This window comes from Eumetopias jubatus, unplaced genomic scaffold, assembly GCF_037043125.1.
Source record: "Eumetopias jubatus isolate StellerSeaLion01/CBP00866 unplaced genomic scaffold, mEumJub1_p1.0 scaffold_1, whole genome shotgun sequence".
Classification (NCBI taxonomy): Eukaryota; Metazoa; Chordata; class Mammalia; order Carnivora; family Otariidae; genus Eumetopias; species Eumetopias jubatus.
Genome location: NW_028274807.1, coordinates 102,156,402 through 102,224,909, shown reverse-complemented (window position 1 = coordinate 102,224,909; position 68,508 = coordinate 102,156,402). Strand labels below are relative to the sequence as shown.

Below are 68,508 nucleotides of genomic sequence, written 5' to 3'. Positions count from 1 at the left end.
TTGCTCAGCGGGGAGCTTGCGTCTCCCTCTGCCTGCCTCTCCCCCTGCTTGTGCTGTCTCTCTCTCTGACAAATAAATAAATAAAGTCTTAAAAAAAAAATAAAGAGCTCCCAACAAACAAAAGTCTAGGACCAGACAGCTTCACAGGCAAATTCTACCAAACATTTAAAGAAGAGTTAGTGTCTATTCTCAGACTGTTCCAAAACATAGAAGAGGAAGGAAAACTTCTAAATTCATTCTATGAGGCCAGTATCATCCTGATACCAAAACCAGACAAAGACACCACCAAAAAAGAGAACTACAGGCAATATCTCTGATGAACACAGATGCAAAAATCCTCAACAAAATACTAGCAAACTGATCCAACAATACATTAAAAGAAACATTCATCATGATCAGGTGAGATTTATTCCCAGGATGCAAGAGTATTTGTTTTTTTGCAAGGGTTGTTCAATATTCACAAATCAATCAGTGTGATGCATCACATCAGTAAGACAAAGGATAAAAACCATATGATCATTTCAATAGATGCAGAAAAAGTATTAGACAAAGTAAACATCCATTCATGATAAAAACCTACAACAAAGGAGGTCTAGAGGGAACATAACTCAATATAATAAAGGCCATATATGAAAAACCCACAGCAAACATCATACTTAATGGGGAAAAGCAACTTTTCCCCTAAGTTCAGGAACAAGACAAGGATGTGTACTCTCAAATTTTTTTTTTAAGATTATTTATTTATTTACGTGAGAGAGAGAGAATGAGAGATAGAGAGCACGAGAGGGAAGAGGGTCAGAGGGAGAAGCAGACTCCCCGCCGAGCAGGGAGCCCGATGTGGGACTCGATCCTGGGATTCCAGGATCATGACCTGAGCCGAAGGCAGTCGCTTAACCAACTGAGCCACCCAGGCGCCCCTACTCTCAAATTTATTCAACATAGTACTAGAAGTCCTAGCCACAGCAATCAGACAAGAAAAAGATATAAAAGGCATCCAAATTGGTAAGGAAGAAGTAAAACTTTCACTGTTTGCAGAAGACATGATGCTATATGTAGAAAACCCTACAGACTCCACCCCAAAATTACTAGAACTGAAAAATGAATTCAGTAAAGTTGCAGGATACAAAATCAAAGTACAGAAATCTGTTGCATTCCTACACACTAATAATGAAGGAGCAGAAACTGAAATTAAGAAAACAATCCCATTTACAATTGCACCAAAACCAAAAAATTATCTAGGAATAAATTTAACCAAAGAAGTGAAAGACCTGTACTCTGAAAACTATAAAATACTGATAACAAAGAAATTCAAGAGGATGCAAAGAAATGAAGACATTCCATGCTCATGGATTGGAAGAACAAATATTGTTAAAATGGCTATATTACCCAAAGCAATCTGCAGATTTAGTGCAATCCCTATCAAAATGCCAACAGTTTGTCAACCATAAGAGACTCTTAATCTTAGGAAACAAACTGAGGGTTGCTGGAGGGGAGGAGGGTGGGGGGATGGGGTGGCTGGGTGATAGACACTGGGGAGGGTATGTGTTATGGTGAGCCCTGTGAATTGTGTAAGACTGTTGAATCATAGACCTATACCCCTGAAACAAATAATACATTACAAATTACAAAAAGAAAAAAAAAATGATGAAAATGTCAGGTGGTGACAGCACTGTTTTAGGCCAAGCACAGGGCCCTGCTGAGCAGGGACTCTGGCAGCATAGGTCATATGCTCACTAAGCAGGCCCTGGTCAGGACACACCATGTTTATCCCATATGCAAGTTTGTATGCGTCTTTGGAATTCCCTTGGCCAAGAAGGCCCTGTATCAATCATCTGTCCTCACATGATTTTCCCTTGAAAATGTAAAGGTCCAGTTCTACCCTTGGTAGCCTTCTGTAAATATTTATTCTTGAATGACCTGTGCCCTAAGGCTTAATTTAAAAAAATTTTTTTTAAAAATACAAACAGTATTTCTCACAGAACTAGAACAAACAATCCTAAAATTTGTATGGAACCAAAAAAGGCCCTAAAAGGCCAAAGCACTTTTGAAAAAGAAAAACAAAACTGGAGGTATCACAATTCCAGATTTCAAGCTGTATTACAAAGCTGCAGCAATCCAAACAGTATGGTACTGGCACAAAAACAGACACATAGATCAATAGAACAGAATAGAAAACGAAAATGAACCTACAATTATATGGTCAATTAATCTTCAACAAAGGAGGAAAGAATACACAATGGAACTAGGAGGCAGTATGGTGATTTCAGAGAAAGCGGACACTAAATTGAGGATCAGTGGGCATGTCATAGATGATTGTTTAAGTGTGACCACTGTTGCCTGCAAAGATTAAAGGGGATTTGGTGTGAGAGAAGAATCTGGGTTGAGAATTAAATTCTTTAAGCATTTAATGACCAGAAAGATGTGCTAGAAAGGAGATAAAATGCTGGCTAGGGGTCTGGGATGGCATGAGAGGAGGCAGCAATGATCAAAGAGGAAAAACAATGAGGTATTGTGAAAATCTAGTGGTCAAGTATCTAATATTTCTGAGTCAAGATAAGAGAAAAATTGCCCATTTAATGAAATGTAGGCATTCGTGATTTTTCAAGGGCTTTATAGAATGATGGGGCAAATGAGATTGTAATGGGTTCAGAAGTGAATGGGACTTGAACAATTGGAGGGAGCAAACTTCTCAAGAGAACTTTAGCTTTGACAGGAAAGGGAGGATGGTGTAGTAGCTGGAAGGGGAGTGCTGCACTTCCGTTTTAAGATAGGAAATAACTGAGCCTCTTTAAATGCTGACAGGAAGAATCACATTGAAGAATAGTTGCATAGAGGGGTACCAGGGTGGCTTAGTCGTTAAGTGTCTGCCTTCAGCTCAGGTCATTATCCCACGGTCCTGGGATCAAGTCCCACATGGGGCTCCCTGCTCGGCGGGAAGCCTGCTTCTCCCTCTCCCACTCCCCCTGCTTAGGTTCCTGCTCTCTCTCTGAAACAAATAAAATCTTTAAAAAAAAAAAGGAATAGTTGGATAGAAAGAAAAGAAAAGCTGTAATTCATAGTGTGAGATTCCTGAGAAATAGCAAGAAATAGAATTCAAGACAATGGGACTGCCCTGGTTATGAGGAAAAATACCTTCTTAAACAGAGCAGAAAGGAATGGATGAGTTATATACCTGGATTTTTTTTTTAAGATTTTATTTGAGAGAGAGCGCATGTGAGCAGGGGGAGGGGCAGAGGGAGAGGAGAGAATCCCAAGTGGACTCCACGCGCAGCATGGAGCCTTACATGGGGCTTGATCCCATGACCCTGAGATCATGAATTGAGCCAAAATCAAGAGTGAGTTGCTCAACTGACTGAGCCACCCAGGTGCCCCATATGTGGATTTCTAATGTGGAAGTGAGCTGAGGAGTTCCTCCCATATAGTTCTCTTTGATGCCTCTGCCCCCCCAGATAGGAAAGGCCATCTACTAAGAATGAGGGGGAAGAGGGGTCAAGGGTTTGAAAAAAAATTAAATGTGAATAGATGAAGAAAAGTCTGAAGTTGGAGATAAGTGAATCCTGAGATACTAAATCTAAATTTTTTGTGTGCTCCATCAAATGCTGTGATACAATCCCCAAACAGGGGGGTCTAACAAAGGTATCACATACATCTATCACTGTATTTACTGCTTTTTATTTATCCACTTATGACTGTGTCTATCCCCATAAAAAAGAGCAAGTGCTACATTTTAATTGGCTTTGTATCCCAAGCTACTGATTTAATGCCTAATCCAATCAGTTCTCAGATATTTGTCAAATGTAAAGATGAAGATGAATAAAGCTTGTGTTTATTTGCAATAAAACTTAAAGGAAATTTCCCCTACCTGCTGTAAGTGCTTATTATTTACCTAGGACATTCAAAGTGTTTTACATGAATCTTTTTTTTTTAAAAGATTTATTTATTTGAGAGAGCGAGAATGAGAGAGAGAGTACATGAGATGGGAGGAGGGTCAGAGGGAGAAGCAGGCTTCCCGCTGAGCAGGGAGCCCGATGCGGGGCTCGATCCCGGGACTCTGGGATCATGACCTGAGCCGAGGGCAGCCACTTAACCAACTGAGCCACCCAGGCGCCCCTAAAACATCTTTTTTAAAAGATTCATGTAGGGCGCCTGGGTGGCTCAGTTGGTTAAGCGGCTGCCCTCGGCTCAGGTCATGATCCCAGAGTCCCGGAATCGAGCCCCGCATCGGGCTCCCTGCTCAGCGGGGAGCCTGCTTCTCCCTCTCTGCCTACTTGTCCTCACTCTCTGCCAAATAAATAAAATCTTTAAAAAATAAAATAAAAAATAAAAAAGATGATTTTTATTCATTCGAGAGTGAGCGAGCATGAGCAGGGGGGAGGGGCAGAGGGAGAGGAAGAAGCAGGCTCCCCGCTGAGCAGGGAGCCTGATGTGGAGCCTGATCCCAGGACCCCCGGATCACAACCTGAGCTGGAAGGCACATGCTTAACGGACACACCCAGGTGCCCGTTTTACATGAACTAAGTCTTTTAAGCTGTAAAATAACCCACTGAGGTAAGCATAATGATTATTTTCCATTTTTCAGATGAAGGAACAGAAGCACACAGATAAAATAACTTTACAAGGTCCCACAAGAATTAAGAGGCAGAGCTGGGATTTGAAGCCAGATTACCAAATGGGCCAAGGTGTGAATTTGTACTGAAGGCCTCTGCAATAGCAGGAAAAGAATGGGTAAACACCACGGTGATTATCAGAATTGTTTAGACTGGGACTAGACAAAATTGAGGGAGTTCCTTGTGCTTGTTCCTAATTATTTCTAGCAACTAAAATTTGTATAATTGCTATTCAGGCAGAAGAAATCTTATGCAATTATTTCAATCAATGAATACTGCAACATCAATAACCAAAATAGCATTCTAATAATTTTGTATGACAGACAGACTAAAACAGCAACCACTCACCTTTATGATTTGGATAGTTTCTTTGTAAAAACACCTACTGAATATGATGCAAAGTTACTTCAATAAAGCACATGTTTAAAAAAATTACATCAATATTAAGATAGTAGGTTGCCTCTGCTTCATAGTATGGAAAACTGATATTTGAAAACCTCAAAAAGATCCATTTCAAGATCTTCTGTGTGTCAGATATCCAGATCTGATATTGGGTAAAACATCAAAATTGAAGAAAAGAAATGACCATGCATTGACAAGGGATGAAATATCTTTCCTTTTGATAGGAAGCATTCTATACCTCAAGTGCAATGAGGCAAATTTTTAAATTCCAAATAGAAGGATGATTTTTAGAAGAAGTCCCCACCATCAGTTTGTCAGAGAGGATGCATCATTATTATTGCAAACCTTTATAGAACTCCAGGCACCTTCATGGGGTTTATGGAGCTTTGTTTATAGGCAGATCTCGCCCTAAGAAGCTTACAATCCAGTGGAAAGATGGAGAAATGCGGATGTGATAAGAGCAATGACTGACAGACTCCACAGACTGAAAGATAACCATAAATGTAAGACACATATTACAAAATAAGTTAATGGGGATGGCAAGGGTAGTATAAAGTACTCGATAAATTCAGCTTCCTGAAGGAGACAAAGATCTGGAAAATTCAAGGTATGAACAGTGGGGTTGAGAAAACCAGGAATGCAAAAAAGACACTCCCTAACTACTGCCTATTTGCAGCTGGGCAGAACTGCAAAACATGGGGATACATGAGGAACCTGGGGATAGAACAGGAAACAACTTTTTGGTTCTCTTTAGCACCTCTGAGCACTAGTTGACTTGGACTGCAACAAGGTTACTAAACTTAAGTACCTTAAGAGCTGTCCTATGGGGCACCTGGGTGGCTCAGTCGTTAAGCATCTGCCTTCGGCTCAGGTCGTGATCCCAGGGTCCTGGGATCGAGCCCCGCATCAGGCCCCCTGCTCTGCGGGAAGCCTGCTTGTCCCTCTCCCACTCCCCCTGCTTGTGTTCCCTCTCTCACTGTCAAATAAATAAAATCTTAAAAAAAAAAAAAATCTGTCCTATAACCACCCTAAATGGGTTCAAAGAAGGTGAAAAGGAAGTAACAACCAGTTTTTATAAACCAGTTATGTAGTTACAAACATGGGACACCCTGAAGACTGCACTGGGAGCTAACAGATTTGAGGCAGAATGTTAACTTTTATGGAGAGAGCACAGTGGCAGTACAAAAGGAACTGGTTGGAGGTAGAAAATACCATTAGGTAAGTTTTACCTTAATGAGTTGAACAAGGGGACAACTTGTAAAAAACAACAAAAAAAAAGGTATGGTATTATGGCAGGAGAAAATAAGCCTATGTTGATTCCTTCCCAATCCCACAATTTATGAGCCAAAATGGGGAGGTTTTTTTTTTTTTTTGAGATAAGAAAAATACCCTCCTAAGCTGAGTGCAAGAGCTGGAAATAGCACTGATTAGTTTGTGTAAGAGAGTGAAAAGGTTTATGTGTACAAAGGATGGGGGAAAGCTGGCTCACAAGGCTCCAAAGACAGGAATGAAGACAGGATGCTGAACAAATTATCCGGAAGGGAGGTAACTGGAGATTGAGAGCATCATAAAAAGGATATAGATTTAAGCAGATTATTAAATATACTTTTTTTGATTAGACATTTGTAACTGTTGTTTAGAGTAAAAATAGATGAGGAAATCTCAGGTAAAGTTAGAGAGTAACCAGGAATCCTTCAGCTATACAAAACAGAAGTACGATCTGGACAGGGAAAAGAGGATTCACGCTTTCTAGAGTAACAGAAAAACGAAAGTGAAAAGATTGTAAAAAAATTCTTCATGAATAAAACTGGAAGAACTGATGGTCTGGAAAAGCTAAGTAATCTGGAGTAGGCAGCGTATTTAGAGCTGTAAGATACAAAATTTTGGAGAGAAGGCAGAAACTGATGCAAAAATATAAGCAATGATAGGGAGTAGTGCAAGGTTCTGGTAAGAGGTAGATCAGAAAGAATCTTTCAGCTGTCCTTATTCACAAGTTACCAACTGTCATTTTTATACACAGTACAACATGGTTATTCTGAGCCAAATTTGTCACCTAAGGAGCCTGAATTTAAAGGGAATATTAAAAATTAACAGAACTGCTAGGTTAAGTCTTAGGGAAAAATACTAAATCTTTCTTGTACATTGTTGCCATGCTAGTTAGTATGTAATTTGATGCTACAGTCAGTCCAGTTCCTTCTGGTCACACCGAAATAGACTTGACAAATCTTCATTTTTAAAGTCCTCCTTCAATTTAGGAATTTGGATTATAATAAGGCTGTCAATGTGCACCTTGATTTTGCTTAAAGGGATCTAAGTATAACTTTTATTACCCTACTTCTTTTTTTAAAAATCTATTGTGTGCTTTTTTTAAAGGTTTGTAGATAAACTTTTATTTTTAATATTTTAAAGTATGGGTTGTTTATTTTAAAAGGATTTTATCTATTTGTCAGAGAGAGAGAGAGAGAGCACACAAGCAGGGGGAGAGGCAAGGAGCCCAATGAGTGACTTGATCCCAGGACCCCAGGATCATGACCTGAGCCAAAGGCAGAGGCCCAACCGACTGAGCCACCTAGGTATCCCTCATTTTTATAACTAATCTCCACTCCTGATGTGGGGCTTGAACTCATGACCCCAAGTTCAAGAGTCATATGCTCCACCAACTAAGCCAGCCAGGCAACCCAGTTACTAAAGATAAGGTTATTATCCTTCTATTAAGAAGAAAATCATTTTCTCCGTCAAATGTTCAAAACGTCAAGTTTGTTAGGCATGGATTTGATATTTTGGGAATATGGGAACAAATGTCTGGGCAAATTTTTCTTTCCTAGTCATATTAAATTACTAGCTGACATTTAATGAATTTTGCCAAGGAGTAAAATAATCAAGAAGTAAAAAGGTACAAAAATTTACCAGATACCCTGACCTTCGAAACAGTCAACTACTGAACCTTTATACTTGGGATCCTAACTGAACTTTTATACTTAAGAAGTAAATAATTCACCAAACCTCAGACATTAACAATTGGTAACTGCCTTTGGTTGAAGCTAAACTGGTCTGTTTATAGCTCACCAACTTAATATCTACAACAAAAGATTCAATTTTGAAAACGCAAAAGAAATCAAGTAATTTCAAAGCTCTCAGGCAAGCTTTTACAAAGTGTTAGCCATTCCTGAAAATAGTTAGAAAATCTATCAACACTTTATGAATTGATTCACGAATTTAAATGAATGATTCTAGAACAATAGCTGAAGCCCAGCTTCCAATGGTATGGGAGTTGAGATCTAAGTCCTACCAGTAGCTGTGTGACCCTGGATAAGTCACCTCTTGGCAATCATTTAAAGGGGAGGGTTAATTAAGACAGTTCATTTATACTTGGAAATTCATGGACTCCTGATTCCCTCAAGCTGTTATGCTTAAGCATTTGGGGAGGAAGCTGGTCCAGAGCTTTCATTAAATTCTTATAGGTGGTCCAAAAACAAACTTGCAATATATTAAGGGATCACTTCTAAATTGCTCTAGGGTCTAAAGATTGATACTCCTTTGTGATAGGCAGAACTCTAAGATGGCTCCCAAGATTCCCTGACGCACATGTCCTTTATAATCCCCTTCCCTCAAGTGTCAGCAGGATCTGTGAATATGATAGATATTATAGGTTACAGTATAGGACAAAGGGGAAGGGATTTTGCAAGTGTAATTAAGGTACTAATCAGTTTGGCTTTGAGGTCGTCAAAAGGGAGATTATCCTGAGTCTGATCAGGTGAGCCCTCAAAAAGAGGTGGTTTAGGGCCTTTTCCAAAATCAGATTCTCCTGCAGGCCTTGAAGTGGCAAGCTGCCTTGAATTCTACAGCTGCCAAGAAACTGATTTGCCATATGAGCATGGAAGAGGACCTCGAACTTCTGAGGCTGTGGCTCTGGCTGAAACCTTGACTGCAGCCTTGTGAGGTCTTGAGCCCTGGATCTAGCTAAGCTGTACCTGGGCTCCTGGCCTGTGGAAACTGTGAAATAATAAATATATGTTGGTTTAAGCCATAAATTTGTGGTAATTTGTTATACAGCAACAGAAGACATATCACTTCTTAAATTACAAAGCTTAGCTTAATTTCTCCTGTATCTCAAGGGAAATGAGGTGATGGAGAATCCAAATAGGGTTACTCCACAAATTACATTAATGTTACAATAAAGCCCATCACTTTGTAATGCAATGATACCGTCAAAGAAACAAAAAACCTATGAAAATGCAGTCACCAGGTAAGCCTAAACCAGAAGTTAAAAAGTCTTCCAGATCTATTTTTAATGACTAGTCAATAGTTTTAATTATAGGAATGTTCTGGTTTTGGTCCAAAGAAATGTGGAAAGTACTAGTTCCACCATGACACAAAATAGAAAAAAATATCTTTAAAGATATATTTTAGACTAGGGCTACTCACACATTTGTAATAGAACATTCTTATTTTTATACAACTCGAGAAGAGCTCAATGCTCCAAAAAAGCAGTTTAAGACATGAAAAGCCAAGAACATTAAGCTTATTAAAGGCTTACTATTCCATTTTTCCCTTCCTCACAAATAATGCACTGTGTTAAAAATGAATGAAGTTTCTTAATCAGTGGAGAATAAAACGAAGAGTTGTGTTTACATCTGCTAAGTATGGTGAACTGTTAACTGTGCTGAAACAAATTTCAGGCAACAAAAGATCCCTCCAAGCATTCTATTACAAAATCAATGTCCTGTAAGAGACCACAGGTAGAAATGAAATATTTAGACCATCAGGTAGCCCTTGTATTCACAGATGTTGGTATCATCCACAACTGGATGTATGATAGGGTTAACTATTTTATAAAATCATTTGGCCTATTATAACCTTACTTTGAGCTAGATCTATTTACTAAGAAACATGGATTATACAAAATACTGTTATGGTCAACTTCTGTTAATTTAAGCCTTCTGTAAAAAAACAAGCTTTGTACGTAATCTGCCACTTGTAGCCATGTGCTGAGGTTATAGTAATATGTAAAATATAGTTCAAGTAGTCTCTCTCAGTCCATTTTGCTAGAAGAATAAAGGAAGGCCAAATCTTGGGCTGGACAGGGAGAAAGCAGAAGCAAAGACAGTGTCACCTGAACAGACTCAGTGGGTTAGAATATTAATATGTCTATACTGAAAGTTCCAAACTTAAGAAATTCCTTCTGTTACATCGGTTCTAGGTCAAAAGCTTAAGGACAATCTAAAATAAGCCATTGATTCATACTCTAACTTTATGTTTATATTTATATATTAAAATCCAAACAGCACACACACACACCCCATGTAAAACATTGCTTTAAGTTTTAATGTTTATTTCCCCAAGACAGCCTAGCCTGCATTCTACTTGGATAAATTTTACAAGCTAGTTTTCTGCTGCTTCTAGTTTTAACTTTAACCATGTTTCTGATGACAAGGAATGCTGCAAAAATACTCTAGTTCAACAAAGAGTTATGATCACAAAATAATTTTTATCCATTCTACAGTGTTTCAGAATTACCAGTTGATTTTAAACACAAAGTAGATATAGATGCTAATGGTGGCTAATCTGGTATGTTTCTTATAGCAAACTGTTGTTCATGCAACACTTGTGCTCAAAGGGGAAGGCACAGGATTTCCTACAATGAGCCACCTTATAAAGAGTTCTTTTTGTACAAATTAATTTATGTCACATTTAATTTAGTGTGCATAACCTCAAAACTGAGGTATTATTCCAATTTATAAAAACCACTTGCATAACTTTTATGCAAGTTTTAAAAATACAAAGTTTTCTCCCTAAAGTGGCTCAAAATAGATTGTTCATGGCTGCCTACATCTAAGATAAAAAGATTCTAAAACAATTGAACAGATTAGGCATATTATTAAAGGTGTTCAAACCATTACTTGATTTGTACATCTACTCAAACCTCTTCATCGGTCTTTATTCAGCAGTACATATGCACCAAATTCCATTTTAGAAGTTTCCATATCATTTTCATAGAAAACAAAGTTTGAAAACAAGTTAACATTTAAACACAGCACGGTATTCTACCACAACTGAAACTTTTTTCTTCTTCTTCTTTACAGGACTCAACAAAATCTAAAAATGAACTATGCTGTAGATTTACCTCATGCAAAGATCTTTATGTTATCTCTGAAAATGAAAAGAATGGCTTTTTAAAGCACATTTTACTGTTTTATACTATTATGGCAACTTGTGTACTGCAACACAGTCTATTTTGAGGGAAATTTATGATTTTTTTTCATGCAAAAATCTACACAAATTAGTTCTGATGATATGGAAAGCTTTTCATAGCATCAAACATTCATCTGGTGCAAATGCACAGGGAAACCTTCCTGAAAAGTTTTCTGACTTGAGAAGCAACTAAAAAGCCATACTAGGTAAAGTAAATAAAAACTAAAAAGAAAAAAAAAGGAGGGGGGTGGGTAAAGGGAAGACGGGGAATAGAAAACACAGGCTGCAGAGTAAACCAATGTCTGCTGCTAAACCGGTCTTTGTTTTCATGTCCAGTGTACATTAACACTTATGATCTCACTTTGATGATTTACTAGGTTTGTTATCAGCCCCCTGAAGGCGAATCAAGCTTGCATGCGTTCACATACAGCACCACAACCATACTCTCGTACACAGTCACTCCAGGACTAGGAGTCTGCTTCATGAGTGAAGAGCCCTAGATTTGAAAGATGAACCTGACTCCCTGTCACTGAGCCAGACATTCATTCAACATTGTCCACTCACACATTGCTTCATAGCAAGGCCTGGGCTCGTTTCCCTTTGACTTATTTGGGCATCGCATCCTCTTTTATGCTTACAAGGCTTGAAGATGACAGTACTGCACTCTCCCCTCAATTGATACACAGTAAGTCAATGTTCCTTCTCAGGCACTGAAGATCTGTGACCTGTAGCCCTTTTTACTTTGAACAACCTAAATAAGCATTCATGTAAAGTTTTCGTTACATTTTGCCACTCATTCTCACTCGCACCCACTCGCCATCTTGACCTCATTTGGGCATTTTCTGTGATTCCAAATGAAATCTTCACATTTTCTTTCCCGATTTAATGCAGCAGCAGATCCCATGAGCCAAGCTTGATGGATCAAACCTTTTTATATATATGTATATATATATATATATCTCAGTGCTGCATTGTACCTAACTTCCACAACATCTTTCTAAAACTGGAACCCTTCTGTTGGTACGTTGGCAGATGAATTGAAACCAAATGTTCCACCTTGTATTGCCTCTGGAACAAGGCTAGGATCTTCATCAATCTAAAGGAAAAAAGAAAAAGTGATAATTAGTTTTAAAGATTACATAAATAACATTATAGAAATATTCTCATTTCCATAAAAAAAGTACGAGAGAGATGATGAAAGCCAACACTGTCCTACCATCTCTTTACAAAGCTGAAACATTTCGTAAAGGCTTTTTCTTACAGGACACCAAAATGAGAAGAAACGAGAGAATACGCAAGATAGGTATCTTCCAAAAGAGTGACATAGAAGTAACAAATTGGAGATGGTCCTACATCTCAAACTGAGAGGATACTCACTATAATATCCCTTTTACTTGGGCAAATAGATAAAAGTTGATGACATTAAAAAACTTAATGCTGTCACTTTTGGAGAGTAAATGTAGTCTTTAGTTAATTTTTTAACTAGCAACTGGAGACAAATGACATTTGGGCTTAGAACGGTAAAATAATAGCTGTGCTATAATGAATAATATTCTATATACTTTATATCTAGGGGTTCTTTTTTGAAATACCACAAAAATCACTGACCTATATAGTACAGTTCCTATAAATATGCATATCATCTGAATTATTCTTTTCACAATGTAAGAGATTAACAGAGAACTTCATGTTAAGTTATTAGAAATCATAAGGTCTTGTGTATATCTATAGTTGCCAATTAGGACTTCCAAAAATCCAACTTTAGAACATGTGATAAAAGCTACCCTTAAGGTAGTATGTTTTCCTGGATTTTATTTCTGATTGATTTAACTAGCATTATATTCTAAATAGGACTTAGCTTGGTCATCTGTAAGTAAACAGGCCACAAATTTTCTTTTCCAGTACTGTCTTTCCCAGGTTAATGTTCAAATCATATACACTTAAGAAAATATTTAATAACATTCCATTCTTTTTTGATAATGTGGAAAAGTTTGGGGTATATGAATTATTTTTTGAAAAGTTGAGAATTATCAAAAAATCCACTGGTGGCTGTATCTAATCATAATTTTCTAAGGAATAATGGCTTTTAGATTTACTTCTCCAAAGAAGCAACATTAAAAATAAGTTAATACTTTAATTTCAACTACCATATACTATGAAGATACTTTTGTATACTACACCTTACCTTATATGGTAACCTATCTTTCTTGATGATTTACTGTTTCCATTTTATGAAATTCAAATTTATTTTTGGTCACCTACTAAAAGTAACAGTGACAATATCTTCAAATATGGATGAACTACTGTCATAAAGGATTTATTATAGGATATACCAGTATCACTGTTTTGTTTATAAATATGCTATTAAAATACAATTTGAGAACTGTAAAGACATCAAGTGAAAATAAACCCTGACTTGTCCAGTGTCAAAAAAATTCTTCTCATAACAGCAAAAAAACAACCCAATTAAAAAATGGGCAGGGGCGCCTGGGTGGCTCAACCGTTAAGCATCTGCCTCCGGCTTGGATCATGATCCCAGGGTCCTGGGACTGAGCCCCGCATCTGGCTCCCTGCTCAGCGGGAAGCCTGCTTCTCCTTCTCCCACTCCCATTGCTTGTGTTCAACCCTTTCTCGCGGTCTCGCTCTCTGTCAAATAAATAAATAAAATCTTAAAAAAAAAATGGGCAAAAGAGCTGAACAGACATTTCTCCAAAAGATATACAAAGGTGAATAGGTACATGAAAAGATACTCGATATCACTAGTAATTAGGGCAATGCAAATTAAAACCACAATGAGGTATTACCTCACACCTGTTAAAATGGCCATCATTAAAAAGACAAGAGTTAACAAATGCTGGTGTGGATATGGAGAAAAGGGAAATCTTGTGCATTGTTAGTGGGACTTTAAATTAGTATACCCACTATGGAAAACAGTATGCAGGATCCTCAAAAAAATTAAAAATATAACTATCATATGATTATTTAACAATTCCACTTCTAGGAATACATTCAAAGGAAATGAAAACACTAATTTGAAAAGACATCTCCACCCCTAGGTTCACAGTAGCATTATTTACAATAGCCAAAGCATGGAAATAACCTAAATGTCCACCAACAGATGAATGGATAAAGAAAATGTGGTATATATACACAGTAGAATATCATAAAGACTAAAAGCAAATCCTGCCATTTGCAACAACAAGTATAAACACTGAGGGCATTTAATGCTAAGTTAAATAAGTCAGACAGAGAAAGACAAATACTGTATGATCTAACTTACGTGTGGAATCTTTTTTTTTTTTTTTAAAGATTTTATTTATTTATTTGAGAGAGAGAGAATGAGAGATAGCGCGAGAGGGAAGAGGGTCAGAGGGAGAAGCAGACTCCCTGCTGAGCAGGGAGCCGGATGCGGGACTCGATCCCGGGACTCCAGGATCATGACCTGAGCCGAAGGCAGTCGCTTAACCAACTGAGCCACCCAGGCGCCCTTACATGTGGAATCTTAAAAAAGAAAAAAAGCTCATAGGAAAGATCAAACTTGTGGTTACCATGGGTAGAGGGGTGGGGGAAGAGAAAAGTGGAGGAAGGTGGTCAAAAAGTACAAACTTCCAGTTACAAGATAAAAAAAAAAAAAGCTATTTTACAAGTAAACCTTTCAGCATTCCTGTAAAATAAAAAGTCCTCATTCTATTTTTAACTATTAATGGCAATAAATCTGTAAAAAATAAAAAAAATCCTTATTTTTTGCCCTTAGAAACAGTAACTACTTTTTAAAATGACCTGACAGACTTTAAAATATTAAAATATTTGTTTCTGAAAGTGACATTATTTTAATTCCATTCGAAAAAATGTATGTCCTAGCTTATATTATTTCTAGACTTATGTTTATACATAAAACTAAGAAAACTATAAAATTATTAAATACATCATCTGAAGAGAAGAACTGATCAATGATCTCATAGGCCAATTTGTAGATGTCTTCATTTTCATGATTTTGAAGCTGTTCAATTTTCTCCAGTCCTGCAAGAAATTTTATGAAGTGAAACAATGGTAATATTTAAAATGTAAGAACAAAAAATTTACAATAATCTTGGGACCACATATTCCCAATTTTTGGACTGCAAATCTATGATTTTTGGGACTCTATTCTAAAGGTGAATCTTAAAAAGGTTTTATGCACAAAGATATAGCATTATTTATCTTAAAAAGTTAACAACCTGAGTGTTTAAATGCATATAAATGTTTAAGCAAGCAACGGACCCCTCTCTATTCAGCAGAGTACTATATAACCAACGTTTATAAGGAATAATAACATGGATTACTTTTGTTTGTTACAAGTTAAAAGCAGATTCTTTCTACTTTCTAGCCTCTGCCAAGTTTTTCTAATGAGCATGTATAAAAACAATGAAAATACTGGTAATTAATAAATATGAATGTTAAGACATCTATTAAGTATTATGGGAAATGATCAAGATCAATCACAGTGTTTCAGGGGAAAGGGGAATCGTCCCTATAAACACTGAGCCTATTAAATCATAGGCAGAAACATTAAAAAGAATATATAAATTTAACTGGATATGCAAATTGCATCTTGTTTTGCTTTACAGGAATAATAATTTTAAGGCTTCTGAAGTAAAGTGAAATTGCCCTTTCATGAGTGTTGTTCTTTATCTCTATTCCTTAACATGGGAGAAGTTGTTTTGGGCTCATTTTTCACTCTATACACACTACTTAGTGGGCCCGCCTTAAGTAAAAAAGAATTTAGCTAGGGACTCCTGGCTAGCTTGGTCAGTGGAGTACGTAATTCTTGATCTAGGGGTTGTTTGAGCCCCATGTTGGGTGTGGGGATTGCTTAAAAAGAAAATCTTAAAAGAAAAAAGAATTTAGCCACTATGATAAGGTGAGGACTTGTTCTTTTCTGGGCTTCAGAAACATAAAATTAAAATGCCTGTGTGATAATTTCACCAGATGTTTCATGGGTACTTAAAACTCAAAATGTCCAAACACAATTTGTTACTTGCCTTTCCCTCAAACTATTCGTTCTAATGTATTCTTACTTTGTGATAATAAACAACTTGAAATTGGAGAGAAAGCCTAGTAAGTTCCCCTTTCCCTCAATACTCTATCATCAAATCTCAAAAACCTCAAAGTCTATCTATTTCTTGAATCCTGTCATCATTTATTGTGGCCCAACCGCTATATACTGTCCTAATTGGTTTCCTGCCTCTTGTCTCCAACGGTCTCACTTCCCTGATATCCATGCTCCATTTAAACATACCAATCCCTTAGGTAAAATCTTTCAATGGCTTTCTAACACCCTGGGGCAGAATTCATTGGGGAAGCTTGTAAGATACAGATTCCTAGCCTTACCTCCAGTGATGAGGGCAAGGCTCAGATCTGGATTTTAATTTTCATATATAAAAATAACACTTTTAATAATTAAAATGTTTATGTGGGGAAAAAAAGTAGTAAAAATTTTAAAACTATGTATTTTAAACTATACTTGTTTTAAATTTTCTGGTACTCAACTTCCCAATTAGGTTCTCTATTCTCTATCTCCTGTTCCTAACTTGATTGTTTCATGTTTTCTGTTGCTCTATTTATCACTTTAGTAACTTTAAAAATACTTCTTTCTTTCAAGCCTCCGAACTCTTCACTAAGCAAATTGAAGATATGGTTCTCCAACTCTTATAGTTACTTCTCTTTTCATTTACTTCTCCACATACCCTTCCTTTTGTGCTTATCTGGGTTGGTAACATTTACATTTTGTTCCACAGCTACAACTGAGTCTTCCATGTTCTATCTACATGGTAATAACAGCTGAAAGCGAAGCCATGCTGTTTATACTCTGTGTGACTCTGGCACAGAATCAGATTTGGAAACTGCATGACAGAATAAAGAATCTGCTGTGCTACCAAGCTTGTAAGACTGCAGGGGCCTGGCTGGTGGCAGTATCTCCAGCCTCATATTTAGGCAGTTTCTACCCCATACTTTTGTGATTCAGCAACACTGAACTATACTTATAATTTGCTGAATGCTAGGTCTCACCTCAGACTTTGCTCATGGTGTTATCTCTGCCTGGAACACCTCTCATCCCTTTTTACTTTATTAATCCTTATTCATCTCTCAAAATCCAGCTCAGGTGTCACTTCCTGCTTCTTCCAGGTATTTCATTTTGTTGTACATTTCTATTAGGGTAATTAGCACATTAAATCAGTTCATATTTATCTTCATGACTAAACTACATGCCTTGAGGGCAAGGACTGTGTCTTGTTTACCACTGTTTTCCCAGTACCTTAGCACAGTGCCTGTTCAATACATGGCAGCAATTCAGTTACCTAAGCATATGCAAGAAGCTGAGCAGGACTGTACATATAGAATATAGTATTTACTTTATTCTGTTACTTGATAATCTAAGACAGAAAAATACAGAAGTGCTACATTAGTCAGAAAATAAAGGCAGTTACAAAAAGAACATTAAAATGTGAAATAGCTTATAATAAACTTACCTCCACATTCTTCTATAAGATTGGCTATGGTTTCTGCCTCATCTTCAGCCATTTTTAATATATTACTTAGTCCATCAAGTACTACTTGCACAACTTGTGCATCTTTTACAGTCAGCAAGTTGCAAAAAGGTGGAATAACATTTTGTTGGATTAGATAGGCCACCTGAAGAAGAAAACCACCATGACAAAATAAACAAGAGAATTTTGTTGGTGTACCATATGATCTCACTGAAGTAATTTTGACTTTAAAAGTTTGAATATGGAAACATGACCTCACCTTTCACATTATGTTAGACCACATTAGATTATTTTATTATTTTGTTAGAATTATTTTACTATGAGATTCCTTCTCCTTTTAATGTAGTGTTTTCTTTAACTTAGGAAAAAAACAAGTGAAAATGAAGGAATCACTCAACTTCATATGAAACATCTGCCGTAAGGAGTGCTTTCTTCAAAGGCCCCTTCCTCCCCTTTAAGATTAAAAAATTACAAAATCTGTAAAGAGGATGGATGATTTTTTTTTTTAAAGCTACAACTGTTCAATGTTATAGTATTCAATCCTCAAATACGTGGCCACCTTCAATTCACTGTTCAATTAGTTCTATAATATTTTTGCAGTATTTTTCTATAATTTTTATATTTTGTTATATCGTCATTTCCATGTACTATGTATACATTCTGCTCTGTATTCATATGTAAGTGGATTCATTGCTCACCACCAGTCTATAGCTTATCTGTGACAATTATCAGCTTATTGTTTATCAGCTCTAAATTCACCCTTTTTACCTATCTGTGAAATTTATCTGAAACTTTTAAAACTCATTTTCTTTTGCCAGTTGGCACAACGTTAAGCTTTGTCACCCACACAACTCCAGAATGAGTGCCTCTTTAAACTTTACACCCTATGCTCCTTACATCCCTTTCCCTAATTCCTAGACCCAGTCTTTTGGTTTACATTAGTTCCTTGCTTTGCTGCTGGTAAATTTTTGTTGCTGTTTGTGTTCTTTTTTTTGTTGGTGTTAATTTGTTACGAGAATCTGTGATGTTTCATTCTGCCCTATTATGCTAAAAAGTCCTGTTTTTTCTTAATACCGTTAAATAAATAAATAAATAAACCCCTGACTACGTATGTTTTGATCTTACCATGGATTAGAAAATTTTTGTAGGCCAACATGGTGTTAACACTTCTCATCTATAAAATATAACTAAAGGAAGTCAAGGTGACACTTTTATATTGGGGAAAAAAAAAAAATCACAGAACGCCTGTTATCTTGCTATTATTTTAAGTTCCAATTTACCTGAAATCTAAATCTTAAATTATCTGTACTGTTATTTTACCAGTTTTGAGAAATAAATAAGAGCTGAACTTACTTGATCTTTCCTCCCACTAATTGTTAAGTTACTTATGGCCCAAGCAGCTTCTTTCTGAGTGCCAAAATCCCCCTGTAAAAGCAAAGGATACAAATTGCAATATAGTTTAAATTGGGGAAAAATGTCATCTGAAATGACTTTCAACTGCTTATTTCCCCAGGTTTTTTCTAGCCTTTCTATGTGCATACCTAATTTTTACTTCAGAGAAGCTTTTGAATTCAATTTACCCTCAACAAAACAAAACAACAATTTACTCTAAACAATTGTAGACTCCCTTTTGCAAACTCTCCTGGAAACAAACTGACTTGGTATTACTGTTCAGTGAAATCAGATTAAATGAAGTCAGTGATAAAATAAAAGCAGTAAAAATAAATAAATAAAAAGGAAAACGTACATTTCACTTTAATCAAAGAAATATCCAGTATCCTTTTAAACACAAAACAAGGTTTTAAAAATGATAATGTCCACCATAAATGAGACTATGATATAAAAACACCACGGGGCGCCTGGGTGGCTCAGTTGGTTAAGCGACTGCCTTCGGCTCGGGTCATGATCCTGGAGTCCCTGGATCGAGTCCCACATCTGGCTCCCTGCTCGGCAGGGAGTCTGCTTCTCCCTCTGACCCTCCCCCCATCTCATGTGCTCTCTCTCTCAAATTAACATCTTAAAAAAAAAAATAAAAAATAAAAACATCACCCTCCTACATTACCTTTCAAATATAAATTGAAAAAAATATACTTAAAAATCATTTAAAAAGTCATATATATGACTTAGTAATATACTTAGTAATACATTTAATAATTATATGAAGTTCTCAAAGGTGAGAATCTCTGAGAACTTACCAAGAAAATAATTTAAAACAAATATGTATCTTTCTAGGTATCATCTTAGTAGCACATACTAGTCAAAAAGTAAAAGCAACCAGAATTCTCAACAACAGTGGAATAAATTACTAATTACAATAAATCTGCTGAATGGAATAATAACCTGTTGTTAAATATAAAGACGACTAGCAACCTGGAAAAATGCTTACAATTAAGAAAAAACCTATATAAATATGAGGAATAAAAATATTGTAGTGGGATATCTTTTTATGTATCAGACTGATAAAATGTAAATATCTATCAGTGAGGCTGGTAGGATTGTAAAATGGTACAATCCTTACAGAGAGGGGATGACATTATACAGCAAAATTTACATATATGCCAAAAAAACCCTAAACAGGGGCACCTGGGTGGCTCAGTCATTAAGTGTCTGCCTTCGGCTTGGGTCATGATCCGGGGATCCCAGGATCAAGCCCTGCATCGGGCTCCCTGCTCAGTGGGAAGCCTGCTTCTCCCTCTCCCACTCCCCCTGCTTGTGTTCCCTCTCTCGCTGTGTCTCTCTGTGTCAAATAAATAAATAAAAATCTTAAAAAAAAACAAAAAACAAAAAATACTAATTTCCCCAAAGAAAAAAGAAATAAGTAACGTAACTGTATACATCAAGTTGGTGAGCTAATCACATATAGAAAAATTATTTCAAGTGACAGATCATTTTTAAGTATATCACTGATGGAATACATCCTAAAGACAAAACCCCTCAAGGAAATCTTAAAAGTGGAGTAGTCAGGTTGTCAGTGGCAATATGATCTTGTTATTTTGATAAATTTTATATATCTCAATATATACTGTAATCTTTTTAGTTCTCATGTTCACAAAATTACTATATATTTTCTACTTTTTTTTTTTTTAAAGTAGGCTCCATGCCCAAGGTGGGGCTTGAACTCATGACCCTGAAGATCAAGAGTCACATGAGGCATCCCTATTTTCTATTTTCTAAAAACAAAACCAAACAAAATCAAACACATTATCACCCATTTTGTTCACTAGGAACAATGACAACCTTGTAGCAATTATCATCCTTAAGCCCTGAACTATGATACTTATATACTGTCTGCTACCTAAAAGGACAGACACCCTGGAAAGTCTAAGTCAGAAAATACATAAAATAAGCTTGAGAACTGTGTCATATGCAAAAGGTAGGAAGCTCTCATCTCAAAAACTACTGGGGTGATGTAAAAAAGACACAGGTGCTAAATTTAAGAGATTCCCATTGGTTAGGGACAATCTGCTAGAAAAAATACCTACAATGGACTAAAACTTACAAAATATATATAAGAATTCATAACGTCCTAATGACACTAAAAATTCCATCCTAGTGTCCTTTTGAGGTTGTTAGGGAACCATGTTATTCTAAAAACTGAGTGAATAATGGGATGCCTGGGTGGCTCAGTGGGTTAGGCATATGATTTTTCATCTCAGTTCAGGTCTTGATCTCAGGGTCGTGAGTTCAAGCCGTGAACGGAGCCTACTTAAACGCACACACTCACCTCCCCCATAACAACAAAACAAAAACTAAGTGATAATGAGAATTTATCTTGCCCTTCTTATATGAAACATATTTCAGAGTAAACCAATAGCTGATAAAGAAAAAAGTTTTTTATTTTTTTTTAAGATTTTATTTATTTAGAGAGAGATAGATAGTGACAGAGATAGGGAGAGAGACCGTAAGAGGGGAGGAGAGGGAGAAGCAGGCTCCCGCCGAGCAGGAATCCTGACATGGGGCTCAATTCCAGGACCCTGGGATCATGATCTGAGCTGAAGGTAGATGCTTAACTGACTGAGCCACCCAGGCGCCATGAAAAAAGCTTTTTATTGAAAAATCAAAGTTAATACATAAAGAACGACAGAATTAGAAAGTCACCATTTTGCAGTTCCTGGTAAAATAAGGGATCCACACAATGATCATTAATGACTACCTGAAAACCACTAGTGAAAGATTGATGGCTAGGTTTATAACAATCAATTGGAGTAGGCTCGTAACACCTGAGCTCACTCATCAATCTGAAGAGGACAGATGTAGGACATTTGGAGATATGGGACAAACAGTATATGCCTTCTGATACAAATCATTAGGAAATACAGAGTAGTGCATTAAGCCTTGCCTAAAAAACTGAACTGGCTCTACCAGTTCATAGGAAACTAAGCCTTTACTACCAGTTTGTAGAAAACATGGAGGGAAAGAACATAGAGTTATTTTCTAATTACTGATTAATATTTAGAAAAAACCCTCATGCTGTGACTATGACATTTTAAATTGTCTCTTTCGCAAACGTTAATGTAAGCATGAGTGATGATACAGCATATGATTAAATAGCACACTTAGTTGCTGTTTGATTTTGGACAATTTATTTGTCTATACCATAGTTTCTTCATCTGTCAAAAGGGGTAATTCTTAAGCTCATGGAGTTGCAGAATTATATGAAATAATACATGTGGAGTGATGAGAACAATACATAAGCATTTATAATCAGCAGTAATAATTATGATTATCATCAATAGTGTGTTTTTTAAAATAGTAATAATGTATTTTTAATAAATCCCAGGATAATGGTAATATTGGTAAAGGAATGATACAGAAGAAGGGTCAGGGGTTCTAAAAAGAAATGTTTTTTATATGTAAAAACTGCTAGGTTCAAAGTTTTCACATTACTACTACTTTACTGTAGTATTCGTGCCACTGTGTAGGTTCTAATCAAACAAACAGAGGTATATAATCACATAATTTGTTAAATTTAAATCCTTTTCCTCTTACTCAGATTATATACAAGATGATTTTCTTACCTTATCCAAAAGGTGTATTATCATTGGTACAAGATTGGCATCAATTACTGCTTGAACCTGCTGCTGATTTCCTGCGGTGATGTTAGAGAGGAACCACACTGCTTCCTGCAGAACAAGACCCCTTCAATATTTCTCATTAAAAATTAAAATCTGCATCTTTACTAAATTCACTACATTTGTTACAATATTCAAATGATTTTATTATGGAATGAGTTCCATAATAAAAATTTCAGGAATCTCAACTCCTCTATCCCCCCACATTCTGTATTTTCTTTGAACAAATTGTTAATGGCCCTAATCCAAGTCATGATGAACTAACCCTTCTGAAAAATTCTTGAAAGCAATGTTTCCAAACGTAAGACTCAAAAGAAGCTTGTCTGAACAAATACTAAGGAATCCATGAGCTGTAATACAGATACAAATCCCAAAACTACTGTAAATGAGACTTAGCATCCCCTTCACACAATGTGCTTTTTCTCTATTCTATTGTGATCAAGAATGTTAGCCAAAGTTGGCAAATCTAAATAGTGGATTGTTTAGTATACTTATTTGTAAGTCATTCACTGCACCACTTCTCTCAAGAGCTAAAGTGGAACCAGATGTTTGATTGCTTCATTGGTCTACCTTAAGGATCTTTTTATGCTACCCTTTACACTTTAGTGGTGCTTACTGCTTTTGCCAAGATGAAGGTAGTCAAGTGTTTCACAAGTTTCATAGATAATAAATGCACACTGAGACCAGTTAGCATGAAATAAAACAAAATATCAACCTCATATCCTATGTAGGATATTACTGTCATTTATCAGACATAATAAATTTATTACATTAATCAATGTAAAGGGAAACATTTTCTCTATTAAAAAAAATTAGTAAACAAATTTTATTCCCGAAACTATTAGTATTAGCTAATGTGAAGTATGCTCTTTTGGATCAGATCACAGGACCATGTTTAATGAACCTGTTAGAGACTGTAGGGTGCTAGGCTACTTAGGTGAGCTGTTCTTGGGTTATAATCATCGGCAATGTTGTAATCAACGGCCTGTGTATTTCTACAACAGCCTCAGATGCACTCCAATATCAGCATCACCAATCAGTGCCCCCTTTCAATAGCCTCCATGAGCGAGGACACACACAAACACACACACACACTCTATTATCTATAAATATTAAGCTTACTTAACTCACACATTAAAATTTTCCAATCACACAACATTCAACACCCAATTATCTCTATTTCATCATTTCCAAGAGAGCCAAATTTGCATTGTTTACAACTGGTTTTATATACAGAAAATCATAGAAATCCATGTTATAAAGAATAAAATATTCTATCTTCTCTTGATGTCTAAATGACGGTTTATATTAATCATTATAGATACTTCTGAATCCCTAATTTTACAAATGAAAACTGCTGAATATTTTGTGTTACTTATTAAGTATTTAAAAATACTTACTTTATTAATTTTCTCTTTGGGATGTGTCAGAAGTGCTGGGAAGTGTGAAAGAGCATCACAGTTCAAAACTACTTGTGTTTGCTCATCGGTTCCAGTAACAATGTTGCCCACAGCTCGAAGTGCTGCAGTCTAAAACAGAAGATTTAATAAGACGTTCTACTATGAAAGATACACTTTCATTCATGCCAACCTACTGTTTTTGAGCAAGTTGTGTCTGATACCGATTTAGGAACAGAGGAGTGAAGAGGACAGGGTTAAGGAGCTTACTTACATTATTGTAGAAGGCAGTCAAGAAACAAACAAGGGTAATTTTTTATAGTAATTAGGGCCATAAAGACAGTAAGTACTTTAGATTTCTGATTCAGTGTTTCAATAAATTACAAACAAAAACAGTGCTCTTCTGGAGAGCAGGAACCTGCTTAGTATGAGATTTCACTATCATATGAATTTGAGTTATCAATTATTTTTTATAGTTGTATTAGGTCTTTTTCTGTCAAGTTAAAGCTTTTTGGGAGGCTAATTTTAACATTTACAAGACAAATGACTCCGTTTCCCCCTCTCAATTGAGATATAATTTATATAACAAAAAATTTACCCTTTTGAAGTGTAAAATTCAGTGGTTCTTATATATTCAAAGTTGTGCAACCATAATAGGTAATTCCAGAACATTTTTATCACATCAAAAAGGGGTATCTGTAACCATCAGTAGTCACTCCCATTTCCCCGCACCCTGGGGTGGGGGAAGACAGCTACTATGCCTGAGACGTCTCTGAATTTGCCTATTCCAGACATTTCATATAATTGGAATCAGACGTAGGTGGCCTTTTTTTTTTTTTTTTTTTTTAAAGATTTTATTTATTTATTTGAGAGACAGAGAGAACGAGAGATAGAAAGCACGAGAGGGAAGAGGATCAGAGGGAGAAGCAGACTCCCTGCCGAGCAGGAAGCCCGATGTGGGACTCGATCCTGGGACTCCAGGATCATGACCTGAGCCGAAGGCAGTCGCTTAACCAACTGAGCCACCCAGGCGCCCCTGTAGGTGGCCTTTTTTGTCTGGCTTCCTTCACTTAACATAATGCTTTCAAGGTCCATTCATGTTGTACCATGTATAGATACTTCATTCCTTTTCATGGCCAAATAATATTCCAGTTATACATAAATGGAATATATTTTAACTATTCATTAGTGGATAAACATTTGGTTTTCACTGGCTATTATAAATAATAGTGCCATAAACGTGTGCCAGCTTTTGGGTGAACATGTGCTTTCAGTTCTCTTGGGTTTATATATACCTGGGAGTGGAACATGCAGGATTATACAGTAACTCTGTATCTAACTTTTTGAGGTAGTGTCACACTGTATTCCAAAGATGCTGTACCATTTTATATTTCTATAGGTGTATAAGGATTCCACTTTCTCTTGTCAAAACTTGTTAATGTCTTTTTGATTATACCATCCCGGTGTGTATGAAGCGGTATTTCATTGCAGCTTTGATCTGCATTTCCTTCATGACTAATAATGTTGAACATCTTCTCATGTGCTTACTGACGATTTGTATGTCTTCTCTGGATAACTGTATTTAAATATTTTGCCAATTTGTAATGGGATCATTTGTCTTTTTATTGTTGAGTTGTAAGAATTCTTTATGTATTTTGGATCCAAGTCCCTTTTCAGATATATGATTTGCAAATACTCCCTTCCATTCTGTGGGTTGTCTTTTTACTTCCTTGATGGTCTCCTTAGAAGCACAAGTTTTTAATTTTGGTGAAGTCCAATTTATTTTTCTCCTTGGTTGCTTGTACTTCTCGTATCATATCTAAAAAATTTGCTGCCTAATCCAAGGTCATGAAAATTTATGCCTATGTTTTCTTCTAAGAGATTTGCACTTTTAGCTCTTATATTTAGGTGTTTGATCTATTTTGAGCTAATTTTTACATATAGGGGTCGTCTAATTTCATTTGTTTACATGTAGATATTCAGTAGTCTCAGATCCATTTGTTCAAAAGACTATTCTTTGCTAACTGAATTTTCTTGGCATCTTTGTTGAAAATCAATTGATCATAAATGTATGGGTTTGTATCTGGAGTCTTTTTATTTTATTTTATTTGAGAGAGAGAATGAGCGGAGAGAGGGGCAGAAGGAGAAGTAGGCTCCCCACTGAGCAGGGAGTCTGACACAGGACAGGGCTCCATCCTAGGACCCTGGGATCATGACCTGAGCTGAAGGCAGATGCTTAACTGACTGAGCCACCCAGGTGCCCCAACAGGAACTGCATTTAACCTGTAGGTAAATGTGAGGAGCACTGCCAACCTAACAGCACTGTCTTCTAATCTATGAACATGGATGTCTTTCCATTTATTTAGGTCTTCTTTAATTTCTTTTAAAAATGTTTTGTAGTGACACAGCTTCTTTAACAAATTTAAAAGGGGAAAGAAAAAATAAAAGAAAATTGTAACATAAAGAAACAAAGACAAAGCTACCAAATGCAATGTGTCAATTAGAGACTGATTTGGTCAAACCGTGAAAAAATATGAAGCAATCAGTAAAATCTGGATACTGACTGGGTTTTAATATTAAAATTTTAAAAATACTCTAACAGTACTGTGGTTATGTAAAAACACATAGTCTTATTTTTTTAAATTTATTTATTTGACACACAGAGACACAGCGAGAGAGGGAACACAAGCAGGGGGAGTGGGAGAGGGAGAAGCAGGTTTCCCACGGAGCAGGGAGCCCGATGTGGGGCTTGATCCCAGGACGCTGGGATCATGACCTGAGCCGAAGGCAGACGCTTAACGACTGAGCCACCCAGGTGCCCCCATAGCCTTATTTTTTAAGAGAAGCTGTATGAAATTATATGCTATCTGGGATGTGTCAAAATAATTTGGGGGGGAGGGAGTGAGCAGGGATATAGAGGAAATCTACATGGAGGTTCATTACAATTATTCTCTTTTCCTAAATTATGGAGTTAAAGTTGAAAAAAATTTTAAAAACCTCTACTAGATGTCATGTAAAGTACAGAACATTGAGAGCTGCTAAAGAAAAATTCCAACCCTATTTCTGAATGAAATCCAATTTAAAACTAATGGTGCATTCTGAAAAAAAACCAAAAACAAATACCCATACCGAGACATAAGTACCATGCTTAAGAAATGCAAACTTAATGATATCTAGTATGAATATTCTGTTAACTTTTTTTTTAAGTTTATTTTTAAGAAATCTCTACACCTAACATGGGGCTTAAACTACTACCCTGAGATCAAGAGTCACATGCTCCTCTGAGCCAGTTAGGTGCCCCTATTAAAATATTTTAAATGAGCCACAAATACACCTAAATGGCAAACTATTCTATTCCTGAATTCAGCTAAATGTTCCCTCTTTCCTTAAACAGCTTTAAATTTTTAAGGTTTGTGTTCTCCATTCCAATTGTCCATGAGTATCATCTGAAGAGCTTTTTATTTATTTATTTTTAAAGATTTTATTTACTTATTTGAGAGAGAGAGAGAATGAGAGAGAGCACAAGAAGGAAGAGGGTCAGAGGGAGAAGCAGATTCCCTGCTGAGCAGGGAGCCCAATGTGGGACTCAATCCCAGGACTCCAGGATTATGACGCGAGCCGAAGGCAGTCGCTTAACCAACTGAGCCACCCAGGCGCCCCTGAAGAGCTTTTTAAAGCCCAGGTTTCTAGGAAATATCCCAGATTTATTAAAACAGAATCTCTAGGGGTCAAGCAAGGGAAATAAATTTTTTTTTCTTCAAGCTTCACAGCTGATTTTAATGTCCACCCAGGGTTGAGAAATAGTTAATTAGGTTAACGGTTTTCCTTATGCTACTGCTAACAGACTGTAAGTCATCATATGATTAAAGCATACTATTTACCTCAAAAGCATAGGAAAGCTTCTCTATCTCCCTTTACCACTGCAGTTTGACAGTTACTACTTGTAATATTTGTGTGAACTTCTCACCCTCTCTCTTTTGGCTTTCTAGATGCAGGATATTTATATGGAAGGATTTAAAAATAATAAAAGGATAACACAAAGTTAAAAAGGATTTTATTTATTTGAGAGAGAGAGAACGGGGGAGGGAGGGTTAGAAGGGGTGGGAGAGGGACAAGCAGACTCCCCACTGAGCAAGGAACTGCCTGGCAGCTTGGTCCCAGGACCCAGGACCCAGAGATCATGACCTGAGATGAAGTCAGATGCTTAACCAACTGAGCCACCCAGGTGCCCCATTAAAAAAAGATTTTAAATAACTAAAAGGAAACAATTTAGGAAGCCCCTAAGCAGCATATTTCAGTATAAAGCCTTTATCAATCACAGCGCCAATGAAACGATGCATTAACTAAGCTCGCCCAGTACAGTATGGAGAGTTAAAAAAAGGGGGGGGGGAAGAAAAGGAAAAGAGTAGGAAAAATGAAGAAAAATAAAAAGAATAGAAAAAAAATAAAGTATCAGTACTTATTTCAAATGCCACCCAAGTTAACATACGAATTTCCTAGGTCTGCATTAGTAATCAGTAAACTATAAAGGAGATGCCCTGGGGTGGGGTTTTTGGTGGGGTGTAGGGAAAGGGAAGGGGAGCGGGGGAAGGTTCTTGTTAACCTATAGTGATCTTACCTCACTCTCTCCACCTTTAAAATGCGGATTTAATACCTCACTCTTTTCAAAGATATGTTCTTATTTTATTTCAAAAAGATATATGCACCCCTATGTTTACTGTGGCATTACTTACAATAGCCAAGATATGAAAGCAACCCAAGTGTCCATCGACAGATGAATGGATAAAAACGTGCTATGTGTGCGTGTGTGTGTATACATACACACACACCAATGGAGTATTAACCATAAAGAGAATGAAACCTTACCATGTACAACCACATGGATGGACCTATAGAGTATTATGCTAGGTGAAGTAAATCAGAGAAAGAAAAATACCGTATGATTTCACCTATATGTGGAATCTAAAAAACAAAATGAACAAACAAAAAGCAGAAACAGACCCATAAATACAGAGAACAAATTGATGTTTGCCAGAGAGGAGAGAGGTGGGGGGATAGGCAAAATGGGTGAAGGGGAGTGGGAGATAGAGGCTTCCAGTAATTTGATGATTAAGTCAAGGGATACACAGTACAGCATAGGGAATACAGTCAGTGGTACTGCAATAGCATTATATTGTGACAGATGGTAGCTACACTTGTGATGAGCATAGCATAACTTATAGAGAAGCTGGATCACTATGTTCTATACCTGAAACTAATGTAACATTGTGTGTCAACTATACTTCAATAAAGAAAAAAAGATTTAAAAAAAGATGTGTTATAAGGCTAGAAATATACTTTGAACTAATGCAATTGTCTATTTTTGAATGCCATGCTTAAAGCAAATTAGTGGTAAACAAAACAAAACACCTTGTATTATTATCAACAACAAACTCACCTGAACTTTAACTTCCTGGTGGCTGAGCAGAGGAACCAAGTGAGGGACTATTCCAGAGTCTATTACCATCTGTATCTGTTCATTGCCAGCATCAGTAAGGTAAGAGAGGGCCCAGACTGTATCTACCAATATCTAATGGATAAAATGAAAATTCAAACAACCTTTGAATATTTTGTCACTTTAATAATTCTTAACTATAGTTAACTTAGTTATAGTTAACTAATCTATGATTGTTTCACGACCTTCTTTCTTCTTGTCTCACCTCAATTCACTGAAATCTTAATCTGCTCTATAATACTAAACATCATCATCTATCTCTGAATGTATCAAGTATGTGCATCTTTTAGCCATATTTAGGATGCTTCACTTAAGTATGATCCCAACCACAGGTTAGTATCCAGTCTTAATTCACTAAGATACACACTACACTATACATGAAATAGGAGAAAAAGACATTGTCTTTCTCAAATGCTCACACTGAGGCGTAACAGGTCCAAAGACATGTAGTAAGTACATATAATTGTAAATACTGAATGTAGTCAACATACACAGTGATTCAAAACACTGGGGCTAGATGTATACATTCAAGTTGTTTTCTAGTATCACTGGTATCATGTAGGTATGTCTAAAGCCAGTATTTCAGTATTAGAAGTACAGTAGTTTCATCTTTTCCAACCAGTTTGCTTTGCCTTATAAAACTGGAGGCAACTTCTCATAGTGGAAGCATCCCACAGCTGCAGATCAAGACATTAAAAGCAACCATGGGTCAGTCGTATGATCCATAATAAAAAACGTTCTAGTAAAAAAAAGAAAATGCATAATTTACAGCATCTGCCAAAACTATTTATAAAAAAACCCCACTGCAATTAAATTATACTAAAAATTAAACTATTTTAAATGTTATTTTTATTAACATCAAATGAAATATTGTAATTTTAAAAAATATTTTATTTATTTATTTGACAGAGAGAGACAGCGAGAGATGGAACACAAGCAGGGGGAGTGGGAGAGGGAGAAGCAGGTTTCCCGCCAAGCAGGGAGACCGATGCGGGGCTCGATCCCAGGACCTTGGGATCATGACCTGAGCTGAAGGCAGATGCTTAACAACTGAGCCACCCAGGTGCCCCAAAATGTTATAATTTTTAATGAACCTTATTGTGAAGTTCAGCAGGCCATTGTGTTTCATCTTTCTTTTGCATTAAATCATAATTAGAAATTATATCCAAGAGGAAGTATGACAACTGTTAAACTGTTGCATAAATAGCACAGTTACTGACAAAGACACAGGAATAATAATTGTGCCTGGAACTTTACTTCTGAAGCCTTTCTGGAATATGAACTATGTATGTATCAAAAGACAAGTCAGAAAGGTCTGAAACCTTTTAAATTCTAAACCAATGTTATGTTTAAAACATCTGAGAATCTCCTAGAAGGAGAAAACAACACTTTGCCATTGTTCCTTTCAAAAACTCAAGAAAGTTCTTTGGCTATTTTTAATCTAAAAAGAAGACACCAAATGAAAGAATTCACACACATAAAGTGGTATCAAAATATGTGAAAGAACTAAATTTCAATTTACAAATGTAAATCTTTTTTCCAGAGTCCCAACATATGCCAAAATTTGTTGATATAGGCAATATATTTCAAGTTACTTCTCCATGACTGTACATAAAATCCAGATATAATTTTTTTAAAGGGCCTAACACTAAACATCATGAATATGCTCACATCAAAATCACAATTTAAATAGACTTGAGCTCACATATACTTCTTGTATCAAAGTTAATATTCTATGGCAAATTTACTAATTATAACTACCACCGTGTAATTTCAGTGTTTCACTATGCTTTGTGGAAGCAGTTTTATTTATTTATTTTTTACTTCTTTTATGGTCTGGTTTAAGAATTTGCTGCTAAGTGTTTACCTAAGAAGACTGTATTTTTAGTAAACATTATTATATAGTAAACTACTTAGTAAATGTGCTACTAAAGAACAATGAGACTGGCTTGAAAAATTCAAGATACATTAAAAGCAAGAAAACCTGAGCTGAAGGCAGATGCAATCTGCCTTCTCTGCAAAAGGCAGAGTTACAATCTCAACTGGATTGGGGTAAACAGGTGGAAAGAACACAATACAATCTCTGAATAAGGTCAACCAAGATGTCTGGTTTTTTGGTAGAGGTATAAAGTTTGAAATTAATCTTCCGTGGAACTTAATTAAAAGTAAAATATTAAAATCTGTAATTTAATAAAAACACTTGACACTAAGGAGCCAAACCCCAAAATGGCTTATATATATACATATATATATATATATATAAAGGATTCTAGACTATCAGGATCTAAAACAAAATATCTTTAGAGCAAGGATCATGTTCATCTAATGAATTTTATACATTATGTCACTGCTCGATGTAGTATAATTCTAACTTTAATTTGTTCCATATGCTTTAGAGAGATCCTGGAAAAATGGTATTACCCTAGAAACTGAAAAGGAATGAAGCAGCTTATCAAACACTGGTCATCACACCAAGCTGTTTTTAGGGAACCAAAGTTCCTGAATGTTGCTATGCATTGTATTCCTGTGATTTCCTTTACCTGTCATACTCCTAGCTTTTCTAACACAATGATGGCGAAGCTGGTTTTATAAGCAGTCAGTTTTCCACCTCATTTATACTTCCTGAGGTGCTTTTTCCTTTGCCATCTGTGTTGGTGAGAATGAGTAAGGTATATTTATTATGCTTAAAATCTAGTCTGCACTAGTTTTTTTTCTTGTTTGGATATTTATGAGTTCTCTCTATAACATGTGAAACCACTATCAAAGTCATCGTAGATGGAAAAATATAGTAAAAATAAATTAAAGAGCAACTGATGTTCTTGGATTGATGTATGCATACGAATACAAACTCACGCATAAAGGCACAAATATTTCCTTTTATCTTTCAAAAAATGAAATATTATTAGGCCTATGTATTCTCTCACTGGCCACGCCATCAAAATGAGCTTCTATAAAAGGCTCTTGACCAATCAAAAGATATAATTTTAGTGAGAGAGATCACTAACTGGCAACTTTTAAGAACTTCCAAAACGAGTTTTTACTCCCCCCAATTCTCCACATATGCTATTGCCCATACCAAAATATAGTTAGGCTTGATTTCTTCACTGTAAATTATATTTTGTGATATAGGTAAACACAAAGTAAATATAATAATAGCAAGCTATGTTATTACAACTCTTGAAATGGAAAAATCTAATTGAGTACACGAACATTATGTCCAGTATAACATTTTCTTCTCCATGTCATAAGGGCAACCCTAGACATACATATTATACACGTAAAAAATACTCACATTTACGTCTGTGTGATGAATTAAGACACAAAGAGCTGGAAGAATCTGAAGAAAGAAATATATAGATTTAAAAACATATACCTAATGGTATCTAGTTTAGTTAAAAAACAAAAAACAAAACATCTGTTTACCTCCTGAATGGTTTCCATTGGGGGTGGTGGATCTTTGTGACGACATAAGTTGACCATTACCCAAGTAACATTTCTTAAGAATGTTATAGGAATAGATGGACTTATGAAGGAAAGTAAAGGTTTCACAACTCCAAGACTTATGACATAATCTCTACACTGTGGCCCATCACCTGTAGGAAGGAGTGATTAATTCAATAAAATACACTGACAATAAGCAATTCAGAAAACATAAAACACTGGTTCAATATGCTGCTTTCTGTATTTTAACTAGATACACTATTTAGTTTTATACAGAAGTTTTAGATAATAACCAAGTTCTCATTTTAGGTCTCTGAGCCAAGAGAAGCAACATAAAGTAGTTAAGATATTACTCTACACACTAAAAAAAACTATATCCAAAATAAAATTAAAAAATAAACCATGTCAAAAAAAGGAGGGGATGAACCAATATCCCTAGAGGAGTGATTCCCACAGTAATTTCTGGTCCTATTAAAAAATTTTGGCCCTGTTAAAAAACCTCTGTGGATCCAGAATTCTGGGTTTTAAGAAGCCCTTTCAAATGATTCTGAAAGCAGGCTAAAGTTTGAGAATCACTGCCTTAGAGAAATGCCAAATGTAATTTCTGTATCTATAGCATCACTGTAATTTCTAGCATTAAAGCCCTGTTAAGTATTACATTCTATAAAAGAAGACCCTTTTCCTTGCACTGTAATATTTGGAGATAAAAATGCCTATTCTTTTGGCATCCATGTATCCTAATTATTCTACAATGTCACTGGAATTAAAAACCAAAGATCAAGATGCTGCATTAATAGTTCTAAATCTAAAATCTGGTATAAAAGCAAAGGGGTGAAGGAATCTGGATACACAAAAGATAGCATTCCTAATAGCAATATACCATATGTGAAGAACAGTTTACAGAGAAATTCTCCCATTTTAAAACTCCTAATTGTGGAACTAACCATCCCCTGCATTCTATCATGGCCCCCAAAGAGTAATATAGAAGAGGTACATGAAAGTAGTATCGACTACTTCCATGCAAGAACAATAAACTCTAACATCAAGGGACATAATACAGTTCAGACCCCAGATTTTTTTCCATTCTCCACTCACTGGAGGATAGCTCTTCAAATTTTTGAGTTTGGGTAAAGTTCGTCTCTAGTTTAAAAACAAATCTTGAAATATTAGAATTGTCTTTAATTATAAATTCTTCTTACAATTATGTCAGAGAAAACCTGAAAGGTAGGATAATCATGGTATTCAACATTTAATGACACTGTCTATAAGCTACAAACACCTCCTGTATGATGACCTCATGATGATAATGGATAACATTATTGTATTTTACTGTACTAAAATCCAGGAAAGATAGTAAAAATTTCAATTAAGACTCTTTTTAAGAACTGTCATTATAGAGAAAAATTGTTTTACATTGTGCATCCTCCTTTTTTCTTATTAGTTTCTATGACAATGGAGAGAGTTAGGGAATAAAATGAATCCATCAACATAATAAAGGAGGGAGAGGAGATCTATTATCACATACATATTTCCTAATTATTCAAATAATTAAGAGTTGACTATATACTAAAAAAAAAAGTTGACTATATACAAAAAGATAAGCAACAAAAACATTCATCCTGTTTATTATAGGTTTATACTTAAAACAACTATAATTTCTATAAATTATTTCACAAAAATCCAGTCCTGAAAAAAACTGTTTTTCTTTTTTGACTACTAGTAGTCATTTTTATTACACAGTATATGATAACAATTGTTGAACTAGTATTACAAGTTTTATACAAACCTATGATATTTCCCAGGGCCCACACTGCTTGCTCACAGACGTTTTGATGGGGTGAATGTAGAAGCCTCAGGAAAAGTGGCACGGCATCTGAAGGATGAAAACATAAATTAACATTTAAGTTTAAAGACAGTCTTAGAGGTCAATTACATCTCAATAATATTGAAGAAAAAAAAAAAAGGACTGAGGATACTATACTCTAAACCAAAAATCAATCTTTTCTTTGCTGAAATCTAAGAAAGGAACCTATCAAAAATATATTTAAAATATATATTTATTAAATGATTTTCACTACAGTAACAGTAGTGGAAAATTTGTCATCAGCAAACCACTTATTCAGCACCAAAATCTGTTTTAACATACAAATATCAAATTGAGCTAGTAAATTTTCATTCATAATTAAACCTGAATAAAATTCCAAATTAAAAATCAATTCCTAAAAATAAATAATTCATTCCTTATAGATTCAAGCATTATTCTCAAACTTAGAAAACAAAAAGGGACTCCCAACTATTGAAGTAAGTTTTAAATACAGAAATTTAAAGTAACAGGAGGGTGCAGTTCAAGATGGTGGCTGACCTCACCTACCATGGACACACCAAATCTATAGCTACATATACAATAATGCTTCCTATAGAACTAGCGGAACAGCTCCTCCACAACAAAGGATAAAAAGGTCACACTGAGATGGACAGGAGAGGCAGACTATGCTCCTAACAAAGCCATGCCCTATAACCTAGCAGTGACCCACAAGCAGGAGGGATTTCATAAATATGGAGCATATCCCTGAAGAGCCAGGGGTTAGAGCCCCAAATCAGGCACAAGAACCCTTGAGACCTACACCAGAGACAAACTCCCCAAATGTCTGGCTTTAAAAACCAACAGGGTAGGGGCGCCTGGGTGGCTCAGTTGGTTAGGGGGCTGCCTTCGGCTCAGGTCATGATCCTGGAGTCCCAGAATCGAGTCCCACATTGGGCTCCCCGCTCAGTGGGGAGTCTACTTCTCCCTCTGACCCTCCCCCCTCTCATGCTCCCTCTTCTCGATCTCATTCTCTCTCTCAAGTAAATAAATAAAATCTTTAAAAAAAAGAAAAACCAACAGGGTAATGTCCAAGAGACCCAAAGGGCTGTAAGAAACCAGGACTACGCTCTTAAGAGATTACTTGCCCACATGCCCCAGGATTCAGCACAAAAGCAGTGGGCTGAAAAGTGCCTAGAGCATATGCAAAGGAGGTTCACTGGCTAAGTTTAAAGCAACTGCCTAAGGGATGAGGGTCTGCTGGACCTTTCTCCAGGGATGGAGGTACTGGCAGGCGCCATTTTTTACACACTCTACCTTGCTAATGATACTTGCACCACCCCTGTACTCTCCAGTGCAGAGCACTGCTACAGCTCCACCACACCAAACCCAGTGGGATGGCTCATCCTGGCCTGGCACGCCCCTTTGGCCCTGCCAAAACTGGCAGGAGCACAAAGGCCACATAAGGGACACCCCTTGAATGCCTGGCACTGGTAGCTGGGGGGGGGACAGGGGGGTCTTTTGCATTTCTGGGCTCCATAGGAGTGAAACAATCTGTGGCAGGCTACCACCCCCAAAGTATAGCACAGACAGCTGACTGAAACACATGCTGTCTTCCTGTGATCATTCAAGACTGGGAGAGGTAGCTGTTTCACCTAGTACGTAAAAACAAACACAGAAAATCAAGTTAAATAAGTAAACTGAAGAAAAGAACAAAACAAAACCCCAGAAAAAACCTTACTGAAATGGAGCTAATTTACCTGATAAGAAGTTCAAAAAAATGGTCATAAAGATGCTCCCCAAACTCGGGAGAAAATGGATGAATGCAGAAAAAATTTCAACAGATAGAAAATATAAGAAAGTACCAAACAAAAGTCACAGAGCTGAAGAACACAGTAACTGAACTGAAAGATACAGTAGAGGCATTCAACAACAGATAAGGACAAAGCAGAAGAAAGGATCAGTGACCTGGAAGACAATGCAGTGGAACTCACCTAAACAGAGCAGCGAAACAAAAAAGAATTTTAGAAAGTGAAGATAGCTTAAGGGACCTACAGGACAACATCAAGTGGAACAACGTTCCCATAATGGGGTCCCAGAAAGAGAAGTGAGTCTAGAGAAAGATACAGAAAACTTGTCTGAAGAAATAATGGCTAAAAACTATCTCAACTTGGGGAAGGAAAGAGATACCCAGATCTGGGAAGCCAGGAAAGTTCCAAACACAATGAACCCAAAAAGAGCCACACCAAGACACATTATAATTCAAATGTCAAGAGTTAAAGATAAAGAGAGTATCTTAAAAGTGGCAATAGAACAACAACTTGTTGTGTACAAGACAAGCCCCATAAGACTATCAGAGACTTTTCAGAATAAAGTTTGCAGGCCAGAAAAGAATGGTATGATATATTCAAAGTGCTGAAAGCACTGGCATACACATGACCAACAGACATATGAAAAGATGCTCAACATCACTAATCATCAGGGAAATGCAAATCAAAACCATAATGAGATGCCACCTCACGCCAGTCAGAATGGCTAGAATCAAAAAGACAAGAAATAACAAATGTTGGACAGGATGTGGAAAAAAGGGTACTCTCGTGCACCGCCAGTGGGCATATAAATTGGTGCAGCCACTATGGAAAATAGTATGGAGGCTAATAAAAAAACTAAAAATAGAAGAAACTAATACAGAAACTAAAAATATAGGATCCAGCAATTCCACTTCTGGGTATTTATCTGAAGCAAATGAAAACAAATTTAAGAACAGTTCCCAGTATTTTCACCATAAGCATCTTTGCCGCAAACACTTTCACCCTATAACTAATTTGCCGTATGGCAATTATGCCATAAAAGATAAAATCACAAAAATAAAAGACATCCATTAAAAAGGACATAATGAAATATGAAACATGCATTAACAAAATTAACAAGACTTTATTGCAAAATATAAAACATCTGAACACATTTAAAATGTATGTAGATTCATGCAATTCTATGCAAATAATTGATTTTTATTCTGCAGACTGTACCTAAGCACTTGTCCTCAAAGTTTCCCTTTCATAACATTATATATATATATAATTTTTTGCTTGTTGATTCATCTCTTCATCTGGCATCACGTTTTCATTTTTTGCTAAAATTTCTTTCTTCCATAAGAGAGGTATCAGTTTCTAAATACAAGGATGCATATTTGTAACAGCTTTGTACTGCAGTGTGAAAGTCTTCTACACTGTTCTCTGTTCTCAGCATATTACCACGTCTACTGACAGATGTTCCAAAGTTCTATGAGAAATGTGGGTTCAAAACTCTATGCCACTGTACAGACTACTACAAGGGCTAAGATTTATTTAATATAAAAATGGGAGTACTGTGTCAATGCAGACATGAAAGCAAACTGTCAGCTAGCTGACGAAACCAAGAAACCATCAAATCAAACTGTCAACCAGTTATTCTTGTATCTTTTATGGCAAAATTGCCTTATGGCCAATTAGTTATGTGAGGAAAAATGCTTTCAGCAAATATGCTTATGGTGAAACCACTTAGAACCTTTGAAGATATATGCACCCTTATGTTCATTACCAAATAATTCACAACAGCCAATATATGGAAACAACCAAAGTGTCCAATGATGGATGGATGGGTAAGATGTGTGTACATACGTACACAGACACAATGGAATACTTCTCAGCCATTACCAAAAAATGAAATACTTGTAATCAGGACATCAATGGACCTTGAGGTACTAAGTGAAATAAGTCAGAAAAGAGAGACAAATAATGTATGATTTCACTAATAAGTGGAATCTAAAAAACAAAACGAACAAACGAAACAAAAATTCATAGATGCAGAGAACAGATTCATGGTTGACAGAGGGGAGGGCTTTTGCGAGGTGGGTGAAATAGAAGGGGGTTAAGATGTACAAACATCCAATCATAAAACAAGTCATGGGAATGAAATGTAAAGCATGGTGACTGTAGTCAGTAATACTGTACTGCATATTATGTAATTTGATAGGATGATAGGAGAAACTAGACTTACTGTGATCATGTCTTGGTGTATACACTTCAAGTCATTACGTTGTACGTCTAAAACTAATTTAATGCTATATATGTCAATTATACCTCAATTAAAAAAATATAACATCACATGGGTCTTTAGGCAGGCCAGTGATTCCTGTACCACATGAGACCTTCTGAATCAGAAAGTGGTTCTGTGGCTTTACAACATCCTTGCTTTATAACAAGGATGGAAAACACAGAGAAAGGTCTGTATCTGAACAGAATACTACTACAATGAACAAATGATTCTTCTATTTTTTCTTTCTTCTGATAGTACTTTGAAAAATGTTATTTAAGTACATGTAGATCAATCATGCTTTACTCAAAAAATCATTCATATTATATCTGGTAAAACAAGACAGATTGGCAGTGTTAAAACAAATTCTAAGGCTCCTTCTAATCTTGAAAAAGCCACATAAAACAGAAAGGAAAAAGAGTGAGAGCTTAAAACATTGTTTTGAGATTATAAAATTTACTAATCAATTATACAAAATAAAACCAAAAGCCAAAAACAAAACCCATTTAAACCCCAAATTAAGCCAGTTTTATCATGACTTAAGGTAGCATTAATATTCTATGTAATATTACAACAGAAATGTCTACATAATTAAATGTTTACTTGGATAACACCTTTGTTCCCCTTTAAAACCATATAGAAATTAATGCTTAAGATTTTAACAAGCTTACACAAGCATACTGCTTATACGTGTGTGAAGAGCACTTTAAAAGTACCTTCTTTAAAATTATTAATTTCTTTGATAGAAGAATTAAATAGTATTCATGAAAATGATACACTCAGGTTATTACTTCCAATAATAATTTCCCACTTACCTCTCTTGGAACATAAAAGAAAAACAATGCTATTATAATAACTATGAAAAAATTTCAAGCCATTTTTCAACAGGACTACTTTATAAAAGATTTCTCCAAAGCATATGATGAAAATCTCATTAAGAGAAGCCAAGAGGTAGTATGGCAATGGGAAAAACACCTTTATTTCTATGATGTCCTATAAATAAAGTGTAACTACAATAATGTAATCTGCTACTATAATTAGGAAATGTTTTCAGATTTAGCATCAAATGAATTTTTGAAAATAGAAAATATCAGTCACTGGAACAACATGATCAAAATAACATACTTAAGTTGGCCTATTTCAACTACCCTGTGATTGGGTAGCTATTATTTTATAATATAAATAGCTTTATTCTTTTAAGAGAATCACTATTTTTTTTTTTTACTAACTTCTTTTTTTATGTTAATCACCAACTTACTGGACTGAACTACTGCTTGAGTCTGTTCCGAGGTTCCAGATGCAATGTTTGTCAGAGCCCATGCAGCTTCAAACTGTAAGGAAGGACTACAAAGAACAAATAATGTTAAACAGTAAGGATTTTTACACTGGCCCAAATCTAGTATCTACCAACCATTTCTCCCTCAAGCATTTTTTAAAGTATTAAATATTTTGTTTCAAAGGTATCTATCTATGCATCCAGCACTTTTTTTAAACCTCCAGTAACGGGCGCCTGGGTGGCTCAGCTGGTTAAGCGACTGCTTTCGGCTCAGGTCATGATCCTGGAGTCCCGGGATCGAGTCCCGCATTGGGCTCCCTGCTCGGAGGGGAGCCTGCTTCTCCCTCTGACCCTCTCCCCTCTCATGCATTCTCTCTCACTCTCACTCTCTCAAATAAATAAATCTTTAAAAAATAAAAATAAAAAAATAAACCTCCAGTGACTATTTACAGTATCTTCTCAGTATAAAAAGCATACAATTTCCTCAGGTGTCCCACCTATTTTTAGTAAAAACTTTTTTTTTTTAATTAAGATTTTATTTCTTCATTTGAGAGAGAGAGAGTGCACAAGAACACGAACAGGACGGGGGTGGGGAGGAGGGGCAGAAGGAGAGGGAGAAGTAGGCTCCCTGCTAAGCAGGGAGCTTGATCCCAGGACCCAGGGATCATGACCTGAGCTGAAGGCAGACGCTTAACCAACTGAGCCATCCAGGCGCCCCAAAAACTCTTTATTTAGATACCTGCATATGACTACCCAAATAGTTTTCTCAAGTACTTATCAGCCAAGCTAGTTTTTGCCAATTTTCAGAGCTTAAAAGTTCAATGTATCATTCTTGGGGTGCGTGGGTGGCTCAGTTGTTAAGCATCTGCCGTCAGCTCAGGTCATGATCCTAGGGTCCTGGGATTGAGCCCAGCATTGGGCTCCCTGCTCGGCGGGAGGCCTGCTTCTCCCTCTCCCACTCTCTCTGCTTGTGTTCACTCTCTCGCTGTGTCTCTCTCTCTCTCTCTCTGTCAAATAAATAAATAAAATCTTTTAAAAAAAAAGTTCAATGTATCATTCTCAAGTTCCTCTTTGGCCTTTATGTTCACCTCTTGGGGTAAACACACCCTGCACTATCACTGGCTTTTCAACTCTTATAGCCCCTTCCTTTTTTCTTTAAAGACCAAACTACTAGAAAATCTTGTCTTCTGCAAAGGATACATTCTAAATTACCTCTTAAAATAATGTACTTACTTGTCATCTCTTTCAAGACAATGGACTAAAATAGGCAATATTCCAGATTTTATTAAGTCATCAATTGGTGGATTTCGATCACTGGACAAAAGCTTCCTATGAGAGATATACATACTCTTGTGAAATTTAATGATATATATAATTAAATTCAAATTCATATTTGACATAGAGATAACACAAGTCCTCACCCATGTGAATACCCTGCACAGCCATGTTTATGAAAGCTTAATCAGATCATTCCCCTATATAAACCAAGGAATGGCTGCATATTTACTACCCAATGAACGTAACCTCCTTGTCCTCCACAAGTTGGCTCCATCTTACCTAACTGACCAATCTCACTCTCTGTAATTCAACAATAGAACAGTTGTCTGTCTTACCATTTCAATCTCATTTCCAGGCTCTTCACATCCTATTCCCCACACTTGGAATACCCTCTTTTCTATCTATTCAAGCTCTATCTATTCAAAGTCCATTTCAGTTTGTAAGTTTTCACTCTATCCTCTCTGAATTCCAAGAACATTTACACAGCATATTTACATTTGCTGTTATCACCCTATTTTTAATATACCTTTGCCTTCTCAATTAGGTTCCAGAGTTCTTACATAGCAAGAATTATACCACATGCTTTTTCACAGTATTTTCCACAGCACATGCCACAGTTCTTAGCACAAAGTAGGAAATAGCCCAGTCCATCTTAATCTAGGTTCCAGATTTAATAAAAGAACTTGTTTCTACTACATTGAGGACATTCTTAAAGATTTAGAAATGGCCTTCTTTCTTCTGAGTGCACAATGGTGCATACAATATCTACAAAATATAATACAGAACCAGTTTGGTGCCACTGTCTAATTGATTTGCGCTAAGGTACCATCAAGTTTTAGTCACAGTTGCTTTTCCAACATCAGTGTAAATTGTTAACACATTAGAAAAAGGCAAACAAAGTCTTAGTATTATTGTGAAAATGGGTTTGATCTTGTATACCCATAAAGTTGTCTCAGGATCTCCTAAGGATCCAAAGACCATAAAAAAATTCGAGAATATCGGCCTTAGGGGCCTTAAGGCTTTATTTAGAACTGTTGAGAAAAGCTGCTCCAAAACTCAAATAATCAACTCTGAAAATGGTGAGCATAATGTATCAATTTCTTAATCATTTATAAATATTAATTTGCCATTTTAAGATGTGAATACTTCTGTGAATTTTCTTCCTACATAACCAAGTCCTAAGAAGTTCTTTTACCTATAGTAGGCAACACTGCTAACTCTGTAATTTTCTTATCTGTTTTAGGTTATTTAAAATGAATACAAAAAGTAGGAAAACTCTAATAAATTTTTTTTATAAAGGATTCAAATACTAGCTAAGATATTGGATGGACCAGTGAAATCTTCTCCCACTAGGAAATTCTATGAATAGGATCAATTACTTAAGTGTCTGTGTCCTACTAATAATAACACAGAGCATTACTATTATATTCATAAATACAGAAAGCAAAGACTGTATGATACTATGAGACAACCATGCCTTAATACAAAGGTCCCAGAAGTTTCTCTGGTTCCCCCTTTAAAATACAGGAGCATACAACTCGAGAACATAGATTTCACAGCAGAAATATGCAAAATAACTTAATATTCCTACCTGGAAGTACACTGGGAAACTTTATAGCCCTAAATCTTAATGTCTACTTGCCTGTACACTGTGACAGTAAGCTTATAAATCAATTTATGATTTGATTAAAATAGGGATTGTGAAAAGAATTAGCTACCTGGGAAGGAGATAAAAAAATCTTTTTATAAAATTAAACCTGTTAATAAAAAGTGAAGTTTTATGATGTTTTTCTATTAGTTGATAGCAATAACCTATCAAAACAACTCTTCCCTAGCATCTGTACGTGCTACGCAAGCTGAAACTTGTTTATTTGTGAGTTTAGAAAACTGCTACCAATTTTAATACCTAGATCAGAGAAAAAATTTTGCAGTAAACGTAGATGGTCTATGGACTGTTCTTTATTGTTTGTCATCAAAGTCAGTATGAGTGACAGTACTACTATACAGTGGAAACTCAAACAGAACTCCTGGGTAAGTTATAAAATTTAAATATGTCCTCAAAATTTAACTTACCTAGCAGCTTGAACTGCACTTAATTGAATTCCTTGGTTATCACTTGAAGCATTCTATAAAAAATTAAAACGATTTTTGATATAGATACATAATAATTAGAAATACAAATGAAGAGAGGGGGAAAAAACTCAACTTACTTGAACAATAGCTTCTAGAGAGGTATTTTGCTGTGAAAAAAATTGAAGAGAAAACTAAGTTAAAAAGTCACCTTAAAATTCTACACTTATGTAAAATTTTTCACTGGTAGTTTTTAAGTTAACAGAGTAACAATAACTTACCACTCTATAATCGCCATCTATATCAGAATCTTCACAGATATCTTCATGTGGTACATTCCTTCTCTTTAAGAGATGCTCATCTCTTTTATTCTTAAAAAAATATATATATCAAAAAAAGAACTTTAGTTAAAAAAAGCTAAATACTTTCATACAAAGGATAGGCAATCCTGTGCCTACAAACTGAAATGGGAAGTGACTTTTAAAAGTAAAATGCAAAAAATTAAACCAAATTGTGATTCAAACACTTAAGCAACACTAATTTGAGCCCCAAGCCCCAAATATTACATTTTTAATGAACCGTGAACTATGTAAAAGCAAACTAAAAAAAAATTTTTTTTGATTAAAAAAGTGTACAGTTTAAGCCAGAACCAAACATATATATTTGTTTAAAAGTACTAAACCATTTTATACATCATCTGGGAGCTTCTCTTTATCACCTAAAAACAAAGTCAAAGCAAAAGTTGGGCAATTCAAAATCAGACAAAAATCAACAATGCCTTACAAAAATCAACGGTCACTTAAATTTCACTTAAAATGTGTGGAACAAATTTAAAGATATATTCCCAACCTTTTTTTTTTTTTTTACACACATGAAATATAACCAATTTTAATACTTGAAAAGTTGATTAAATTTATAAGTAGAACAAGTTCTTTTCAGGGTATAACTACACCTGTAAATAGCAGAACTATTTAGTATAACTGTATAGAAAAGACTTTCACTTTATATAAATTATTAAAGAAAAACACCATATAACTCGTTTATCTCCATTTACAGAGAGTGGCCAAGTTGTATCTTGCCAACTTTAATAGCCTGCTTAAGTTTAGTCAAAACCCTTCAGTTTTCAAAAAAAAAAAAAGAAATGGTAGGCACTTGGGATTAACATACATTTAGTATCTTCTATATATCCTGTACTGTTGTTTAGAATTATGCTTGGAAGTACTCAATATTATGCAGACTCACCTTCCTTAATTCAACTACAACTTCATTTCGTTGTCTTCTCATAGTCTACAAGAAATTAAAGAAAAATATTTTTAAAAAATCACCTCAATTTCCATCACCGAAGAAAATGACTATTAACATTTTAATGTATATCCCATAATCTTTTCTTCTAGTCATATGTAAACAGTCATACTTTACTCATAATAAAGATCATATTATAGACATGATTTTCTATATTAGATAAAAATTTTTTAAAACTGTAACATTTATAAGAATCCAAAGATACAAAGAATAAAAGAACCAACCCATAAGCTCACCTCCCATATGAATCATGACACTTAAAGAAGTAATACATGTACAAGGCTAGTAAATTCACCTGCTTAAAAGGAGGGGAAGGTGTCTTCCCATCCATTCATCCTATCCATCCAGTCTTTCTCTAAATACACACTGTTAGATTTTACTGTGTTTCTGACACACTTACCTACTTATTCTGTCTTTACCTTATTTTTGTTTACTTAATTTATAGATTTTTAGAGCCGTTCCATGGTGGTATAATACAGTAGATCTTTTTCATTATTTCTAATGACCACAACATTTTTCTATCACATCCTGTAACCATTCTCTTATTTTTTAACATGTGGTTTTCTCATTTTAAGCTCACCTAACACATGGATACATGCTTACTGTAAAACATTCAGAATTTCAGAAACAATACAAGTTTAAGCTCTATGTGTAAGTTCTTCTCATTCTTTCTAGTGACTGCATATGCCTGGGCAGATGTAGAAATAGCAAGTCACAAAGTAATACTCATATGTCTAACTAAAGATCTCAAACTTATATCCAAAACCAAACTTTTAATTTTTAACAAACATACATAACTCTATCTCATCTCGCATGATTCATGTGTGAGGTGAGACCAAGAGTTCTTATTCTTTGTATCTTTGTATCTTTATTTTTATAAGCCTTATGTTACTGGTTTAAAAAATTTATGACAGGGGCACTTCGGTGGCTTAGTCAGTTAAGTGTCTGGACTCTTGATCTCAAGGTCATGAGATCAAGCCCTGTGATAGGCTCTGCACTCAGTGGGGAGTCTACTTGAGATTCTCTCCCTCTCCCCCAGCTCGTGTGCTCTCTTAAATACATAAATCTTTAAAAAAAACACAAACAAAAATTTATGACATATCCAGCATTATAGATCTACTGATAATTTCAAAGGGATTTTCAGCAAATGGCAGCTCCATACTATGCAGAGACCAAAAACTTTAGAGCCATCCTTGATTCTTTTTCTCTCACATTACACATTCGATCGTACCAAATCCTCCTACTGGTTCAATCTTCAAAACTTATCTGAAATCCAACTACATATCACTACCTTCTCTGCCACTACTCTGGTCCAACTCACCATTAACTCTCACCTAGATTACTGCAAAAGCATCTTAACTTGTACCCCTCTTTCTGCTCTTGCCCTCCTTCTCTGTAGTTCGTTCTTATCACAATAACCAAAGTAACCCTCACAGGGAATCTTAATTTTTGAGTGCTATAGTCTCCTTTGGCAATCTGGTGAAATCAATGAACACCTTCTATATAGTGTTTTTATTTTTTATTTTTTTAAAGATTTATTTATTTATTGAGAGAGAACATGAACAGAGGGAGGGGCGGAGGGAGAGAAAGAGTCTCCAGAAGACTCCACGCAGAGCGCAGAGCCCAACAGAGGGCTCAATCCCACGACATATCTGAAATCAAGAGTTGGTCGCTTAAACCAACTGAGCCACCCAGGCGCCCCCATATAGTTTTTAAAGAGATAAGAAATACATAGGATTACAAAGAAAAACAATTATATTGCTCTATAGTTGTCAAAAATATATAAATATGAAAAATTAAACTGTAATATATGTGCTTCATTATCACATTAAGTGGGATCTAACAGTGAGTGAGTCTAATAACTACCATAATTTCAAAGTAATGTTGACCTTAAATGATATTTCAAGATATCCTGCAACAATAATGTTTTAGTGGTGGTGACAAAAAGTCACAGGTAACTTTAATAACTACTGAAGTTTATTGGCTACATTATTAAATGAAGGAAACACTGTTAGAAGTTAGTGAAAATAAAGATGTGATTTTTTCTAAGTCTCCAGGTCCTCCTGAATTCTACCCAGACTCTGAGGAAGGACTCAGTAAAGAACCCCTTTTTAAGAAGTCAGTCAGATCATGTTACTCGCCTGTTCAAAACTATCAAAGGCTCTCCATTTTGGAGTAAAGCCCAGTCATTAAAATGGTTTAAGTCCACTCAAATCTTCCTAGGTTATCCCTTCTCCAATTACCACCGTTCAGACCTCAGCTCCTATCATTCTCTTGATTCACTCTGCTTTATCTGCACTAACTTTGCTATTCCTCTAACACACTGGAAATTCTCTCTCTTCAGGGCCTTCACTTATACACTATACAGCAACTCCTAAGGATGGACTCCAGAGTCAAACTGCTTGGGTTCAATTTTCAGGCATACTACTTAGTAGCTCTCAGTGCCTCAGTTTTGTCATCTATAAAATGAGGACAGTAAAAATACCTATTTCATAGGATACTATAAAGATTAAGTAAGTTAATATATGTAAAGGAGTTAAATAGCTCCTGGCACATAACAGTATATGTATTAGCTATTATTATTACTGCTACTGCTAATTCCTCAGGCTGTAATGCTCTTCCCTCACTATCTGCAGTGCTTACTCTCATCTTTCAAATGTCACCTCCATGGTAAGGTCTTTCCCTTCCTAGCCATCTAGAAACTCTCCCACTGGGTACTCTCTACTCCTCTTCTCTGTCTTATTTTTTCCATACCACTTATCACATGCTAATATGCTATATAAAATTTAATTGCTACCCTCTCCCCACTAGAACATATATTCAATATGTAAGGAATAACATAATAAATATTATTCCTTCTTAAATTGTATTGGGTAATCTCATATGTCCAGAAATCTTTACCTCAATTTTTGATCAAACCAATTTATTCAATCTCTGTTTAAGTGAACTTTTGATGATCATTTGAGTTTTGGTAGATATATATTTTAAAAATACCCAAAGAATGAAACTGGATGACTTTCTTACACCATAAACAAAAATAAACTCAAAATGGGTTAAAGACCTAAATGTGAGATCTGAAACCATACAACTCCAGGAAGAAAACATAGGCAGTAATTTCTTTGACATGAACCACAGAAACATTTTACTAGATGTGTCCCCTCAGGCATGGGAGGCAAAGGCAAAATTAAACTATTGGGACTACACCAAAATAAAAAGTTTTTGCAGCAAAGGCAATCATCAACAAAACAAAAAGGCAACCTACTGAACAGGAGAAGATAAAATGACATATCCGATAAAGGGTTAATATCCAAAATATATACAAAATGTCATCTACAACTCCACACCAAAAAGAACAAATAATCCAATTAAAAAATGGGCAGGGGAACTGAATGAACATTTTTCCAAAGACATCCAGATGGCCAACAGACACATGAAAAGATGCTCAACATCACTAATCATCAAGGAAATGAAAATTAAAACCACAATGAGATATCACTTTACACCTGTCAGAATGGCTGAAACTGAAACCACAAGAAATAAGAAGTGTTGGTGAGGATGTGAAAAGGGGACCCATGTGTACTATTGGTAGACATGCAAACTGGTACAGCCACTGCGGTAAACAGTATGGAGGTTCCTCGAAAACCTAAAGATGGCAATATCACACAATCCAGGAATTCCACTGCTGGATAATTACCCCCCGAAATACAAAACACTAATTCAAAGGGATCCAGGCACCCCTATGTTTACTGGAGCATTACTTTCCAACAGCCAAATTATGAAAACTTCCCAAGCGCCCATCATGTAAATGAATAAAGAAGATGTGATGTATGTATATACATATATGTATATATGCATACATACACACACAATGAAATATTAGGCCATAAAAAAAGAATGAAATCTTGCTATTTGCAATGACATGGATGAAGCTAGAGAATATAATGCTAAGTGAAGTAAGTCAGAGAAGACAAATACCATGACTTCACGTATATGTGGAATTTAAGAAAAAAAGAACAAACAAAAAAATACAGAAAACGAACTGTTGGTGGCCAGAGGGAGCTGGGTGAGGGATGCGCACAACAGGTGAAGGGGATTAAGAGTACACTTATGATGAGCACATTATATTGTACACTTGAAGCTAATAAAACATTGTATGTTAACTGTATCTGAATAAAAAAAATAAACAAAAACCAAAACCCCTGCAAACTGTTTTCCAAATTGGTTGTGTAATTGTCCATCCCAATAACAGTACACGAGAGTTCTAGTCCTTCACATTATCAACATTTGAAATGGTCAATCTTTTTCATGTAGCCATTTTAATAGATATGTAGTGGTTTTTCATTTCCCTAATGATTAATGATATTGAACAACTTTTCATGTGTTTTCATTATTTATTTATTTTAAGTAGGCTTGGGCGTGGAGCCAAACACAGGGCTTGAACCCACAACCCTGAGATCAAAACCTGAGCCAAGATCAAGAGCTGGGCACTCAACCTACTGAGCCACCCAGGTGCCCCTCATGTATTTTTCTCCTACATTTTCTTTCATAAAGTCTTTTTGAATCTTTCGCCCTTAAAAAAAAAAAGAAGACTCAATAAAAAAATACAAATAAGATAGGCTGCAAAATGAATAAAAATATTTAGCCAAGTACTATAATAAAAGTTTCAACATTCACTATCCTTTAACTATTATAGCCTTAAAAGCTTAAAAAAAGGGTTTCTTTTTTTTTTTTTTTACAAATAAGGGAACTGAGGCCTAGAGAAGTTAAATTATCTGGCCAAGACCACAATGCTGGGAATGGGATAGTGAGGATCAGAATTCAGATGGCCTACAGAGCCAATTAACCAGTAAGCCATATTATCTCCCCCAAGTCTTAAAAGCTCAAGCCAGTCTTATAGCCTATGGTTCATACTAAAGAAAAAGTACTATTATCAAGACAGTGGGCTTTGCACTGTATCACAATACAAAAACACTAAACAACTTTAGTAGCCAACAACAAAAAATTGGGTCCTATGTCTCACACACAGAAAATACAACTTATAAAATGTACTACTTAAAAGATTGTTCAATAAAAGGTAGACTTCTGAGGGACACGTATCTGTAGTCAAAAAAAGGTTTTTATTAGTAACTATTCCACCTAAAGAAGTGGAATTAAGTTATAATGGGTTTTAACTTCTTTTAAATAAAGTAAAATGTTACATAAATATTAAATATGTACATTTACATAAATATTTTATTTACACCCAAAGAATTTTTTCCCATTACAGTGTATCTTACTAAATTTGCAGTTTCTGATAATCTGGAACTATTAATAAAGGATTTATCAAACCAATTTAACATTGTAGTAGTGACATAAGCCTTGGGCTATTCCTACCCACAGAAATTTATTTGCAAAGTAAGAGATCTGACAATCTCTTTATTACGGAGCAAGAAAGCAAGTAAAGAATTTTCTTCTCTTGAGGAAAAGCTATTACCTTCAAGGTAAACAGAAGACTGAATGAACTAGCAGAAAGACATCCTCTGCACCAGCCTGGCAGCATTTACCCATGTTTTTTATTGCAAAAAAGCAAGTCTTAAAAGTGGTATTAGATATTTAGACATTTACCAAGTCACAAGTCCAACTCAAATAGAGGACTTTTATTTCTCTGGGTTCCCACGAAAGGGGTATATAACGTTTATTTTTCTAAGTCTTTACTCATCTTAAAGAGCCAAGTTTTTATATACTACTTGCAAATATAATAGTTGTGAATTCACATGACTTACAATTAGAATTCCAAAAGGCTGCCAAACTGGCCAAAGACTTATTTATAGGCCAAAGAGCTATCTAAAGGACAAAGGCTGTAAATGGGGGGATGGGGAGAGAGGCAGAGAAAGAGACTGAGTAAGGAAGGGGTAGCGTTTAGGCAGATCATCCCGTATTTTTCTATTTCTTTGCTTATAATAAATACAAATACAAAATCCTAAATTCCGCCAAAAGGGAACAAGAAATTATCAAAAAACTCAAACAAGTGAATCTTACAGAATACAATACAGTTTTTTAATTTAACAAATAATTACTGTGTCTATCACTATCCTAAATTCTAGGGATTAAACACTTTACTAAGGACAGTGTTCAGTCCTTCCTTTTCCAATTTATGGCTACTTATTTTCTAACTAGTGGCTACTTAATTTCTAAATCACTTTTTACCAATGTATAGTTTGTCTTTAAAACTCTAAAAACTACTAACATACTGTATGAAATTTAAATATTTTAAAATTTTTTGAGTAAAATATGAGGGTTTGGCTGACAATCTCACTAGAGAAAATTTTGAAAGTTAGTCATACAGAAGATAAGGAATATAATACTTTGATTTTATTTCATACAGCCTATCTCCATCCCCTAGGAATGTTAATATTTAGGTAACAGCACCAAAAAAAAAAAAAAAAGAAAAGAAAAGAAAAAAATTTAAAAGACTAATCAGGCATGAGATATTCTGTGGGATGATGGGATATATTCTAAAACTGGATTGTCGCAATGGCTGCATAGCTGAAAATTTACTAAAAATCATTGAATTGTACACTTTAAGAGGGTTTTATGCAACATATATTATATCTCAATAAAATAATTTTTAAAAAGTTATATATATATATATATACACATATATATATACAGAAACATACATAACCTTCCCCTCCCCACAACATGGATTACTACTGTATTATTATTTAGAGCTGGCTGGGAAGCATTTACTCAATCAAATATTAATCACCTATTTGTCAAGCACTAGAAATACAAAGGTGGACCAGATATAGCCTATCCGTGGCTTTGAGGAGGTAGTATTTATGACAGAGAAATATAATAAAATAGTAATAAAGACTAACATTTAGCAAACATTTGGTGCCAAACACCATTTATAACACATTACTTGATTTTACTCATCTAATGTGTTTATAACATGTATATACTCCTCTTGACAGTAGAAAGACTACAGTAAGTAAAGATGAAATATAAGCTGGATCTTTAAGAATAAATGAAAACTCATCTAGAAACAGGCACTCCAAGTAGAAAATGCAGCATATACAAAAAGAGGGGATTACAAAGACGGTGCATGCAGGATCTGTTGAAGAAGGTCAGAAAGAATAGAAAGGCAGGCAAGGAGCCATACCAATCAATCAATCAGATCATAATCAATCATATAAAGCTAATCTACAGAACAGTTCAGAGAAAAGTTGAGTTACTGGTGTTTTCAACCCAAATGATCACCACATTTTTAAACATACCTGGTAGGTACAATAATTGTTCAACCCAATAAACATGGTAAACCAATAAAAATGCTAAAAGTGTGTAACTACAAAAGTCTGTTTTAGGGTGTCTGGGTGGCTCAGATCATGATCTCAGGGTTGTGGAATTGAGCCCCGAGTCCGGGCTCCGTGCCAGTGGGGAGTCTGCTTGAGATTCTCTCTCTCCCTCTCCTTCTGTCCCTCCCCCCACTCGCACACTTGCTCACTCTCTCTCTCAAGTAAATAATCTTTAAAAAAAAAAAAAAAGCCTGTTTTCCCATTCCTTTCCACTTTTCCCTCCTTTCATTTCCACTTGAAGCAGCCATCACAGTGCTTATTCGTGTGTTTGCCAAATATCATGTATGCTGGCAAACTGTATGCGATTAGCAAATACATTCCAACTTTGTTTATGACATTTCCCATTTATGACAATAAAAGGGAAATTTTAAATGCTTAATGTTAAATGCTTACTCTGATGATTTCTCAAGATAGTATTTATTAATAGTAGTAAAGTTCCATATGCACTACTAGTGATGGGCAAGTCTTCATAAGCAGAATCAAACTCTTTATCTCTAACAAGTAAAAAGATTACTCAAGATAGAGTACAAGGTAAGTCTGAAAGTAAATTAAACAGGAGGCGGCCAAATTTAACCGTGGCAAGTTACTGAACAGTTTAAAATACTTCTACTAAACATACTACCACTTTAAAATGATCCTCATCTAAATTATAAGCACTGAAACAATTAGTACATAAATATAATTTAAAAATCACAAAAAATGTAAGAAATCACTAACAACTGTCAACTCCAGGGGCACCTGGGTGGCTCAGTTGGTTGTGTCTGCCTTTGGCTAAGGTCATGATCTCAGGCTCCTGGGATCGGGCCCTGCATCAGGCTCCCCTGCTCAGTAGGAGTTTGCTTCTCCCTCTCCCTCTGCCCCCCTCCACCTGCTTGTGTGCACGCTCTCCCTCTCTCTCAAATAAATAAAATCTTAAGGAAAAAAAAACAGTTGTTAACTCCAAGGAATGGGATTACAACAGAGAAATGTATTAAATTCAGAAGTTATACATATCTCTTTGGAAAAGTTAGGAAATAAATATAAGAACAGAAAAAAGTTCAATTTCCAGTTTCTTATATTTGTCTGTCTTGTACAAGATGTATATATATATATACACATACACACACACACCCCTTCAGTGTCATATCCAAGAAATCACTGCCCAATCTAATGTCATGAAGTTTCTGTCCTATTCCTTCTCCTGAGTTTTGTTTTAGGTCTTACATTTAGGTCCTTGATCCATTTTAATTTTTAGTATATGGTGTTAAGTAAGGGTCCAATTTCATTCTTTTGCTCGTGGCCACCAAATTTTCCCAGCCCGTTTTTGAAGACTGTCCTTTACCACTGAATGGTCTTAGCACTCTTGTCAAAAATCTCTGACCATATATGCAAGAGTTTATTTCTAGACTCCCTATTCTATTCCGTAGGTCAATGTTTGGCTTTATGTCAATACCACACTGCTTTGATTACTGTAACTTTCAAGTTTTAAATTAGGAAGTGTGAGACCTCCAACTTTCTCTTCTTTTTCAGGATTGTTTTGGTTATTTAGGGTCCCCTGAGATTCCATATGGACTTTCCCATTAAATCTGTAGATCACTTTAGGTAGTACTAACATTTAAGAATAGGTCTTCCAACTCATGAACATGGGATGCCTTTCCATTTAGTTTTGCTAATTTCTTTCAGCAACATTTTGCAGTTTTCAGTGTGAAAGTCTTTTACCTCATTAGTTAGGTTTATTCCTAAGTATTTTATACCTTCTGATGCTATTGTAACTCAATGTTTCTTAATTTCCTTTTCAAATTTTTCCTTATGAGCAAATGCTGATTTTACATCCTATAACTCTGCTGAATCATTTATTACTTCTTTTTTTTTAGGAGGATCATTAGGGTTTTCTACATATAAGATCAAACTGTCTACAGAGAATTTTACTTCCTCCTTTCCAATGTGGATGTCTTTTACTTCCTTTTCTTGCCTAACTGCTCTGGCTAGGACTTTTAGTACCATGTTGAATAGCACTGGTCAAAGTGGACATCCTTCTCTTTGTTCTTACTCTTATAGGAAAAGCTTTCAATCTTTCACCACTGAGTGTCATCTGCTGGGGCTTCATATTTGGTCTTTATTATATTGAGGTTGTTTCCTTCTATTCTTAGTTTGTTGAGTGTTTTTATCATGAGAGGGCACTGAATTTTGTCAAATGCTTTTTCTGCATCCATGGACATCAATGTGTAGTTTTGCCCTTCATTCCATTAATTTGGTACAGTACACTGATTTTCATATATTGAACCATCCCTTACATTCCAGGATTAAATCCCACTTGGTCAGGGTATACATTCCTTTTAAGATGCTGTTGAATTCAATTTGCTAGTATTTTGAAAATTTCTACATTGTTCATCAAGGATATTGGTCTGCAGTTTTCTTGTAGTGTCTTTGGCTTTGGTACCACAGTAATGCTGACCTTACAGAATGGATGTGACCTTGTCTTCAGTTTTCTGGAAGAGTTTAAAGGGGATTGGTGTTAATTCTTTAAATGTTTGGTAGAATTCACCAGTGAAGCCATCTGGTCCTGAGCTTTTCTTTGTTGGGAGATTTTTGATTATTGATTCAGTCTCTTTACTAGTTATAGATCTGTTTAGATTTTGTCTCTTTAGGATTCAGTCTTGGTAGATTGTGTGTTTCTAGGAATTTATCCATTTCATCTAGGTTATCCAATTTGTTTGTGTATACATATCCTTTTGCAATACTCTTTTCTACAAAACACATGACAAAAACATTTATCTTATGTGAGGAAATACTAAAATATGGGTACATAAATAACAACTCTAAGAGTTCAATAAAGGAATGATTGATACAAACTGTTGATGAGGGAAAATTTGAATGCCAGGCTCTGTGATGAGAATTAAGAATAGTGTACAAAATAGACAAGGTCCATATTGAACTGAAGCCTCCAATTCCACTGAGGCTTCAGTTCGACCTGGAAATATAAATCAGAAATGGCAAGATAAAGGGAAGATGAGAAGGTGTTTCAAATAGGGACCCATAAAAACAAAGAAAGAAAAGCAAAACTGAGTGTTAAGTTAAGGTGGATTTACCTGCCTGAAGTGGGAGGAGTCTAAGATGAAGTTATAGAGAAAGGGGAATAAGCTAAAAAGGTAAGAATTAATCTGGTCAATATTTAGTGTTCTCCTGTTCCTAGCATTGATGCAGCAAACACTCAAATATCTGCTAAATTCAACTGACAGCCTGAAATAATAAAATTTTTTTTTAAAGATTTTATTTATTTGAGAGAGAGAATGGTAGAGAGAGAGCATGAGAGGGAAGAGGGTCAGAGGGAGCAGCAGACTCCCTGCTGAGCAGGAAGCCCGATGTGGGACTCGATCCCGGGACTCCAGGATCATGACCTGAGCCGAAGGCAGTCGCTTAACCAACTGAGCCACCCAGGCGCCCCTGAAATACCAAAATTTTGACTGACTTTATACCCAACAGGAATCCACTGAAATAATGATGTTTATAGACAACAAGAATCCACTGACATAATGGTGTTCTGGGAAGTTTACTGAACTAAATTCCAATGGTTCTCAGTCTGGGGTGATTTTTGCCACTCGGAACATTTGGCAATTTCTGGAGACAATTTTGGCTTTTACAACTGGGAGGGAGCCTGCTACTGGCATCTTATGGCAGAGACAAGGGATGCTGCTAAAACATTCTACAATGCACAGGATGGTTCCCCACAACAAAAAATTATTTGGCTCACAGTATCAAAAGTGTCAAGGTGGAGAAAGTTGGCTGTATTCTACTATGAGTTATTCTCATAAGAACCCAAATTAAGTTCAAATATATTTGGAAAAAAGTACACAAGAAAAAGTAAACATTCTAAAAAATCTAATAGCAGTATGATTATAGAGGATTACTTTATTTTCCCATTTTTCTAAAAAATTTCTACAACTACCATGCCCTTACCATTTCAAGGACAAAAATTACCTTGATTTAAAAAATTTGATTTAGTCACTAATTCTATTTTTTTTTAAAGATTTTATTTATTTGAGAAAGAGCAAAAGCAAGAAAGATCACAGAAGGAGAGGGAGAAGCAGACTCGCCGCTGAGCAGAGCTGGATATGGGGCCCGATCCCAGGACCCCGAGATCATGATCCAAGCCAAAGGCAGATGCCCAACTGACTGAGCCACCCAGGTGCCCCTAGTCACTAATTCTAATCAGAGTGCACACACACATTTTTTAAAGTTTCATTTAATTCCCTGCCACTGATATGCCAGGCTCGGTAAGGAGAATTAAGACTGGTATACAAAATATATCCAGGTCTGTACTCTCAGGGAGCTTCGAGTCTGATGGGAGAAATTAATACTGAGTAAATACGCTAACAAATTATGCGGTGTTCTTAAGGAAAACAACAAGTGGGGGTGGGGTGGGAGGATGGCATCTCTAAGTAACATTGAGGACTCAAAGGATGAGAAATAACCAAGCAGTGAAGGAAAAGGGATGAAGGTAAAAAAAAGAGGGTGGAGAAAGCATTCAGACAGAACAGCATGTGTGAAGGGCCTAAAAAGAGCTATTGAAGTGTTAGAGTTAGAACAATTAAAAGAAGATGAGAATATAAGTAAGGGAGATAATAAAGTGACAGAGGCAGGAGACATAGATAGGGATCAGAGCTGGCAAGGCCTTGAATGTCTCAGTAAAGAGTTTGGAAGCTAAGTGTGGTGGGAAGCTACTAAAGCAGAGAAGGGGCATGATTTCATTTTTTAAAAGAACCATGCTAGTTGTTTTATGAATTGGTGAAGAGCAATAGCAGAAATAAGGCAATCACTATGGAGATTAATAATGAGGTAATAATGATGTGCCTCATATTTTAATAGTGAGTAGAAAGTTAACAGAAAAGTAAGAATGGAGTGACATTAACTAAATGTCATACTTACAACCTTGTCTGAAAGAAACTTCTCTTTCCTTGCATTCTTAAAACCTTAATCAAAGCAAGTACTCATTAGGTAGGATTTTAATTTTACAGAAATTGAGGTTACAAAAAATTATTAAGCTTTCCTAATGGCATATATCTAATGAAATGTAATCCTAGGGGTGCCTGGGTGGCTCAGTTGTTAAGCGTCTGCCTTTGGCTAAGGTCCTGATCCCGGGGTCCTGGGATCGAGCCCCACATCAAGTTCCCTGCTCAGCAGGAAGCCTGCTTCTCCCTCTCCCACTCCCCCTGCTTGTGCTCCTTCTCTTGCTTTGTCTCTGTAAAATAAATAAATAAAAATCTTAAAAAAAAAAAACAAAAACGAAATGTAATCCTAGGCGCTCCCACTCTAAAAAATCAGGCTTTTCCACGAATCTCAAGGGAAGAGTTACTGGACAGTAAACATTTAGGATGTCCTTTCCCTTCATGTTTGAGGTATATTATTTATTGTAAATTTGAGTTTAGGAAAGAAAAATAAGAAATCCACCACAACACTAGCTCATAGTGGTTGAATATCCCCACAGGGTCAGTTTAGAGCAAGGATCTGAGAGATCTGGACTTGCTAGAATGTAAACTCCATGAGAATTCAGTCTGTGTTAATTATTGTTCTATCCTCACTGCTTACAACCGGACCTCAGACATACAAACTGAGTATTTGCTGAACAAATGAATCCAATAAAAGGAAGGGTAGACGGAGAAGTCAGTAAAAAAAGAGATAACAAGAGGTGACCCATGACCCTTAGGTAATGGAAAGTTGTCATGGTCCCTATTTCTCTTAAACTTCTTTAAAAAAAAATAAAGCTTTATTGAGATATAATTCACACACCATACAATTCGCCCACTTGAAGTGTACAATTCAGTGGTTTTTAGTATAAAGTTGCACATAAATCACCACCATCTAATTCCAGATCATTGTCTTCACCATAAAAAGTCCATATCCATTAGCAGTCATTCCCCAAGGCCTGGGCAACTACTAATCTACTTTCTGTCTCTATGAATTTGCCTATCCTGGATATTTCACATAACTGAAATTAGAGAATATGTGATCTCTTCTGACTGGCTTCTTTCAGGCAGCAAAATACTCTCAAGGTTCACCATGTTGTAGCATGTAGCAGTACTTCATTCCTTTTTATGGCAGAATAGTATTCCATCATATGTACAGCCAACATTTTGTTTATCCATCATCAGCTGATGGACATTTGGGTTGTCTGGCTTGGCTATTATGGATAATGCTATAAACGTTCATGTACAAGTTTTTGTGCAGACACTTATTTTTAATTCTCTTGGGTTTATACCTAGGGGTGGGATTGCTGGGTCACATGTTCTAACTTCGAGAACTGCCAAACTACAATCCAAGATGGAATGCACCATTTTATATTCCCATCAGCCCCACATAATATCCAAAGTCAAAGTAAGGAACCATTGTACATCTATAGCGAATGGTGCTGCTTTATAATTTTGTCTTCAGTAAATTTTTTCTTCCTTTCTTCTTACTCTATCGTACTCCTCATTCTTGTGGCAAATCTGGGGGTTAAGTGAAAATACCAACATCCCTCTCTATCTAACACACACACAGCTTGCGCTGGCCAATCACAGAACCATATTCCTCTGCCCAAAATGATTAATTCAGGCATAAGTATGCAATCAAATCTTGATCAATCTTCCCTAGACTTTCACGAGAACTCTCACACAATTAATACCAGTTGTAGTCCTGGACTTACTGGGTTATGAAAGCTAATGCCTAAACTAATGTGGGGGGGGTTTCTGTTCCCTGAAACATAACTACATAGTATAAAATTCAGCTTTTTCAGCCTAAAGTTATCAGACTTAACTTTTAATACTAATGATCAACATGATGAAGGAAGAGTTTAGGGTATCCTTAAAGCCACTGTTCTAAAGAGAGCCAAAACATACTGGGTTTCATAGTTACTAAAGAACCAAGAATAATGTAACAATTACTTGAAAATATTAAGACTATATTTGCTTGCTTTTCTGGACCAGCAACAGCTGAAAGTGACCACAGAGGACCACCGTAAAGAGGCAGGATGGGTGGCAAAGAGGACAGGGTCATTTAATAAAACCAAGTAGACACTACTTGTAGAAGCTATCAGGATACAACTACCATTAACTAAACAAATTTATGTTAATACCTACATTAAGGAATCACAAAGACATGCTATAAAAACTAAAACAAGTATTAAGAGTAGATACTGAGCAACTAAAATTTTCATAAAAGCACAGGAAACTGAGATAGAATATGACTTGCTTTCTAATATTAAAAAATATGTCTACCACTAAATTATGAAACCCCACAAAATCTTAGGATTCTGACTTTTGTTAATAAAAATGTAGTTAAATTCCAGGTTTTTCAGAACACATTATTGAAAATGTAATTTATGGGACGCCTGGGTGGCTCAGTCGGTTAAGCGGCTGCCTTCGGCTCAGGTCATGGTCCCAGGGTCCTGGGATCGAGCCCCGCATCGGGCTCCTTGCTCAGCAGGGAGCCTGCTTCTCCCTCTGCCTCTGCCTCTCCCCCTGCTTGTGCTCTGTCTCTCTCTGACAAATAAATAAAATCTTAAAATAAAAAAAAAGAAAATATAATTTATGTTAGGTTTAATGTACATTAAATTTAGGGCAAAAGTGACAGCTAATAAAATTTTGGTCTAACAGTAAATAAACAGTAATAGAAAAACCTTAGGTTTTAAGTAGTTAGTAGTTTAAGTAGTTAGCCAGTCTTGTATTACCAGCATGTCTATGACCTTACCTCATTTTTCAACACAGGTACTAAAGAGTGTGAATCAAAACTACGTTCTGGTTAAATTTACAATCTTGTGGAAAAACCATTACAAACTACATAAAATACAACCAGAATTACAGAAATGAAGTCAGAAACTAGTAATTTTGCCACAATTTGGTTGAAGCACATAGGAGAAAGGCTTTTACTTGAGTGCTAATGAACGGAAAAGGAAGCCTTCCCCAATTCATGTGATGTGATCTGAACTATGGTACACAGTGGTACAAAAGGAACAGCAAACAAAATGTTATTCTGACAGGGAACACAAGGGGTTATTTGGATATAATGAATGATAAAGCAGGCTGGAAGAAATAAAATGAGCCTCAATTCACTCTGTATATACTACATGCCAGGCACTATTAAATATTTAAATGGTTGAGAGAGATTTAAAAAATATAAAAAATAAATGGTTTAGAGAGATTAAGTTAACTTCCATAACTATTAAATGGAGGAACCAGGGTTCAAACCCAGGTGTAAGTGACTCAATAGTCCATGTTTTTTAACTGTGATACTATAAAGCCTTTTAAGAGCTTTTATTAAAGTGATGGTCACCTCTTACAGAAGCAACACTAATAAAGACAGTGGTTCTCAAAGCCTGATCAATAGGTCCCTGTGGGGATACTGAAACCTTTTCAGAGGGTCCATAGATCAAAACTATTTTCATATTACTATTAATATTTATTATGGTGCTAATATTTGCACAGCAATGAAATGCAGTGGGTAAACTACTGGTGCTTTAGCATGAATTAAAGCAGTATCATCAGGCTGTATGAGTACTCACTGTATTTCAGGTAAAAACAACAACAAAAGGCCAGTTCACTCCACTTAATGTCCTTGATGAAATAGTAAAAAATTACCTTTATTAAAAACCTGCCTTTTCTTTCTAAAATTTTGTGATAAAATGGGGATTACATATAAACTACTTCTGCAGCATATCCACTTTTGCAGCACGATGACTGTCTCAAGGAAAAAGTTTCTTATGATTGAGTTGCAAATTGAACTACCATTTTCTCATGGAACACCATTTTTACTTGAAAGAATGACTGACAGACAAATTATGGCTATTCAGACAGTGTCTGGCAGATGTTTTCAAAAAATGAGCAAAGTGAGCTTATGGCTTCAAGGGAAACAACTTACGGTGTTTCTTGCTAATGATAAAATTTAAGCTTTCAAGTGAAAATAAGAATTTTGGAAAACCTGTTTTTACCACTGTGAGCTTCACAAATTTCCAATACTTAAGATTTTTCTGATAAACTATTTGATGACACTAATTGCCAATAATTGTGAATTTTCACTGTATAAAAAAGTGTGTCAGCATTTGGAAGATCTGCATTACTCTGTCAACTAATATTTTCCAAATGACCAATACATGCTGTTACAAAATCAGGCAATGGCAAAAGATATATTCCAAGTGCAAGACAGACCTATAAATTTTAACATAACAGAGTATGAAAGGCTCACTGATGTGGCTTAAGAGTCCATATTACAACTTTAAGAAACTACTATTTTGTGGAGTTACGATATAGTATCAAACAAAAATTTCCATAATTATCTGAAAAGGCTATTTAACACCCTCCCTCTCCAACTGCCTGTGTGAAGTTGGATATTCTTCATATACTTCAACCAAAACAGCATTACCATAAAGGACTGAATTCAGAAATAGACAGGATAATCCAACTATCTTTTCTGGCCAAACATAAAAGAGACCTCAAAAAAAATGTTCTTTTCACCAAATTTTTTGGGTTTTAGAAAATAATTTATTTTTCATTAGAAATGTGTTTATATAAAATGGCTTATTATTTTTTTTAGTTAATATTTTTTAAATTCTTAGTTTTAACTTCTGAAATGACAAATTTTTTTTGAAATAAGTTTTTTTTTGAAGATTTTATTTATTTATTTGACAGAGAGAGACACAGCCAGAGAGGGAACACAAGCAGGGGGAATAGGGGAGGTCTGGAGAAGCAAGCTTCCCGCCAAGCAGGGAGCCCGATGTGGGGCTCGATCCCAGGACCCCAGAATCATGACCTGAGCCAAAGGCAGAGGCTTAATGACTGAGCCACCCAAGCGCCCCTGAAATGATAAATATTAATAGAAACCCACAAACAACGCTCTTTGAGGGTCCCTAATTTTTAATAGTATAAACAGGTCTTCAGCCCCCAAAGCTTTGAAAACTTCTGAACTAAGGCCCTTAGAAGCACATATATATTGTTCTTATTTAGTAGGTGCCATATAAATATTGTTCTCCCATTAACTGTAAAAAAAAAAAGGGAGTCTCCCCTAACCCTGTCTTTTACTAAATCTAAATGGAAAGCCTATAAATGTTTCTCTAGAGTTTAAAGTCCACAAAAGATACACAATTTCCAAAAATCTCTGGGAGAAAAAGGAAACACTTACTGAATACCTATTATACCCCATGGACTATGCTTTCACTATAATCTTTTAAGCAACTTTGAGACCTGCATCAAGGCTGAAAGAAGTTAAAAACAAGTAATATGGTATGGTATAAATATACAGACTTTACTTTGGACACATACCTGAATTAAAATCATTCCTTTAAGTGTGATGCTATTAAGTTACTTAACTCTAGGGATTTTTCTTCTATAAAATGAATAATTCCTATTATTAGACTGAGAGAAATGAGAATACAATTAAAAGCACATACAATATGTGTTTCAGTGATAGTTCTTTGTTCCAAAACTAAACCAGCAAGTACCAAAATCATCATTCAAGATTAGACTGGACAACAAACTCTCGTTTCACCATTACAGTCCTTAAGTAGATGAATTCGGCTCCAGAAAACATTTGAAAATATTTTGAGGGCCCACAGTAACTATCAGATATTAGAGATCAATGCTTAAAAACTACCTACACACTTTTCTAAAGTACTTTCATTCTTTTAAAGCTAAATCACTGCTACAACTCTTCCCAATCTTGTAAATATATTCATTTGACATACTAGAGACTATGAAAAATGGAGACATTTTGATAGCTCAAAGAAAATTATCAATGAGGCAATTCTGAAATTGACTGCCTTGTAAAACCAAGAAAGCCAGCAGGAAAGCACAAAAACAATTATTTAATTCCTAACTATATTTCTATCAGATATTTCATACTGTCACATGCTTAGACTATTATATGAAAAATTAGACTGTAGTTATTTTAAGTATAGTAAATATGTTCCAAGATTTGTGATGAGAGAGGTCAGTGTCTAAAAGTTAACAAGACTTAATAGCTTAACAATGCTTTTCGCTCTGTATAGTAACAAACCACCAAAGCCATTTAACAACAACAAATTAGCTGATCAATTTATTAAATTCTTGCCAACCAAGCAACTGTTTTTTTCCTAAAGTTCAAGCTCACTGCATACTTTATGTTGTGTGGACAATCACAAGTTTCCAGTCATTTAATATTTTATTATTCTTTTATTTTTAGGGTAAGTCTTTTTCTTAAAGTTGTGTTTTTATATCATCTAATTATTTTCCAACAATTTATGCTCTATTAGAACTTGGATACTCTCAGAAGTTCTATAAAAATCAAACAGATTATTGGAAAGTCTACAAAAGAATCCCCCCCTACTTTTAAAACATAAACTAGATGAGCTTTATTTGCTCTATTCTGACAAATATTTTATTTGAAGTTTGGTCACTACCCATTTCCTGTGTTGCATTCAGTGTATCCTTTCTATGGTTACTTTTCTCAAACTAATAATGATGATCCTCTACCACACTACAAGAAAGCAGCCAAGCCTTGAATATCATGAGAATGCCCATAAATTATTTTAAATGGATACTGACATATGCCTTCTTTAACGCCTTTGTGTTTCAAGAACTTAGCATGACCACATTTTGGAAGAGCCAGAATGGCAGACTGACAGGTAAGAATGATTACCATTTTGAAAGCTCTGAATCAGTTTCAACTTCTAACACTTAGAAATTACAACTTCAGAAGGGTCAACAGTTCCCTGTGGTCAAACTGCCCTTCAATGAGCAATTACAGAGCTCTATGTTAAAAACTTTCCCCTTCAATTTTAAGTTAAATGTAACTTAAGCTCTGTATGGACACAGAGAAAAAACAAAGAGCCAACTGCAAACAAGGGAGTAAAAGAATCAATTACAATGAATCCTATTTAATGACCCTAACCCCCAAGCAGAAAAGCTAAAAGTGATAAAATGCTCAGAGAACTGCTAGGCATCTTCCTAACATTAACCCATTAATTTTCACAACACTCATGAAGCAGATGTCAAGTATCTCTACTTTAACAGACAAGACTGAGGGACTCTCTCAAGGTCACAAAGTTAGAGATCGTTAGATTACACTAAACTCTAGGACTTTGTACTCTATGTTAAATCAAACAATGTTAGATCAAACTGAAAAATGGTACAATTACCTCATTCTATATGTTGTTCTCTAACTACTGTCCGATAAGAGAGCCAATACCTTCACGTGCCTATTAAGCAGCTGAAATGTAGCTAGTCCAAACTGAGATATGCTTTAAACATAAAACACAAACTGGATTTTGAAGACTTAATATGAAAACAATATAAAATAACCCAATTTTTTTTACATTGCTGATGTTATATTGGTATTTTGGATGTACTGGGTTAAATAAAGTTCACTGGACAGCAATGGCCCATCCTTTTTTTAAAAGATTTTATTTATTTGAGAGAGAGACACAGCAACAGAGAGAACTTGTGGGGAGGAGAGGGAAAAGAAGGCTCCCCACTGAGCAGGGAGCCTGACACGGGGCTCTATCCCAGGACCCTGGGATCATGACCTGAGCCGAAGGCAGACGCTAAACCGACTGAGCCACCCAGGCGCCCCAAGTTCATACTTCTTTACAAAAACCTCCCCATGAAACAGATGTCATCATTAAGACCTAAACCAAAAGCAGTATTTTCTTAGATTCTGTGGTAGCAAAACATAGCAACCATATTTGGAGGGGACGGTTAGGGGCATACTAAGTATTCTGAGGGACACAGCCATATATGTAATTAATAAATAAACAAAATAGGCCATTCTAGTGTTCTCTAAGGATGATGAAAGAAGTTGCTATCTCATTAAGGGTGTATGTGACTTTGAGTAAGTGAGGAGAAAGTACAATTTCCATTAGAGTCATGTCATTTCCTTAAATGAAAACATCCCTATTCTTTTTGTACACCAGGGTTACCAAAGTCACCAAGGATGCCCACAGGCACTATAAACGTTTAAAAAAAAATGTGGTGTGTATTTATAGTTATTTTTAAAAATCATTTATTATATTGTTCTAATGTGGTCATCACAATCTTATTTTGAGTAAACTAATAAGGAATTCACACTAAGAGGAAACATCAATTTACCAAAAAAAAAGGGGGGGGGCCCCTTTACAACAGTATGGCAGTCCCAGAAAATGTTACACATAAAGTTACCATATGACCCACTAATTCCACTCCGCAGTATATAACCAAAGAGAAATGAAAACACGTCCACACAAAAATGTGTACATAAATGTCCGTAGTAGCATTACGCATAATAGCTAAAGAGTGGAAACAATGCAAATGTCCATCAACTGATACATGGATAAACAAAATGTGGTATATCCATAGGCTGGAATATTATTCAGTGTTATTTTTCAGCCACAAAAAGGAATGAGGCACTGTTATGTTTTTGTTACGTGTGTGAACCTTGAAAGCATTATGCTACCTAAAAGCAGTCAGTCACAAAAGATCACACATTGTATAACTCCATTTATAGGAAATATCCAGAGTAGGCAAATCTAGACAGAGAGTAATGGGGAATAGAGATTGCTCATGAATTAGGATTTCTTTTCGGAGTGATAAAAAATTTTCTGAGATTGTGCTAATGGTTGCACAATTATGTGAAAACACCAAAAGCCACTTTAAGTAAGTGAATTGTATGGTATATGAATTACAGTTCAATGAAGCTGTTTTTTAAAAAAAAAATGCAGCCAGAAATGTAGGTGGGGGGAAAGGATTTGAAATTTTCAAGCATCTATCTAATTGCTATTTTTGGGGAGTTTGTAATTTGTGTTTTTAAATTTTGTAATTCTTTTCATTCTAAATATCGATATTAGTAAAAATTTTCCTTCATCACATCATTACACAACTAGGTAAATTTAATGAAAAAATCATAAATTGTACATTTAAAGTGATCAAACATTGTTTGATTAGAAATATGGCATATGAATTACCTCAATAAAAATGTTAAAATTTTTTCATTAAAAAAAGGAGCACAGGGTAATGTTTCACGTTAACCTTAAAACAATCACAGAATTAAGAACCACAACCCCAGATACTTAATAGATCCTCAAACTATGAAACCCACTAAAAACAACATTAATTACCTTGGAGATTGAATGGCTTTGTGAAAAGCCCAAAAAATAGTTACTATCTCAGTCAAGCAAATGCTCAAAGTTCAGAAACAGGTGATGGAAATTTCAAGATTTTAGGATAAAAAAGGACAGAGGGCCAATATAAAAAATACTACTTGACCACTACTCTTTTAAAAGCTAAACTCCTGATTCAGATACAGGATCCAAGTACTTAAAAAACAAACAAACCCGATTTACCTAGACTCTTAAAACTAAAGGGAAGAAATCTTCTATCAAAATTCTGTGATTTGTGTGTGTATGTGTTTTACCCACACACCTCATGTAGCCTAACCACCTCGGGAAGAGCTGTATCGAAGATACTGAAGGTTTTTTTTTTCACCCTTTTAAAATAATAAAACGTGATGGTGCCATTCCACAGCCCACCCCATCCCCCACTACCACCACCAGCAGGTGGAGGGAAAGGATACTGTAGACTAGAGGATGACAGCTTTGTATAACCCTGTGGACTTTATATATAAGAATGCAGCTGGTGGTCTCTCAGGAGGGGATAAAGAGATTTGTGAGCAAGCTGAAATAAGGGGTATTCTTTGCCTGGAAGAGGGCACACCGTGAGCCACATCTTGAATCAGCTATATCCAGAGTAAAACACAGGCCGCTGGAAGGCACTGTTAGCATCACCAGGATGGCCTCTCACGCCGGGGGTGTTTTTTTCAACGGAGAAGTTGACTCCTGTAGTTTGGATATTGGGGGGAGGCAGGGGTAAAGCGGGAGTCGGGAAGACCAGAAAAAATGCCTTTAAGTGGAGACGACTCGGACCCAGCAGGGGAAGTTCCGAGCCCCACTCGGTCGCCACACACTCGTCCCCGCACCTCCCACCGCCCTCCTCGCGGCGCCAGACGTCGCGGCCCGGGGGAAAGCCGGAATCGCCGCCGCAGCCCGACCGGGGCAGCGCGGCACACGCACGCCTCCTCCGCACTCGCCGCGCCCGGCCTCCCCGCCGCGCGGCCCAGCCCCTCGCACCCGCGCCGGGCCAGCTCCCCGGGGCAGGCCTAGGCCGCGTCGGCCGTACCCCAGCACCTCGCTCCCGGGCGGAGGTGGACCAGGCCCGACACAAACTTCCCGGCGCGTTCGCAGAGGCGTCACGGACGGGCCGGCCCCCAGCGCCATTCCCCCGCGGCCCGGCGGCGGCACCCACCCCTACTCCCCACACTCGGGAGTCCCGGTGGAGATCGGCCCGAGGCCCACAGCCCCCACCCCTCCGGCGCCCCCGAGTTTACCTCCAAGTCGCGGCCTTTGTTCTTGAAATTCTTAAGCCGTTGGTTGTCCAGTTTCTCGTTGTCCGCCATGGCCGGGCCGGTGACTCCTTCCCCCGCCCGGGCCCCGCGGGATCCGCCCCAACCACCACGCCGCACCGACACTCCCAGGAACCGGGCCGCCGCCTGAGCTGCAATGCCCGCCGCGCCGCCGCTTCCTTCCTCCTCTCACCTGCCTCCGCCGCGGCCTACTCCTCCTCTCCCCGCCCGCCCCCCCCTGCCCTAACCCCAGCGCGACCGCAGCTCCGGCGAAGACAACTGCGGGGCCGGGCGGCGGCAACGGCGGCGGAATGTGCTGCCGGCTGAGAAGGGGGAGGCAGCCTCGATCTGAGGGCCCCGGAGCCGCGACCACGCCCATCACCGCCAGCCCAGTTCGCCGATTGGCCAACCAGGCTCCGGTGCGCTCGACCAATCAAAAAGGACGATGGAGAGCGGGGGCGGAAGAGAAAACGGAAAGGGGAAGAGAGCAGCGTTGGGAGGAAGGGCCGGAGGACTGGAAGGCTGGGAGGGGCGCGGCGGGGGCAGGGCGGAGAGCGACCACGTGCCTCCCGAGCGACGGGGAGGAAGCGAAAGAGAATTGGACAACTTGAGGGGAGGCGGGGAAGGGGGGAGAGGCCCGGGAACGAGTTGGTTTGCTCTTGTTGCCGCGCCGCCCCAGACCTCTGTGTTCCAGGATGGAAGCGGAGTTAAAGTATTTTTTTTTCTCCGGCGCGCCTTCTCTTCTAGGGCATTGCTTGCGCGCTCCGTTGGCTTTACAGGAAGTAGGAGCTGCACCTTGGCTCAGTCCGGGTCCGGGCACCCCCGCCCCCTCACCCCCAAGGTCCATTCCCAGGCTGGGGGTTCCCGCCGTTTGAGGGCCGGGC

At 36.4% G+C, this 68,508-nt stretch overlaps 1 protein-coding gene and 1 non-coding gene across 3 annotated transcripts; both read right to left on the bottom strand.

The window, feature by feature from the left end:
- Positions 1-10,313: 10,313 nt before the first annotated feature.
- KPNA4 (karyopherin subunit alpha 4) lies at positions 10,314-67,957 on the bottom strand. 2 transcript variants are annotated; one of them, XM_028103114.2, is made up of 17 exons: positions 67,610-67,957; positions 44,874-44,918; positions 43,913-44,002; positions 43,772-43,801; positions 43,635-43,687; positions 41,517-41,612; positions 40,266-40,351; positions 34,919-35,005; positions 33,115-33,284; positions 32,984-33,028; positions 29,635-29,766; positions 24,201-24,329; positions 22,747-22,851; positions 19,082-19,153; positions 17,711-17,873; positions 15,127-15,221; positions 10,314-12,297 (listed from the first exon to the last, which is right to left on the bottom strand). In XM_028103114.2, the coding sequence occupies exons 1-17, from the start codon at positions 67,676-67,678 to the stop codon at positions 12,199-12,201; spliced, it is 1,566 nt and encodes a 521-aa protein (XP_027958915.1). In that variant the 5' UTR covers positions 67,679-67,957; the 3' UTR covers positions 10,314-12,198. The 2 variants fall into 2 exon arrangements, with proteins under 2 accessions (XP_027958915.1, XP_087881732.1); XM_088025606.1 differs by lacking the exon at positions 67,610-67,957 and adding an exon at positions 66,940-67,039.
- LOC114209180 (small Cajal body-specific RNA 7) lies at positions 23,672-23,993 on the bottom strand. Its single transcript, XR_003609276.1, has one exon.
- Positions 67,958-68,508: the final 551 nt, after the last annotated feature.

Bases quoted from the DNA above. Each gene is read 5' to 3' on its own strand.
- KPNA4 (XM_028103114.2), bottom strand. From the start codon at position 67,678: ATGGCGGACAACGAGAAACTGGACAACCAACGGCTTAAGAATTTCAAG. The intron at 44,003-44,873 runs GTGAGTCTGCAT...TATTTTTTTAAG, and splicing joins TTGTAGTTGAATTAAGGAAG to AATAAAAGAGATGAGCATCT. The intron at 24,330-29,634 runs GTGAGTTTGTTG...CTTCTGTTTTAG, and splicing joins ACCAGGAAGTTAAAGTTCAG to ACTGCAGCACTTCGAGCTGT.